General features: G+C 34.4%; 1 protein-coding gene across 1 annotated transcript; it reads right to left on the bottom strand.

The window, feature by feature from the left end:
- Positions 1 to 38,526: 38,526 nt before the first annotated feature.
- LOC149536284 (putative oxidoreductase At4g09670) lies at positions 38,527 to 40,252 on the bottom strand. The gene is made up of 2 exons (XM_089803395.1): positions 39,742 to 40,252; positions 38,527 to 39,299 (listed from the first exon to the last, which is right to left on the bottom strand). The coding sequence occupies exons 1-2, from the start codon at positions 40,204 to 40,206 to the stop codon at positions 38,691 to 38,693; spliced, it is 1,074 nt and encodes a 357-aa protein (XP_089659521.1). The 5' UTR covers positions 40,207 to 40,252; the 3' UTR covers positions 38,527 to 38,690.
- Between the last annotated feature and the right edge of the window lie 30,450 nt (positions 40,253 to 70,702).

Raw genomic sequence — 70,702 nt, forward strand, 5'->3', positions numbered from 1 at the left:
CTAAAGATTTTATTTATAATAATTTTATACTTCAGATCTAGGTCCAAAAAGATAAGGTTTCCCTTGAGGCATCATATTTACAGGAACTTCTCCAACATTGGGGAAATGCTTTCTACATGGTGGCTAGGGTTCCCCTAGAGGCCTCCACTTTTGGTGGTTGTTCCACTTCTTGTAGGTGGTTGTTGGGACAAAGTTCTTCTAGTAGATAAGAAGATTCTCAATCATAGTTGTCTTATTATCACTCTTCCCAATGCCAATTTTCACCACATGCTCCTATAATGCCACCTCAATTTTGAGGCTCCCCTTAGGTTGGGCTCTAGTTAGTGGAATTACTTGGGCTATACACACTTCTGTCCATTGGACTTCTCAAGATGATGATTAAGGTTGACCTTCTTCTAAAGGCTTCCCCAAGTTGGTGTTAGTGATTTTTGTTGGAACTAAAATTGGAACAATTGTTATGTTGTCATTGATGTCAAACCTTACTAGTAAGACATTTGCTAGCAGTGTAAAGTGCTATATTATTTGATTGATGAAGAGGATTTGAAAATAGAGTTAATAAGGTGAACTAGTAAAGTGATTGAGTAAAGAGGAGAAAATACAATGGAACTACAAAGGGCACTTGATCAATAAGTATTTGACAAGAGAATGTGTTGTTTGATAATTGTATTAAGTGAAGAATAAAGATCAGTTAAAGTGTAGAAGAGATGATTGATGTAACTCAAGAAGTTGTGTAAAACACTAGTTTGACTGAGTAACAGGTTACTAGGTCAATGGTTATGCATTACTGAGTAGAAGATTAAGAACTTAAGTATTAGCCAAGTGATGGTAATGACCGAGCAAGACGAAGGCAAACTAAAGTTATGACTGAGCACAAAGACAAGGATAACTTTAGTGGCTAATATTTGCCAGTTGGCTAATCTCACTCATCAAGGTTCCCAAATTTGGGTAATTTTTTGCACTTTTTGGGTGTCCATGTCGCCTACACTTTATCAAAATTGGGTCTCATTCTTAGGCCAATCGCCAATAATAATACAAAAGTATTTGTATTTCAGTGATGACTTCGCCAATGGAATCTAGTTTTCCTACATAGTAATTTTTTTTAAAATACCTAAAATTTTCAAGGCTTGTCTTAATTGATCTTCATATTCACCAATATTTGGTAAAAAATTAAGTTACAGTACAAATTAAGTATGTAGATTTGACATGTGTGTCTATTCTAAAGACTTTTCATGGAACATTTATCCTTTCTCACTTTGCCACGAAAAAGATTTGATTGGGGACACATGTCTTTACTTTGGAGAATTTCTTTAAACCTTGGTATCCTTTTAAAAGATTGTCTTGAAATAGGATTTAGGTCATTGATTTAGGATCATTCAATAGTTAAAAATAATAGGGGTGCTCCCCCCAAACCACCATTCAATATTTTGGAGGGAAACTATAATGATAAATGTAGGCTAAATTTAACCTTAAAGTTTGATAATTAATTAGGCTTCATATTCAATGGATAAAAGTGGGCTAAATTTAACCTTAAAGTTTGATAATTAAAGTTTCAAGGAAGGATAAAACAATGAACAGATTCAATGGATTTGACCAAACCCTAAGATCTATGGTTATGTTTAAGTGATAAATGATTAAACCTATCTACTTAAGGAGGCATGGGAGATGTTTTACAATGTTAGTTGGCTGGTGAATTTGTGAAGAACAAGTAATGAACAAGAGTTGTAGAGAATGAGAAGTTGGTGAAAGAGAGATTGCTTGAAGTGTTTCCAATCAAATCAAAGATGGAGAATGTTATGAAGATTGGAGTCAATGAGCTAAATGGAGATTTGAACATGCAAAGTGAGTTGTAACTTATCAGATCAACCTAGCTGCTACTTTCTAACCATTGTGTTAGTAAAATCCTTGAATCAAGGTTGACCTAACAATTGTATTATAAATCCTTTAATCAAGGTGACATTTTGATGAGATGTTTTGAAGACCTCTAACCAAACCACTCCTAACAGGGTGATTAAATCCTTTGACAAGGTCACACCTAACAGTATGTTTAGTATCCTTTAATAGGGTTAGCTCTTAACTGAGCTTGCTTCAAAAGAGTGAAAAAGTGGTAGCATGTTACTTGGTGTTTTTTTTCAAATTGGATTTCCATGTTAAATCCTAAAGTCATATTTGTGTGAATTATTTTCATGTTCCATGTTATTTACTGTTATATGTTTCTACAAATGGCTAACACTAAAACAAATTGTTAAGTATTGATATGAATAAGTTGAGTCACTGATGATTTTCTATATAGTGACTGAGTGGATTTATGAGTGTGATTAAGTTGTTAAAAGTTGATTTGGTACATATGGACCTGAGGATAACTAGTTCACCCCCTCTCCCTCTCAGTTATTCTAATCATTCTAACAATTTCCTTCCGAAGGGAAGACAAGGTGAATGAGGAGGAACTAAAATTGGAACAATTGTTAAATGTCAAACGTTACTAGTAAGATATTTGCTAATAGTGTAGACTACTATATTATTTGATTGATGATAAAGATTTGAAAATAGAGTTAATAAGGTGGACTAGTAAAGTGGTTGAGTAAAGAGGAGAAAATACAATGGAACTACAAATGGCACTTGACCAGTTAGTATTTGACAAGATAATGTGTTGTTTGGTTATTCTATTAAGTGAAGAATAAGATCAGTTAAAGTGTAGAAGAGATGATTGATGTAAGTCAAGAAATTGTATAAAACACTAGTTTGACCAAGTAACAAGTTACTAGGTCAATGAAGAAGTTAAGCATTACAGGGTAGAAGATTAAGGAACTTAAGTATTAGCCAAGTGATGGTAATGACCGAGCAAGATGAAGGTAAACTAAAGTTATGACTAATCACAAAGATAGTCAAGCAAGCCAGTGTAAGCTGAGCAAAACATATCAGTAATGACCAAGATACTCAGTAATGAACTAGCTAAAGAACATAGTGATGAAAGAGTGTCAACAAATTAATAGTTTGAGAAAGAATCAAGATCTGAGGTCGACCCAGTTGAATTTATGGAATAGTCAAAATGTGTTAGAGATGAGGATTGATGATCTAGCAGATTTAATGCATGAATTAAGTTTGTTAAGCAATCTTAGGTGAATATTCAATGAGAACTTTCCAAAAGTTTCAAGGAAAGAATAAAAAGGATAAAATGATAAGCAAATTCAATGGATTTGATCAAACCCTAAGATCTATGGTTATGTTTACACAATAAAAGATTAAACCTATCTATTGTAGGAGACATGGGAGATGTTTTACAATGTTGGTTGGAAAATTTGTGAAGAACAAGTAATGAACAAGAGTTGTAGAGAATGAGAAGTTGGTGACACAAAGATTGCTTGAAGTGTTTCCAATCAAGTCAAAGATGGAGAATGTTACATGAAGACTGGAGTCAATGAGCCAAATGGAGATCTAAACATGCAAATTGAGTTGTAATTTATCAGATCAACCTAGCTTCTACTTTCTAAGCATTGTGGTAGTAAAATCCTTCAATCAAGGCTGGCCTAGTAGTCATATTGTAAATCCATTAATCAAGGTGACATTCTGATGGGATGTTTTGAAGACCTCTAACCAGACCACTCCTAACAAGGTGATTAAATCTTTTAAAGAGATCATACCTAACCGTGTATTTTGTAACCTTTAATAGGGTTGGTTCTTAACCAAGCTCACTTCAAAAGAGTGAAAAAGTGGTAGCATGTTACTTGGTGGTTTTTCCCAAATTGGATTTTCACGTTAAATCCTAATGTCATATTTGTGTGAATGTTGTTTTCATGTTTCATGTTATTTACTATTATACATTTCTACAATTTGGCTAACACTGAAAGAGAGAGTTAAATGTTGATATGAATAAGTTGAGTTACTGATGATTTGTTATATAGTGATTGGGTGGATTTATGAATGTGATTAAGTTGTTTGAAGTTGATTTGGTACATCTGGACTTGAGGATAACTAGTTCACCCCCCACCCCCACGTCCTTCCTCTTAGTTATTCTAATCATTCTAAGAATTTTCTTTCAAAGGGAAGACAAGGTGAATGAGGAAGAAAATATTAACGGTTGAACATTTCCAGACCTTGAACTAACTTAAGAATCAACTAGACCCTCCACCTCCTTTGACTACTAGCTTGGTTGCTTGAAGATTTCTCTTTTGAGGGCATACCACTTTTTATTTTTATTTATTTCTTTTGGGCAAGGCCCATTGTTACTATGTTGTTTAGTTTCTCTTAAATTTTGTGCTCTACGCATATGACTCTAGGGCTTACCCCACGTGACTTGTAGGGGTATTTTTTCCCTCTCAGTTTCATTTTCTTTTGTTCTAATTTGTTTCTTAAGTTACTATAATTTGGTAGGATCTTTCATCAAAAATATTAATATAAAAATTTATAAGTATATTAATTATAATATATATTTTTGTACATTTATCAGTTCATTAAATTATTTAGAGGTCATGCAAAAAATAGATTTAATGAAATAAAATCCAATCAAATGTCTTCAATCATTCTAAGAAACTTAAGAAAGATTATTGCAGCTGAGAAGTCTTAAATAGAAAAAAATGTGTAGATGAGTAATATGATATAATTGATTGTTATTTTGTAAAATACAATGATTTAGTGGTAGAACATTTATAATATATTAGAAAGAATTTTTTATAACTTCAATTTGAACTAGAAACATTCAACTAAATACAATATGTATAAACTATGTAAACAAAGAGTAGACATGAAATTAAGCGTACAACTATGATTTATGGACTAGGAATGGCAATTTTAAGATCACATGTTTATTGTAATCGATCTTAAGGGTTAATTTCATTTCTCAAAATTTTGAGATTTTAGAGAGAGCAAGGCTAGTTGAACTCCTATCTTTGTTTATTGTCCAATAAAAAAAGTTCAAGTCATCTAAAACAATCTTCTCTTCTATTTGTCCAACATTTCAGAAAATACAAATGAATGATCTTCAAAATTGTTGAAAACTTGTTAGAGTAATTGGATATTTTCTAATTAAATCTATTTTACTTAAGCTAAACTTTAGGTATATAATAATTAATTCTTTTATTAATTATTTCATGCAACCTAGGTTAGTTGTCTTTTAGGGTTTTGATATCCTATTATAAAGACTGATCTCTCTATGTAATATTCATTCATTCACTTTTGATAATAACCATCTCTCTTTTTGCTCATCAAGAATGTCTCTTCTGTGGATTTGGGAATTCTAGCCTCAATAGCTTTTGCTCATATTTTCTATGACAGTTGTTTGCATGTAGGTGATTCTTGGGAGCTATGGGGTCAAACTTTCATCAACTTCAACACTATCAATAAAGGTATGCATGTTTAATATTTTTTTACCAAAAAAAAACTCATATTTGATGCACTAAAATGAAAATATAAACACCTGATAGTTTGCTAATATGTGTTTTATCCTCTTGTGAAACTGATATTGAATACTCAATCTTGTTTATGTTTAAAAACAAATAATATAAAAAGTGTAAAATACAAAATTAATAGGATTGAAGATTTAAAAGTAGAAATACCTCTTTGATAGTGTATGTAATCTTGAATAGTTATAATTATTAGGATTGGAGATTTTTAAAGTAGAAATGCCTCTTTGATAGTGTATGTAAATCTTAAATTATTATTACTAATTCCCTGGCTCAGACCACAATTAACGAACAATAGAAAATCACTCCAAGATATTTGGTATTGAAGAAAATACCAAAAGAAAATATCAAAATAGGAAACACGTACGTCATATCCATTGATTCATCTTCTGAAAGTTGAGCAAATTTAAAATATTTTCAGATAGAAAAATTACAAAAGGTGAAGTCTAAAGTCTGATTTTCTTGATATTTTTCCAAAATATAACAGAAATTAATTTTTCAACTAATGAACTTTAAAAAGAAGAAGGCAGTGTAGGCACATAATTCATCATTTTCATATTAGCGACAACAGAGAAGATTAATATTCTGAATAAAGATCGTCACAATTGAACATACCTCTAAAATTCAACACTATATCAACTAGGAGAAGATTTCTTTGATCTTTGGTGGTTTCACAGAGACTCTCTTTTAGAGATACTATTGGCAAGTGAATCAAGAATCCAAAGTAGGGAGTGAACCCTCTTGAAAAAATAATGATTTTGGGCAAATAAGAGAAGATTTCTTCCAAAATCTGAGATTAGGATAAGGTTGTAAGATAATAAAATTTTGCATGCTATTTTGATTTCTACACGATGAACAATAAGAAGCAAATGAAAAACCTATAATATCAACTAAAAGTAGATCAATCTCCTTGAAACAACCAGCCAATTATTTGACATAAAAGAAGTGAATTCTTAAGCAAAAGGTAGTGATTTTGAAGATGACATAGACGATCTTGAATAAATATTAAGGGATTGAAATAACAACAATATACACTGTGGTGGTGAAATATTCGAATACTAGGAAAAATGTGATCAGAATGACCAAATCATGGAATCACAAACTTAATCCATACTTTGATAAGATTAAATATGCAAGCTCGAGCATCCTCCAAACATCTAACAATTTTGAAGCCTTGCAATCACTTCTTGACTTTGAGTCAATAGACAAGAGAAAGATCAAAATAGTTTAGCTAATAGACTAAAAGTTTTCACGAAGGATCGATGGAAACAAGAAGAAAAATTCTTCTCAAAAATAAAATATTGAAAGGTGGCTTGGGAAATATCTTTAAAAATCCAAGCAATACAATATTTATAAGGGAAAAGAAAGTTTATTTATTCAAAGCACAAGGAATATATATCCCCTCAAGAAAGCCATAGTTTTATTAACCGTAAAAAGCCTCAAATAGGGGGATGGGCCAATGTAACAAATAAAAGAAACTGCAAAAAGAACCCTAAAATCCCTAGAAACCCTAATCCTAGCCTTCTTTGACCCAATCTTAGCTCATAAACAAACAAGATTCCTTTAGGAGGACATCTCCAAGGGAATCCCAAAGTCTACATCCCTCCACATAGGTGAGTTGATCATCTACGCATAAACCAAAATGGCATTCACGATCTAAGTCTTAAGCCCAACCATACATATAGAAATTCTCTTGCTAGACCTAGGGCAACATTCAGTAAAGATGAAAAAAACTTAGGTGTCTTTCCAACTAAGAGATATCCACTAGGGAAATCACATCTTCTAGACACCCAAATACCATCAATGAAAACATCCTAATAATCAGTGATAAGTACAGTGAGAATCAATGGATGGAATACCAGGATTTGGGAGGGCTTTCTTACTAGAACGACCAAGAAGGTTTAAAAATTCAATTTGATAAGATGGTTAGAGGACTTCTGCGGCAAATAGGTAAGTATTTCCTCCGCTTCTAATTGGTTGTGTTACATTCATTGTAAAAACAAAAATATTAGAGATATTTTTCTTACAATTTCTCATTGCTTTTATAAAGAATTCTTTGTGAAATTCATTAAATGAGAACCAAACTTTAATAGATCTATAGAAAGAAAATATCATCTACCTACTTGGATAGTGTTTAAATCTCTTCCAACAAAGCTAATTTATATTATACAAATTTTAATATGTCTAAGTAATGAATAAGGTGAACTCCTAATAAATTTGGAAATAGGGAAGCTTGATTCTAAGACTTTAAAAAATATAATCAATAGATCAATCCACAACTTAACTTACACAAGATATGAAGGGCACATCAAAGAAATCATCAAAACATGCCCTTTCATAACTAAATTTTAAATTCATAAAAATAAACTCTAACTCAAAGAAACCTTTCAAATGCTTGACATGAGGAATATGACTTTATCGAGGAAGCAATATCCTATAGAACTTGATAAGCTAAATATAGAAGCCAGAAGAATGGAAGGAAATAGCAACAAAAACCTCAATAACATACGCGAGAGTGGTGACAAAGGAGAAGAAATAGAGGAAGGGGAAATCTTAGAAGACAGTATGGACAAAACAAACATAACACAAATTTAGGGAAAAAAATAGAAATCCAGATGATGATGGAAATGACCACCCAAAAGAGAATGGTATTAACTTAGAGGAAAATATCTATAGTGATGATAACATAATCAAAATACAATAATGTGAACATTGTCTTCATCAAAATATATTTATAAAATATAAAAGGAGAAACTTGACCACCTACAATAGGTTGACCCATGAAATTATGCTAATTCAAAATGACATCAATGATTGGCTAAACAATAATATTGAGATAATAGAAAACATAGTAGAAGAGAACAAGAGGTTGGAAAGTAGCATAATGCATAACAATTACAATAACTAGGAAGAACTTCTTCATAAACTATCTCCACAAAGGAATAGTGAGAATTTATCAATTAAATTCACAAAAGAACAAGTCATTCCCTTAGAAAAGAATCAATCTAATTAAAGAAAGGATGACACAATATCAAATAATTAGGATGCGAATGATATAACAAGAAGGGGTGTAAAGTCACAAAACTCTGCACCCTTGCCTAGATTTTTTACCTAAAGGCAACCTTGTGAACCATGGAAATAATCTCCAAGTTGTGGGACTTGAACAATGAGATTGAGTCTCCAAAGAAGGTTGACTTCCTTACTATCAGGATGCACCTAACTACTTCTTGAAGGGAAAAAGGAGAAGGAATGCATGAATGCAACTACCTAATCTAATCTAGAGGGTGATGCACCAAAATAGAATGTTCAACCTTATCTCTGCCTCACAATGCACTATTCATCAATACAATCTCAAAATACACTGATTGAACCTTTTCTTAAATAAACAACTGCATGTAGATCAAGAACCAAATAAGATGCTACAACGAAGGGACTACACTCTATAACATTCAAGGCAAATGGATAATATCATATAGATTGGAGAATGGAAGCAATACACTAACAAAGGCAAGAAGGTTTTGCACTTTCATTAATGGGAGAATGAGGTACGATAGAGGAATGTATCCATTCATAGAAAAAAGGAAATTATAGTAGCAGAGCATAGAATACAATGCTATAGAATTAGAGAAAAGATCGACCCTTGGAAGGGTTACAAAATTTGCTTTTATAGTTCAAGCATAACTAAAAAAAGTTCTTCCCTAAAAAAAAGCTCAACTACTACAATTAAGATTGTAGAGAACAATCAATACAAATCAAATAAAATCCTAATTTGATGCAAATTCTCATACTAAAGATCTGATCTTATGTGCAAATCTGGTTATGAATGATAGAAAATGGCAGCCAAATAATCAGATTGGGTACATGAATCGATATGGCAGCAAAGGGGAAAAAAAGCTACATTAAATAGGTATGGAGAACACAAAAGAGTGGTTGCAAATGATCAAACAAATCTAATTGTCATCACTAAGTTATTTTTCTTCATTCTCAACACACCAAGTTAGATAAATAAGCAAGTCAAATTAAGTCAAACCTCTGACCTACCATGTGGCCCAATAATATTAATGCATTTTGCCACCTTGTTAGATATTCAACTGTCTATTGACCCATGCTCATCACCTTTTTCATGGCTTTGTGACTTATTTCCTTCACTAGTTGCTTGGCTCTATGAAACCGTGACAACCCATATCTTGCCTTTATCACTGCTTCGCAACTTGGAAACATTTTAGTGCTCTAACTGTTGCAACCAAGTGAACACTAAAATTCAACACTTCACACTATCACCGCAGTTTAGACTTGGCAACCTTCTAACTTTGCAAAAGTGTGAAGATACTTATGTTATATTTGTCATCCCTTCGCAGCCAGAACTAAACCTGGCATAAAGTGCCTGTGACCATGCGAAGACTACATGGCTTGACTAGTTGATGTTGATCACCCTATCACAACATAAATCTTTAACCACAACTTATACCCTGTGAAGATGCAAACGAGACACTCTGCACCAGTGCCACCTTAACTCCAAGTTAGTCTTAACTCCATGTGACACCACGAATAAGGCATTTCGTAATTTTTCCATATTAACTTGGGGTCAACCTTAATCACTTGTTGATGGAGCGAAAACATTGAATTTGACTATAGATTTTACTATCACATCATCGCAACTTGAAATAATGAAGCACCATCGATTGAGTGATATTGATTGAAAGAAAGGGTCTTCACTCGATGAGATTTCTCTACCTTGCAACGATGCAATGAAGAGATCATAACTAGGGGCCCATATGGACATGTTTCCATTCTTCATATTACCACTTTATTTAAACATCATGCACCTTCTGAAAGCGCGCATACGCCACTCATTGATCCTAGAAGATCTGATGGTGAAAACCCAAACTGATACTGCTCCCGATTTTTGCAATGTCACAACTTAACCCTTTGAAGTTTGTTGATGAAGTGCATCAATTGAAAGTTTAGCCCTTATTTGATGAATAACCTTTTACTCTTGTGACGACGTGAAAAGGAGACCCCTGTGAACTTGGCCCACTCTGACATGTGACAGCTCATCGTTTTCCCACAATGGCTAAATATTAGGCATCTTGAAAATGAGGGAATACGCCGACCATTGATCTTCTTTCATCTAACGATCACAATATAACTGAATTCCTTGCATAGTTTAGTACACCAGACTAATTAGAACAAACAAACTTTAAAAAGAAGAAGGCAATGTAGGCACATAATTCATCATTTTCATATTAGCGACAATAGAGAAGATTAATATTCTGAATAAAGATCGTCACAATTGAACATACCTGTAAAATTCAACACTATATCAACTAGGAGAAGATTTCTTTGATCTTTGGTGGTTTCACAGAGACTCTCTTTTAGAGATACTATTGGCAAGTGAATCAAGAATCCAAAGTAGGGAGCGAACCCTCTTGAAAAAATAATGATTTTGGGCAAATAAGAGAAGATTTCTTCCAAAATCTGAGATTAAGATAAGGTTGTAAGATAATAAAATTTTGCATGCTATTTTGATTTCTACACGATGAACAATAAGAAGCAAATGAAAAACCTATAATATCAACTAAAAGTAGATCAATCTCCTTGAAACAACCAGCCAATTATTTGACATAAAAGAAGTGAATTCTTAAGCAAAAGGCAGTGATTTTGAAGATGACATAGATGATCTTGAATAAATATTAAGGGATTGAAATAACAACAATATACACTGTGGTGGTGAAATATTCAAATACTAGGAAAAATGTGATGAGAATGACCAAATCATGGAATCACAAACTTAATCCATACTTTGATAAGATTAAATATGCAAGCTCAAGTATCCTCCAAACATCTAACAATTTCGAAGCCTTACAATCACTTCTTTACTTTGATTCAATAGACAAGAGAAAGACTCTAAACCAAGCTCAAAATGGTTTAGCTAATAGGCTAAAAGCTTTGACGAAGGATCGATGGAAACAAGAAGAAAAATTCTTCTCAAAAATAAAATATTCAAAGGTGGCTTGGAGAATATCTTTAAAAATCCAAGCAGCACAATATTTATAAGGGAAAAGAAATTTTATTTATTCAAAGCACAAGGAATATATATCCCCTCAAGAAAGCCATAGTTTTATTAACCATAAAAAGCCTCAAATAGGGGGATGGGCCAATGTAACAAATAAAAGAAACTGCAAGAAGAACCCTAAAATCCCTAGAAACCCTAATCCTAGCCTTCTTTGACCCAATCTTAGCTCATAAACAAACAAGATTCCTTTAGGAGGACATTTCCAAGGGAATCCCAAAGTTTACATCCCTCCACATAGGTGAGTTGATCATCTACCCATAAACCAAAATGGCATTCACGGTCTAAGTCTTAAGCCCAACCATACATATAGAAATTCTCTTGCTAGAACTAGGGCAACATTTAGTAAAGATGAAAAAAACTTAGGTGTCTTTCCAACTAAGAGATATCCACTACGGAAATCACATCTTCTAGACTCCCAAATACCATTAATGAAAACATCCTAATAATCAATGATAAGTACAGTGAGAATCAATGGATGAAATACCAAGATTTGGGAGGGTTTTCTTACTAGAACGACCAATAAGGTTAAAAATGTCAATTTGATAAGATGGTTAGAGGACCTATGCAAAAAATAGGTAAGTATTTCCTCCACTTCTAATTATTTGTGTTACATTCATTGTAAAAACAAAAATATTAGAGATAATTTTCTTACAATTTCTCATTGCTTTTATAAAGAATTCTCTGTGAAATTCATCAAATGAGAACCAAATTTTAATAGATCTATAGCAAGAAAATACCATGCACCTACTTAGGTAGTGTTTAAATCTCTTCCAACAAAGCTAATTTATATTATACAAATTTTAAGATGTCTAGGTAATGAATAAGGTGAACTCATAGGAATTGGAACAAGTTACAACAATTCTACTGTTGTTAAATTCCTAATAAATTTGGAAATAGGGAAGCTTGATTCTAATACTTTAAAAAATATAACCAATAGATCAATCCACAACTTAACTTACACAAGATATGAAGGGCACATCAAAGAAATCATTAAAATAGGCCCTTTTAGAACTAAATTTTAAATTCATAAAAATAAACTCTAACTCAAAGAAACCTTTCAAATGCTTGACATGAGGAACATGACTTTACTGAGGGAGGAATATCCTATATTACTTGATAAGCTAAATATAGAAGCCAGAAGAGTGGTGACAAAGGAGAAGAAACAGAGGAAGGGGAAATCTTAGAAGATAGTATGGACAAAACAAACATTGCACAAATTCAGGAAAAAAAAAAAAAAATCTAGATAATGATGGAAATGAGCACCCAAAAGAGAATGGTATTATCTTAGAGGAAAATATCTATAGTGACGATAATATAACCAAAATACAATAATGCGAACATCGTCTTCATCAAAATATATTTATAAAATATAAAAGGAGAAACTTGACCACCTACAATAGGTTGACCCATGAAATTACACTAATTCAAAATGACATCAATGATCAACTAATTCAAAATGACATCAATGATCGGCTAAACAATAATATTGAGATAATAGAAAACATAGTAGAAGAGAACAAGAGGTTGGAAAGTAGTTTAATGCATAACAATTATAATAACTAGGAAGAACTTCTTCATAAACTATCTCCACAAAGGAATAGTGAGAATTTATCAATTAAATTCACAAAAGAACAAGTCATTCCCTTAGAAAAGAATCAATCTAATTAAAGAAAGGATGACACAATATCAAATAATTAGGATGCAAATGATATAACAAGAAGGGGTGTACAGTCACAAAAGTTTGCACTCTTGCCTAAAGTTTTTACTTAAAGGCAACCTTGTGAAACATGGAAACAATTTCCAAGTTGTGGGACTTGAACAATGAGATTGAGTCTCCAAAGAAGGCTGACTTCCTTACTATCAGGATGCACCTAACTACTTCTTGAAAGGAAAAAGGAGAAGGAATGCATGAATGCAACTACCTAATCTAATCTAGAGGGTGATGCACTAAAATAGAATGTTCAACCTTATCTCTCCCTGACAATGCACTATTCATCAATACAATCTCAAAATACACTGTTTCAACCTTTGCTTAAATAAACAACTGCATGCAAATCAGGAACCAAATGAGATGCTACAAGGAAGGGACTGCACTCTATAACATTCAAGGCAAATGGATACTATCATATAGATTGGAGAATGGAAGCAATACACTAACAAAGGCAAGAAGGTTTTGCACTTTCATTAATGGGAGAATGAGGTACAACAAAGGAATGTATTCATTCATAGACAAAAGGAAATTATAGTAGCAGAGCATAGAATACAATGCTATAGAATTAGAGAAAAGATCAACCCTTGGAAGGGTTACAAAATTTGCTTTTATAGTTTAAGCATAACTGAAATAACTTATACCATTAAGATTGTAGAGAACAATCACTGCAAATCAAAGAAAATCATCATTTGATGCAAATTCTCATACTAAAGATGTGATCTTACGTGCAAATCTGGTTATGAATGATAGAAAATGGCAGCCAAAATAATCATATTGGGTAGATGAATCGATATGGTAGCAGAGGGGGGGAAAACTACATTAAACAGGTATGGAGAACACCAAAGAGTGGTTGCCGATGATCAAACAAATCTAATTGCCATCACTAAGCTATTTTTCTTCATTCTCGACACACTAAGTCAAATAAATCAGCAAGTCAAATGAAGTCAAACCTCATACTTGCCATGTGGCCCAATAATATTAATGCATTTTGCCACCTTGTTAGATATTCAACTGTCTGTTGACCCACGCTCATCACCTATTTCATGGATTCGCAACTTATTTCCTTCACTAGCTGCTTGGCTCTATGAAACTATGACAACCCATATCTTGCCTTTATCACTACTTCACAGCTTGGAAACATTTTAGCGCTCTAACTGTTGTGACCAAGTGAACACTAAAATTCAACACTTCGCACTATCACCACAGTTTAGACTTGGCAACCTTCTAACTTTGCAAAAGTGCGAAGATAGTTATCTTATATTTGTCGCCCCTTCGCAGCCAGAACTAAACATGGCATAAGTGCCTGTGACCATGCGAAGACTACATAGCTTGACTAGTTGATGTTGATCACCCTATCACAACATAAATCTTTAACCACAACTTATACCCTGTGAAGATGTGAACAAGACACTCTGCACCAATGCCACCTTAACTCTGGGTTAGTCTTAACTCCATGGGACACCATGAATAAGGCATTTTGTAGTTTTTCTATATCAACTTGGGATCAACCTTAATTACTTGTGGATGGAGTGACAAGATTGAATTTGACTATGGATTTTATTATCACATCATCGCAACTTGAAACACTGAAGCACCATCGATTGAGTGATATCGATTGAAAGAAAGGGTCTTCACTCGATGAGATTTCTTTACCTTGCGACAATGTGATGGAGAGAGCACAACTAGGGGACCATATCTTCATATTACTACTTTATTTAAACATCATGCACCTTCTGAAAGCGTGCATATGCCACTCGTTGATCCTAGAAGATCTGATGGTGAAAACCCAAACTGATATTGCTCCTGATTTTTGCAATGTCACAACTTAACCCTTTGAAGTTTGTTGATGGAGTGCATTGATTGAAAGGATTTAGCCCTTATTTGATGAATAAACTTTTACTCTTGCAACGATGCGAAAAGGAGACCCTTATGAATCTGGCCCACCCTAACATGTGACAGCTCATCGTTTTCCCACAATGGCTAAATATTAGGCATCTTGAAAATGAGGGAATACGCCGACCATTGATCTTCTTTCATCTGATGATCAAAATATAACTGAAGCCCTTACATAGTTTAATACACTAGACTAATCAAAACAAGCCCCTCTATCACTAGGTTGCTCCATCAGAACTGCCAGTTGATCCTCATTTAACTACTATGAATGAGTGAAACCATCAAATTAACCGTCATTGTGTCATCGAAACATTTTTCTTGACTACATCTTAAACCCTACGATGATGTGCTCCATATGTATCGCTACTTCGCAACCTGGATCAAGGTTTGCACTTGACTCCATGCAAACTTGCAAACAATAGGGATCGCCACTTTGCAACTCAATTCCTTAACTCATCATTAACCTCAGCGATCATGCGATGAAGGCATATGCACCACCATCACTGTTAACTTGATGTTAGCATGAAATGTCGCAAAGTTGTGCTGATGGTGGAGATAATTGTATTGCACCTTCATAGACTATCGAAGGGTTAGGCCAAAACCGCTTGTGACCATGCGAACAAGGAAGTGATCGCAAGATTGTAACTTGGAACCAGAATCTATACTTTAACCACATGACCCTACAAGAATGGGCCTTCATTCTATCACCACCCTAACCATGGATTAGCCTTAACTCTGAGTGATATTGCAAACCAAAGGAATCATCACTTTGCAAATCTGACCTAGAGTAACCCTTAATCCTCTATGATGATGCGAAACACTGAAATTAACTACAACATATTTGACTTTCGCAACATTACAACTTGACCTCTGAATCTCATTCATGGAAGGTATCAATTGAGATGAACAGTCCTCATTCGATGAAGATGATTCACATTTCGATGATGTGACCAAGAATTGAGAAGATCAAGCCTACCTTGACACATGTCCAATTCTCGTATCCCCACTTTGACTAAACATTACGCAACTTCAAAAAGTGTGCAAACACCTGCTATTGATCTAATAAGATCTGATGAGCATCAAAATGTGGGTCCTCTGAGGTATTCCTAATGCAAATTAGATCTACGACCATGTGATCAAGATAAAATCACAGCCTTGCGACTCAAAAATGGATATTAACATGAAATGTTGTGAAGCCGCACCAACTACAGACTTAGTTGTTTCACACCTTTGAGGTCAAATTGATGGTTAAGCCTTTCATTGCAGTGATCAAGTGATGGAAGGGTAGTGGAACAGTTGTGACTTTAATTATTCATGAAGATATAACATGCAATATGAAAAATTATATTCTTATGGATATAAGAGGAAAGAATAAGATTATTACGTATCGTCATCATGCATACATGGAAATTATAATTTGAATAAGTCAAATATGACTGTTGGACGTGCTTGGTACCCTAAAATTTCAAATTTTCCCCGGGGGGTGCCAAAAATGCCAACAATAACTCCAAATGTGACCCTTAAACCTATCCTTGATAGAGTTGGCTTAGATAAAGATGACAATCTTGAGGAAATGGAGTTTGATTCAAAAAATGATGAAAATGAATAAAAATTAAAGGAAAAAAGATGCTTAGTTGAAAGAATTATGGAAATGGATAAGGAAGATTATGAAGATGTAGACCTAGAGACTAATTCAGAAATTATCAATCCTATTATTAAGGGTATTTGTGAGTCAAATTCAAATATAGTTGTAAGGATAGGAGAAGATATTCATCTATTACCCTTAAAAGAACAATATAAACTCAAGCAAAAGGATTTAAACTCAATTTCAAACCATAGAGGAAATGTAGAAGTAGGAAATAATGCTTGTAATTTTATTCCTATAGAGGTTGAGATATTTTTAAAAGAAACTAAATTATTAAATCAAGAAGAAGACTTAGATAATGGGAGTTTGGATAAATTAGAAAATGATAAATTTAGAATTCAAAATTGGGAAGAGTTTGGGATTATGGAAGTATATCAATAAGAGAAGGATAGTATAAACGAAGTAAATTATAAATCTTTGAAATCAATAATCAAATGAATGGTAGAAAAATGATAAAGAAATAAGTAACAAAATTATGAAAGAATTAGAAAAGGATTATTTAGATAAAGATTAAGATGATTTTATTGCTAAAAGTGTGCATAATGCATTTAATAATCTAGATAACCTAGGTATTAAATATAGCATACACGGATTAGTTCAACCAAAATGTGGTAAGAAAAGTAGGAAAAGAGGTAGAAAATCCTTGGCTCAACTTAGAGCAACTACATGTATGGCTAGCAACCAAAAAAAGATTAACAACCTGCTAAATGTAGGAAAGGTTAAGCTCCCTTCTACTTAATCATGAAGTTAACAACCTGGAATATAAGGGGTCTTAATGCCCCTAATTAAAAACATTTACTATAGTACAATTTCTCATTATTTGAATCTAATATAATTTTAATTCAAGAAATGAAACTTAATAAAGAAGAAGAGAAAATTAGAAGACAATTGGGGTTTTGGAAAATAGAATTGGTTGAATCAGCTAGGGCCTTTGGGGGGATAGGTATTTTATGGGATCCTAGGAGGGTATAATTTAATCCACTCATTTCAAGAAGTAATTGGATGGGAGAAAAGTTAAAAGCTTTAAAAGAAAAACTCAATTTATTCTAATAAATATATATATGGACCAACTCCAACATCGAATAAGAAAGAATTATGAAATGAAATAAGTAATTATGTAGAAACAAATCGTTTAGAAAATATTTTTTATCAAGGGAGATTTTATGCTATCCTAGACTTGGAAGAAAAGGTAGGTGGAACCTCGACCATTTCACAAGTTATGCTAGACTTCAAAGATTGGTTTGCAAAAGATTTTTTTTATAAATATCCCAACAACTAATGGAAATTTCATATGGAAAACTAGGCACACAAGTTTTCTTAATATAGTAGAAAGATTAAATAGATTTATATTCAAAAGAAACTTAATTACTTTTAATCATTCTTTCTACTACAAGATCTCATCATTACGAGTAGTTAGACTAGAAATAGGTGAACCACATAATCCATTAAGAAATCCTTTTAAATGTGAAAAATGTGGTTTTTAGACAAAGATTTTCTCAATAACATTATGCAATGGTGGAATTTTTATATCCAAACTAAATCTTTAAAAGAAAAAATTAAAAAATGGAATAAAGAACAATGTAATGACATTTTTTAAAGATAAATTAGAGAATGAAGAGGAATTAAAAAATTCAAATGAAGAAGTTATCAAGGGAGGAATGGACAATGATAAATTTATCAAAGAAAAATAACTTTTGGCTAAATAAGAAATTATTCTAACAAAAGAAGAAATATTTTTAGAAGCAAAAATCAAAGGAAACCTAATTGTTAAAAGGAGATAGGAATACAAAAAAATCTTAATAGTATTATCAATAGAAGGAATATAAATAAAACACTAAAAATCAAGGATTATATAGGTAGGGTAATGAAAATCTCTATTGAGATAGTAGAAACTTTTGTTAAATATTATACTAAAATTCTTAATAATTACGAATCCTCAAATTTAATAGTTCAAAATAAGATGTTAGGATCAATCCCTAAAATAATAACTTCAGAAGATAATAGGACCTTGAATATAAAAAAAAATTAATAAATAGGTCATTTTTCAACTTAATCTAGATAAATCTTCGAGCCCAAATGATTTTCAAGCCTTTTTCTTTCAAAAGTGTTGGGATAGCCTAGGAGATGGTCTTTGGAAAGCAATTAAGGCAACTACGAATTTTGGATCTCTTTTGACATAAATTAATAATACCTTCTTAGTTTTAATTCTAAAGAATTCAGAATCTAAGGATCCAGGAGCTTTTAGGCCCATAGCTTTATGTAATACAATTTACAATGTTCTCTCAAAAGCGTTAGCCAATACGCTTAAAAAAGTTCTCGCAAAACTCATTTCAAAGGAACAAACAGGTTTTGTTCCCAATAAGTTAATATTCGATGGTATTATTATTATTCAAGAATTAATTCCCTTTGTACAATCAAATATTGAATCTTATATGCTCATGAAATTAGCTATTCAAAAGGCCTATGATAAAGTAGATTGGAGATTTTTTTGTAAAACTCTTGAAGCTTTTGGATTCTCTCGCCAATGGATCAACTTAATATACAATTGTATTTCGACTCATAAAATATCCCTTCTTATAGATGACACACCATAAGGTTTTTTTAGCATTTCTAGAGGGATCAGACAAGGGGACCCTATTTCACCTTTCCTCTTTATAATTATGGCAGAAACTTTTGGTAAAGCAATAATAAAGGCTCGAGTTGAAAGGAAGATAAGAGGTATTCCATCACTGAAGAAGTTCCTAAAATAACCCACCAACAATTTGTGAATGATACCAGTTTACCAAGAGAAAGTATTAAGGAAGAAGCTCAAAATTTCAAACAAATAATAAAAAGTTACATGAAAGCTTCGGGACAAAAGGTAAATGACAGTAAGTCAAAAAAATATATTCATTAATACAAAAGAGGAATTGGAAAGATACATTTGTAGAACTAGGGATATAGAAGAGGAACCTTCCCTTGTAAATATCTTGGAATTCAACTTGAAAAAAGATATTAGAGAAGGTAAAGCTTGCGACCCGATTATAGAAAAACAGATTAAAAATGGGAAGTTGGAAAAGCAAATGGTTAACTAAAATTGGGAGAATGACTATTATTCATATATATCATATGTCATGCCTACCACTACCCAAAGGTGTTAAAAGGAAATTACACTCTAAACTTTAAAATTTCTTCTGGCAAGGAACTAAAGAAAAGAAAAAATAAGCTTTGATAAAATGAGATAAAATATGTAGACCTAAAGAGTGTGGAGGCTTAGGAGTTAAAAACTTGAGTTGGCAAAATGAAGCACTAGAGGATAAACTTGTCTAGAGAATGTTCAAAGAACATAATAGTAAATAGGTCAAAATTTTATATCAGAAATATTTAAATAACAATAATCCTTTGTCTGTATTTAAAATAATGAATCTACCAAAAGGATCAAGAATTTGGAACTTTACATTAAGTTGTCATCCTTTAATAGCTAAAAACCTAACTTGGAATATTAATTTAGGGTAGGAAGCTTTGTTTTGGGAGGACTAGTGGGATGGGCTTCTTCTCCAAATAATGCAAATCTACCATTGAACATAAAACATACCTTGACAAATCTATGGGGTAAGTATGTGCATGATTACAAATAAAATAAACAATAACCAATATGGCGAGTGGCTAGAAATCTTTACATGAAACCCCTTTATCAAATTAAGAGAAATGCATATTTAGTCAATTATTAAATAAAAGACAAACATGTCTTAAACAAAGGAAAGATAACTAATTTGGGGAGCATTGAAAGATGGAAAGTATAAAGTTAAATTAGGGTATGAAAAGATAATAAACTCAAAACAATGGAATAAGATTGATATTCCTCTAAATTTATGTTGGAATCTGGTATGACTTCCAAAAGCAAGCATCTTCCTTTGAGTAGGTCTCCAAAGGAGAATTCTAACAGCAAATAGGTTTACTAGAATGGGTTTTGAAGGACCATCAAGATGTCCTCTTTATGAAAAAGAATTACAGAACACTTAGTTTTTGAATGTAGGATGGTCAAAATTAAATTTTGATGGGGCTTCTAGAGGTAATCCAAGATCATTGGGCCTAGGATGTACAATCTATTTGGATAAGGGATAATGTCTAATTAAATGTGTCAAACCCTTAGGATTAATGTCTAACAATCTAGTAGAATTAGAAGCCCTGATAGAAGTCTGAAAACTCAGTTGAGATATCAGAATTAGGAAACTAATTATAGAGGGTGATTCACAAATCATTTTAAATGCATTAAGAAAAAGGGAAATCCCTAATTGGATCCTAAACTCTAATCTTGAGTATGCCTTAGATATAGTTGTTAATTTTGAAGAAACAATTATCAAGCATATTTATAGAGAAGGTAATAAACAAGTAGATAACCTTGCTAATAAAGGAGCGGATGGAGAAGAGATATTAATAAGATAAAATTGATAAGTTAGCCATTAGATAGACAATTGTCTCTTAGATAGTAATAATTGTAGAGGGATATAATCTAATAAAGATTAAATATAGATGTTCTAAAACAATAAAAAGAAAAATAATATAATATATAAATATGTATAATCAAAATAATTTTCTAAAGCATATTTTGATTGTATAATAGATTAGAAAATGTTGACTTGTATTTGATAATGTATTAATCATATTTCTAATAATTATTTGTTGCAATTAATTATAATTATGTGTTAAGCTACCCAAGACCTCCTAGATAAGAGGCTCACAATTCAACATTGTGTTGTAGGCTCTTTCCTACAAAATATAGAATTTTCCTTTCATACATATTTTTTCTTAGTAATAATATTTAAATGCACACATTATTTTTATTTTTTTGAAATGCAAAATTATTATAATTATTTTTACTTGATAAAATATATATACTAAAAATAAAGCAAACATATAGCTTTGTCATAACGAGGTTTGCCAACTAGAGGTTTGGTGGTTTGAAAAAACTTGATTTGTGGTTTTTTGGGGTAGATTTATAATGTGGGACAAGTTTCCAATATAACTTTAGGGGGAAACTAGAAGTGCTCAATAGGGTATATAAATATAACATTTCCACTTTTAAACATTCAAATACAAGAGAAATAGGAACTTCCAAACATAACTCCCAATATAACCCAAGTTAGATTAGGAAAACCCTAGTAAGATGAACGTATGTCAATGCTAAACCCAAATTATATCAAGGAAGTACGCAAGCAAGTCCTCTTTCATGCAATGTTAATTGATTTAAGATATACAATTTTATTAAGTTTAAACTCAATATATGTCGTTTAAGATTCTATAGATATTAAAGAAAGAATCCAATTGTTCCTTCAAGTGCATGCCTATGGGTTGTTTGATAGACAAAACTACACCTAACCTTTTTGCATATATTGATTCTAAGATTAATAAATTGAGCAGTACTTTAGTTTATCCATCCATTGGGAGTATTTATAGGCATGCACACATGTGTATTTTTACTAGCATGAAGTACTTTGAAGATCACATTGATTAGCCACATGCATATACACATGAGATTGTATAGTTTATTCTTGCTTAGATGATACAAGGTGTTTCATGGTTTCATTATAGACAATCAACACAATGTGCCCAAGGAAACCATCAAAAGAGAATGTTTTCAATACCATGATGGTAAAGTTAAGGTGAGAGGGTATCAGGTGACTAGATGTTTTGATCGAGCCACAACTCTTTTTATTTACCCCCATTTTCTTGTAGCTCATGGTTATATTCTAATAACAACCTAATTCCTTTTTTGTTTGCACAACAACTATATGTTGAGGTTCAATTGGGTTTCGATGGCAACTACGTTAACCTACTAGCATATTTTGGTCACAAGCACAATAGGGTAGCATATATATATCGTAGAGTTGATTGGCATATTCCAATTTTTTAGGCCTTGGTTATAGAATGCTTGCCATATCATCAACATATTGTTTTTAATTTTTTTGTAACTTTAAAAGTGACATATCAATAAAAAAAAACAATATTCAAAGGTATTCTTATAAAAGAAGATAATAATAAAATATAGATTCTCATTTTTCTCAATAATAATATTGAAATATATATTTTCCTATTTTTCAAATAATATAAAATCGTCACAATCTTATCTGTGAGAATTGAAAAAAAAAAAAATTTAATCATTTCTTATTAGTATTTATCTTCTTTTCTTAATAACTTTTCTTTTCTTCTTTTTCGAAACACTAAGAAAGATATAATACCCTAAAAAAAGTTATATCAAAAGATTTTCTTATGGAAAGAAGAAATAATATAATTTATAGTATTTGTTTTATAAATAATGATTGAAGCCTAAAGTATTTATTATTTTATTATTATTATTATTTGTTGTAATTAATTATTATTATGTGTTAAGCTACCCAAGACCTTCTAGATAAGAGGCTCACAAATTACCATTGTGTTGTAGGCTCTTGCCTATAAAATATAGAATTTCATTTTTATACATATTTGTTTTCTTAGTAATAATATTTAAATGTACAATTTTTTAATTTTAAGAAATTCAAAATTATTATAATTATTGTTACTTGATAAATATATATACTAAAAATAAAGTAGACAAATAGATAGCTTTGTCATAAAGAGGTTTGCAAACTAGAGGTTTGGTAGTTTGAAACAACTTGATTTGTGGTTTTTTGGGGTTGATTTATAATGTGAGACAAGTTTTCCAACATAAAAGTTGTTAGGGAGAAATAAAAGCACTCAATAGGATATATAAATATAACACTTTTCACTTTTTAAAGATTCACATACAAGAGAAAGAGGGGCTTCCAAACATAACTCTCAATATAACCCAAGTTAGATTCGCGAAACCCAAGTAAGATGAAGGGATGCCAATGTTAAACCCAAATTACGTCAAGGAAGTACACAAGAAAGTCCTCTTTCATGCACTGTTAATTGATTTAGGATATGCAATTTTGTTAAATTTAAATTCAATATATGTCATTTAAGATTCCATAGATATTAAAGAAAGAGCCCAATTGTTCCTTTAGGCACACACCTATGGGTTGATCCTACAAAAGCTACACCCAAAATTTTTACATATACTGATTTAAATTAAAGACTACTTTAGTTTATCCATCCACTGGGGGCATTTTTAGGAATGCACTCAGATCTATTTTTACAAGCCTAGAGTACTTTGAAGATCGCATTGGTTAACCACATGCATTGATGCAGTGAGAATCCAAGGGTACCCCTATTAGAGGTAATTTGGATCCCTGCAAATAATCACATGATAGAAACACAACACAAGTTACACAATTTGATACCAAATGCAGCTCTTTAGTCATAAAAAAAAAAAAATTTACATGTAATGTGCTTGACTGTAAGTGTATATGAGCAATGTTAGTATGCTAATAGAAATCAAATTTAAATAAAGCTTCTACAAACTAAACAAAATTCATAAACTTCAAGATAGACTAAGATGAGCTCTCAATTGAAAATATGAGCCATTAATGGGCTCTCTCAATGAAAAGCTCTCTTGTTGAGTAGCTTTGTCTAAATAGATAGGATGTATGCTCAAGCTTTATGCTTCAAAAAGGGCTTCAAATGGAGTTGGAATTTGGGTGTGGATAGATGGCTTTAGTATAGATTTGGCTCTCAAAATAGCATTATAACTTTACTTCATGGATTGTGTTATTTTGCAAAGGGGAAGGATCCAATTTATAGGCAAGAGGCTTGAGGGATTGAAGGCTAAGATGTAAGGATGGGAAAAAGCTCATGGAAGGCTTAGATTACATGAGAGGAGAGCACATGGATTGTGCTTCCTTACAACTAATCAAGGAGTGACACATGTCACATGGTGAGAGGATGGAGGAAAGGGGAAGGATGAGTCAACAAAGGAGGCTCAAGGAATAAAATCTTCATAAAGACCCTTCATAAGTGCTTTGTAAGAACATTTATAACTTTGTGGGCTTTATAAAGTTTTGTGGTTGAAGATATTTGTGAGAGATATCATGAAATTCGAATTTGAGGGTTTAGGGAGGTTTTAAGCTTGCTTAAGGTTGTAAAAATGATTAGAGGAAGGGTTAGAGATGGCTTAGAACTAGGCAAGTGGATGGCAAGTGGATTGCAATTAATGAGGGTGGGTGAAAGAGGAGATATTTGTTAACTTTGCCTTGATTTAGCAAGTCTTAACCCATGTTTAAGGAATGTGACAAGGTTAGGAGGGGATTAGGATTAGGGTTAAAGACATCTTCTAGAAGAGTCTAGGCTTTGGATGAGGATGAAGACTTTCTAGAAGAGTCTAGAACTTCTTAGGATAAGATTTTTATGAAATAAATAAAGTTTTATTTATTTCAAGGGTTTGGGTTGAGGAGATATTTATTAAAATATTTTTAATAAACATGAGGATTAATATTTAATCTTGATTAAATATTTTGAGTTGAGATTAGGGGTAGGAAATGATGGGATTAGCCTTTAATCGAAATTAAAGAAGGATTAGAAAATTTTGGAAGAGGTTATTGGTCTTAAGAAAATTGGCCAACTTTTGGGAAAAAAAATAAATTAAACATTTATTTTGGGATTTTTTGTCAATTTATTAATTAAATAATTAATAAATAAAGAAATAATGTTTAAATAAGATTTAAATATTTTTGGAAGGGATTTCTTAATTAAATATTTTTAATTAAGATAAAGAGATTTAATGGCATAAAAATAAATAAATTAATTAATTAATTAATTAATTAATAAATGATGATGCCATCAGAAATTTTTTAGAAAATAAAAATACTTTATTTTCTAAAAGTTTTTTAGGTGTCTACATTTTGCCCCTCTTTGATGTGATGCCACAAGTGGCATGACATCAAAGATAAGAAAATAAGATGCCCAAGGCTAGAGCAGAAGAGGAGAGAATTGACTGTGAGATGCCCCCTCAAGAAGGCGGTGGGGAGAGAAAGCGAGGCTCGACGACTTCTTGAAAAGTACAAGAATCCGAGATGGGCAAGAAGACTCAGATTTGCTTAAGAGAAGAGGTTTGGTTAGCTCAAACTCTCACTACGAGAGAATGATAAAGGGATAATCAGAGGCACAAGAGGAAGCAAGCTTAAGATCTCAGGGATTGCAGAAGATGAAGGAGTGGAGTGCTATAAAAGGAATCCAGGATGGGGAGATGGATGAGGGGATTAAAAAAGCTGATGCAACAGGATTTCAAAGAGTCAGATTGGCGGAAGATGGGTTTCGGAGATCCCTAGGACTAGGATTGTGGATCTCGAAAGATGAGGCTTGGTGGATTGATTTGGATTGGTGGATCCCTAAGACTAGGATTGTGGATCCCTAAAGCTAAAGGTTAGGAGTGATTCAAAGAGATACTGATGCATAAGCTGGGGTAGGAGAGACGGATGCTGGATATGGATGGGGGATAATGGAGATGAAGGAAAACCATTGAAGCTTTTTGAGCAGGGGGGATACTTCAAAGAGAAGTACCACCATGTAATTGAGCACTAGATTTGTTATAGGACTGTTGGTTAATTGCCAAAGTTACCAAGAACATCAAGGCCTTTTCACCAACTGTCCAGAGGACTGAAGAACTGACTCAAAACAAACACGCAAGGATTGCCCCAGTATCACACATGAATCCCAGAGGAAGCAGTGTGGAAACGACACTGGGTAACCCACAAGCAAAAAAGAAAACAAGCAAAAGACATGATCAAGACCTTACGCTCTGATTGCCCCATTCACAGTATACCATGATATGGAAGATCATGGCAACCTTGAGGAGGGAACAAGGAGATTGCTTGGAAAAGATATTTCAAGACCCAATAGGGAAGAGTCCAAATCAAAAGAAAGCGAAAATCCAAAAGAGAACCGTTTGCCAACGAGATGGGTAGGACGAGGTACTAACGGACCAAGATCAGACATGAAGAAAGCTATATCCTGCAAAGACCTATCGGAAAGCACCTAAGCTGGTGGATTTGGATGAGTGATGCATCTGGCAAGCTGAACTAAGAAAGATAACACTTTGGTGATAGGAAATCTAGCTAAAGGATGCATTGGAATAGCTAACCAAGATGTGCGATGGGTGCAAGATGTTGATCAAAGATGAACTGACACGAACGCTGGATAGATGCAATGGTACTAAGCTAAAGAGGATGTACAAGCTGACAGACCAAGATATTTACAAGTGAGCTAATCAAGATATGGTGCAAGTTAACGGACCAAGATAGTTACAAGCAGGCAAAAGCTCAGGATGATAGGATAGTGGGATGGTTCGATGTTGTGCAAGATGCGAAAGCTAAGGGTGGGGTGATAGCGAAAGATATGGATTTGGCAGGATGCATCCAATGATGATGAGAGATTTTGTGACCAAGGATAGCTAGAGGAGCAGGATGAGATGGCTGGATAGGATGGTAGATAGCTAGGATTATGATGGATATAAAGAGATGACATTGGGTTTGCATGAGGATAGCTTAGAGCTAGATACCAATGACAAGGGAGGATGGACAAGACAAGATCTCCAAGGAATATAGTGCCCCCAATCAGAAGATAACATGCGGAAGGAGGTCTTATGATGGATGTGATAGGATTGAAGCTAGGATGGAAAAAGCTGAAGGGGCTAGGGAGATGGATGATAGCTGAGATGATTGGCTGAAGCTGCATAAGATTAGTGGATGGTGTGAGATGGAAGCTGGAGGATGGAGGATAGGTGGATAGATTGGAAGATGGAGTTGGATGTCAAGAGATGACCAAAAGCATGAGGGTGATAGGCTAAGCTGGGGATGGCGGGATTACGCATGACGCTTGTTTGCCAAGTTTTCATCATGGTACTTGTCCAAGGCGCTTGAATTGCCAAGTTTTCACCAGTGGACGCTTTATTTTTCTTTTCTTTTTTGACTTTTTGACTTTGGACTTAGTTGGAATGATTTTGGCTTTCTTCAGCTATTTTGGCTTTTTTGGGATTTTTCACTGGCTGTTGGAATGTTCAATTTTGTTGCTAACTGTTGGTACACCGGATGTGTGATTTATGCAATAGATCGGATTAGATGGGATTGATGGTAGGAGATGGAGGGATGAAAATGCTAAAAAGGAGCATGAGATGGGGATGCTTGCAAGAGCAACATTGGCACATGTTGGAACAGATGTGAAAAGAGCATATGTGGGATAGATGGTAGATGCGGGCGTGATGGAGGATTTGTGGAAGCGTGCTTGGGGATATAGGCACCCAAGATGGAGTTAGGAGATGGGGGACATGAGTCACTAGATGGGGGATTAGCAATGGTGGATGCCATTATGCATTGGGTTTCAACTTTTTTCTTGGGGATCCACATGGTTTTGGATTTTCTTTTCATAGGCTTTTGCATTGTTTTGCATTCTTTGATTGGATTTTGCCTTTTTGGAGTATGTCTTTTAGAATAGACATATGATTGCCTAGGATGTGGATTTTTAGCTTTATGCATTTTGAAGTTGGCATTCACATTGTTGTGGTAAGCTTTGGGAAGATGGTTAGGAGAAGCTTTGTGAGATGGAGAGGATATGAAAGAGCATGTAGGGGGATGATGATGGATGATGTGCCCTGATATGTGCCTTTGTTGATCTTGCATAGAAATGGATGGAATAGGATTTTTATGATGGCTAATAGGAGGGTGAAGGATGGTAGATTTTGGGACATAGGGACCCAAAATGGATTTAGCGGATGAAGGGGGGATATGGTAGGTTGTTTTGCATTGCAAAGATGGTGGAGGGGGGATGACATAAGATTTCTTGAAGGAGTGATGGGAGGCTGGCATGGTGGGCTTGGAGATAGGCTTGGTTTGGGGGTGTGGTGTACCAACACTTTTAGATGGTGAGCCTTTGGATACATATCCAAAACCATGAAATCCTGGATTCTTTTGTGCAATAATAGGCTCTCTGATTCCTTGCTCTTGTGGTCCTAAACCTTGACCTTGATAATGCCATCGATTGAGCATTTGAACAAGCTGAGGAAACTTTTTGCTTGCAGAAAATGGTAGAAGTGATTTATTAGGTGTATTGCAATGGGGAGATCTTGTTCTTAATTCTTCTGCTGAGAGAGGGCCACCGTGGATGAATGTAAGTGAACCAAGAGGGTAGATTATAGATGGTGGAATAGCTTGGATAGGTGGTAAGATGGAAGCATGGAGCGGGGGAGATGGAAGGATAGGATCTTGATGTAGCTGGTGGGATGACAACATATCTTGTAGTGGAGGAGATATGGCTCGAGGTTTTGGAGATGGAGGAGATGGTGACTGCACTATGGATGGAAGACATGGTACGATGATATCTTCATTTATGCTTTGGAGGATGTCAACATGCTTTTGGGCAGGATCTTGATAGGATTGGTTTGGAGTGGATGGTGCGATAGGAGGTGAAGGGATGGATTCTTCAAAGGCAGCGAATGGATAGATGGGAGATTCAGTAGTGGAGATGGGTGAGTAGAAGATGGATGCATAAGGGTCATTACGAGAGATTTGGGAAATGCTTGGAGGCGATGTGGATAGGATTTGGAGGGATTTGACAGGTGGTGGGATTTTGATGCTTGCGGGAAGTGGAAGGATTTTAAGCAATTTGATGGATGGTATGGGGATGATAGCTATGGGAGATGGAGGTGATATTATAGATGGGGAAGCTTCATCACTGACTACTTCACATGGTTGGATTAGATGACATGGCTTATCGACTGTTGGAGGCAACTTTTCTTGTATTTCCTCTAGGAGATTCCTTGGAGACTCGTGTGTCAGAGGTGGAGGTAGATTGACAGGAATCGCTAGTGTGATGGGGGTGGAAGATTGGAAGCTTGGTTGATGGGGTGATGGAGGGGAAGCTGGAGTATCAGATGGCATGACTAGATAGTTTGGAATAACTCTTGGATTTTGGGGGATGCTTGGGGGAATGTTTCTAAGGCTTTCAATATACCCGTCATAGTCAACAAGATTTTCATCATCATTGGAATAGGAGGTGGCGGGAGCAAGGACAATGCGACCAAACACATCATGATAGGATTGGTACTTCATGCTTTGATGGTGAGTTTGATGGGGATGGGGTCTTGCATATGGATGAACACGGAAGCTCATGGTTGGATTTGGATTAAGCACAGATTTTGGATTGGCTGATGAAAAATTTCCTGGGGAGAGTCAAAGCTGCATGACAGACCTAAGGAGGATTAGCTGGAGATTTTTGGCTTTCCTGTGGATGGAAGACTTCAAGGGCATGCTGTCAAAAGGTGAGAGTTTTGCTTTCCTATGCACTGGATTTGGTGGTAGCTGTGTCAACTTGAGGATAGACTAATAATCCTATGGGCATGACACGAGATTGACCACTTGTGGATCCCAACCTTTAGCTCAAGGTGATGAGGGATGCAAGTGACAAAGCTAGATTACCCTAGACAATGCTCTATCAGAGGGATAACCTTGGTGAGATTGGTTGATTGGTAGGATAGATTGATTGGATAGCAAATTTTGGCAAAGTGACAACAACTCTTTAAAGGCTTGGGTGATTTTGGATTGGGTTGCTCGCTGGCTAGGGGGATGATTTGGATGGACTTTGGATTTGGGATTGTTCTAAGGCAAAGAACTAGATAGATTCGGTTGCAGCAGGGGAGCTTGGATAATTTTCTGATAAGGCAGTGACTACGCTAAGTATGCCTTGAGCTGGGAGATTTCTACTTTTCTAGGATTTCGACCAAAATTGGCAAACATTCATTCAAAAGCTATGAACAAACAAGCAGACAAAAGTTTTGAGCAAGCACGTCAAACACACCAACATCTTAGGAAGTTTTCTACAAGGATGAAATTTGGTTTAGCTAGGGAGTCCTCGATATACACAAGGTACGTGAGGCCCAAATCTGTAGATGAAACCAAAAAGATGTCACACAGCCGAGAGGAGCGGTAACCCACTTCTCTTCTTTCACTTCTCAAGGGTATAAAGTTCCTTGAAGCTTAGCCCGAGTGATTAAAATTTTGATCCCAAGAGAAGTGTCTTTGGATTCACCTCCCGATCTTTATACTCCGCCGGAACGCTGGAGTTGAGGTTGTCCCAAGGGGTGATGAAATCTCCAAGGAGGCCTCCTAAAAAGCTAAGACAAAATTTTGGATCCTAATCTTATGCACCCAAGATGGCCTCGAAAGACGACAAGGGGAGAGAAGACTTGGATGATCTTGGGCTAAAAAACACGCTTGTTCTTTTACCAACTGACGCTTAAGTTTTTTGATCTAGACTTTGCAAGCACTCATGTTTAAGATACAATGTTTATTCCAACTTTGAAGCGTCGACAAAAATAAAATTGATCGAAGAATGCGAACAAGAAGAAGAGTTAGGGTCAACAAGAAGATAAACCCGTGCGCCCGGAGGCCCTCCACGTCAAGTATCGATTGATTTTTCTTTAAGGCATTCAAGATTGAGTGTGAGTTTATTTTAAGCCCATAACAAAGGTGTGTGAGATTTGATTTCAAGCGCGCACCCGGAGGCCCTCCACGTCAAGATTTGTCCAATTTTTATGCCCAAATGAAGTGTCAGCGAGATTAATGCGCATTCAAAGAATTTTCTAACTTAGAAAAACCACTAAAAACCCAAGTGAGTGGAGTTTGATTTGCGTAGAGCACTTAACACCCTCTTAGGTGGACCCATCCCCATAGATAGCACTGAGATTGCAACCAATGGTTAAATTGATGGGTGATTAAAGAGAGTGAGTCCAACGACAAACTTACTCAAAGCATTTTTATTTGTTTTTATAACTTAAAAGATTACAAAAATGTAGATTCTTTTTATGCTCCAAAAGATGATTATTTGATCTATGGCATTCAAGATTGGATTTGTTGTTTTAATCATGCATTCATAACAAAACAAACTTTGATTTTAATCCATGGCACTCAAGAGTGATTTTAGCAACATGCATTCAAAGACAAGTGATTAAACATTCAAGTTTTTTCCTTTGAGCATTCAAGATTGAGATTTTGTGTGTTGTTTTAAAAACTTTGAAGTGCTTTGTTTTAACCTTAGATCATTCAAGATTGTTTTTGGACTCAAAAGTGAAAATGACTCTTTGGACTTTGTTTTTCATTCAAGATTTTGTGTTCTAGTTTGCATGTTTTAAGCCCAAAAATAATATTCCTAGATTGTTTTGATGCATAAAAAACCTAAGAAACATTCAAAATTTTGCAACAAGACATTTGTTTGGAACAAATAACAAAGCTTTTTAGAACAATTTTGGCAACCATTTAGGACTCTTAGTTTTCATGAGATTTTTAAAAGAACTTTAACATATTTGCAAATGAGGTTCATTTTATCCTTGATTGATGCTTTGAGTTTGATTTAGATTTTAGTGTGCACTTAGTGTTGATTTTGAACCTTTTGAAACGAAAACTTGAAGTTCTTTTTAAATTCCCAAAAATGAAGTGTTCCTAACTTTGCATGAATGCATCTAAAACCTTGATGTTGCAAGGATGCAAATGATTAGATTGGTTTAGTTTCACTTGTTAAAAGATTTTTTCTTTTTTGCAAATTTTTAATTTTTTAATGGATTTAAGTATGATTTGGGGGTTCATTTTAAGCACTAAAAAGAAGTGTGTATGATTTTGCTTCCTTAAAATAAAAATGGCCAAGATCTCCCACAAGAAGAAGAAGAAGTAGATGGAATAAGAAGAATATAGACAAGAAGAGGAAGAAGAATTCCAAGTGCTTTGTCCACCTATAAGCTTGAAAAATTTGCAAATACTATGAGATAGACTATGAGTTCCTTTGTCTTCTTCATGCTCATGTGGACCTACAAAACCAATTTATACAATCCTACCAATCACAAAAACAAACAAAATTAGCCAAAATCAGCAAATGACATACAAAACTTGACTAAAAAAGCTAATGAAGATGACCCATGCCGGGTCCCACCGGGCGTGCCAAAATGTATATGAGCAATGTTAGTATGCTAATAGAAACCAAATTTAAATAAAATTTCTACAAACTAAACAAAATTCATAAACTTCAAGATAGACTAAGATGAGCTCTCAATTGAGAATATGAGCCATTAATGGGCTCTCTCAATGAGAAGCTCTCTTGTTGAGTAGCTTTGTCTAAATAGATAGGATGTATGCTCAAGCTTTATGCTTCAAAAAGGGCTTCAAATGGAGTTGGAATTTGGGTGTGAATAGATGGCTTTAGTATGGATTTGGCTCTCAAAATAGCATTATAACTTTACTTCATAGATTGTGTTATTTTGCAAAAGGGAAGGATCCAATTTATAGGCAAGAGGCTTGAGGGATTGAGGGCTAAGATGTAAGGATGGGAAAAAGCTCATGGAGGGCTTAGATTACATGAGTGGAGAGCACATGGATTGTTCTTCCTTACAACCAATCAAAGAGTGACACATGTCACATGGTGAAAGGATGGAGGAAAGGGGAAGGATGAGTCAACAAAGGAGGCTCAAGGGATAAAATCTTCATAAAGACCCTTCATAAGTGCTTTGTAAGAACATTTATGACTTTGTGGGCTTTATAAAGTTTTGTGGTTGAAGATATTTGTGAGAGATATCATGAAATTCGAATTTGAGGGTTTAGGGAGGTTTTAAGCTTGCTTAGGGTTGTAAAAATGATTAGAGGAAGGGTTAGAGATGGCTTAGGACTAGGCAAGTGGATGGCAAGTGGATTGCAATTAATGAGGGTGGGTGAAGGAGGAGATATTTGTTAACTTTGCCAGGAGGGGATTAGGATTAGGGTTAAAGACATCTTTTAGAAGAGTCTAGGCTTTAGATGAGGATGAAGACTTTCTAGAAGAGTCTAGAACTTCCTAGGATAAGATTTTTATGAAATAAATAAAGTTTTATTTATTCCAAGGGTTTGGGTTGAGGAAATATTTATTAAAATATTTTTAATAAACATGAGGATTAATATTTAATGTTGATTAAATATTTTGAGTTGGGATTAGGGGTTAAAAAAAATGGGATTAGCCTTTAATCGAAATTAAAGAAGGATTAGAAGATTTTGGAAGAGGTTATTGGTCTTAAGGAAATTGGCCAACTTTTGGGAAAAAAATAAATAAATTATTTATTTTGGAATTTTTGGTCAATTTATTAATTAAATAATTAATAAATAAAGGAATAATGTTTAAATAAGATTTAAATATTTTTGGGAGGGATTTCTTAATTAAATATTTTTAATTAAGATAAAGGGATTTAATGGCATAAAAATAAATTAATTAATTAAATAATTAATTAACTAATAAATGATGATGTCATCAGAAATTTTTTAGAAAATAAAAATACTTTATTTTCTAAAGGTTTTTTAGGTGTCTACAGTAAGGTTTTCCGAGTAAGGGCCAAATACAAAAAGTAATTACAAAACAGTTTTACAAGATCCCTCGAGATCCAACTCCACATTAATCCCAGCTAGTCTAGATCTACACTATGGAAGAAAACCCAAAGGAAATCTCAACTTGTGCTCGCAAGCCCACTAAGAAATATCCTGGTTTACCAAGCCTCAGCTACCAGCCCTTCTTAAAATTTTCTATTACACTTCATCCTCTTCTCCACGCTGGATGAATCTTCATCTCTCTCCTTAAGACTCCACAAAACACCCCTACTTATACCCAACTAAGCCACAAGTCGGCCTAGCCCATTACAAATTAAAATAAACCCTTACATTAAATGCCCATGCAAGCCACAAGTCGGCTACAACACAAATTAAATACCCATACACAAAGTAAATGTTAAAAGTCGGCCCATAGACAACTCAGGCACCAAGACCAAACAAGTGTTAGAGAAAATCCTCATCAAGTGTTAGCATTCCACCAGACATAACCGAGTTCCTTCACTGACCGAGCATTGGTATGTGTAGAGTCCTCCAGAAGCAACTGAGCCCCTTCATTGACCGAACTACTTGGTCAATACAACAACCAAGCATAACCGAGCCATGTAGTATGAACCGAGCTCCCAGTGTACGCTAAGTACCAAAAACATCACCAAACATCTTCATTAACCAAGTCACTGGGTAAACACAACAACCAAACCAACTTAGTATGGACTGAGTGAAACTTCATTCTTTGACCGAGTCCTCCAACTCCAAGGTCAAACCATACCATCATGCAAGATTGCTAGCCAACTAAGGATGCTCCTACATCAAACACCCCAGGTTCGAAAAGATGTTCTCAATAGCTGGAAGAATGTCTTATGGGATTCAACACATAAATCCCAAATTGGTTCTTCACATACATATCCTCCAAGTCCTCAACTTGTACACTCTTTCCCTTGCCCTTCTTATGCTTCTTCACATCCATCCTCGATGTGCTACATGTTTGCTTTCCATGTTGATCTCTACCCCTCTCAGAATCCTTCAACTCAACTTGGCTACCAATACTTAGGTTCCTCCTATTGAGCTCTTCGTTATGCAAAGGAATCAAGGAATGCTTCCTACCATCTTTCACAATTGAAAATACAATCTTGACACAATCATGCACAACCCTACAATCATACTGCCAAGGTCTACCAAGAAACACATGACAATTGTTCATGTCCACAATATCACACAACACTTGATCCTTATACTGCCTAATTTGGAAATCATAAAGGCATTGCTCCCTCACTTCCAAAGCATGCTCACCTTGCAACTAGCCAATCCTATAAGGATAAGGATGTCTCATTCTCTTCAAACCAAGTTTCTGAACCATCTCCTCAGCAACAAGGTTATCAATATTACCACCATCCACAATCATATTGCAAACTTTACCACAAGACTTGCAACGAATCCTAAACAAACTAATCCTCTAACAAGAGTCCAATGTCCTCTGACCAACCAATACTCACCAAACTAGCAAACTTTCTCCTTACTTAGGTTCACTGGTAGGGTTTTCAACCTCATTCACAATAGTAGCTCTTCTGTCACTAGCCTTAGGGCATTCACAAAATCTATGTCCAACTTCTCCACATTTATAACAAGTACCCTTGAACTCACTTTATTTGTCCTTCTCTTCTGAACAATAGGTTTTGGTTCATCTTCAACACTTGGTTTAGCTTTTGTCGAGCTATCCTGCTTCTCCTTCCCTCCGAAATTACCTTGACTTTTCCAGTTCAACTTATCTTCTACTTTCAAGGCATACTGGTAAATATCTGCAACCAAATCAACCTTCAAAATACCAACCTCACCTTGGATATTGAATCTCAAACCATTAATGTACCAAGCTACCTTCTTCTTTGACAATTCTCTATGCCTAGACCGAATAGTCAACTTGAAGAACTATTTGGTATAATCTTTCACAATCATATCTTTTGTTTCAAATTCTACAATCTTTTGAACAACTCAAGTTCATAATCAGCAGGAATTAACTTAGCCTTTAACTTAGTTACCATCAATCTCCATCTAGTGATCTACATTTCACCTTCCTCTTCTTTGTCTCTTTGCAATTCTTTCCACCAAAGAACAACATGTCCTTTCAACTTAGTTTGGGCCAACCTTACTCTGAGTGGATCATCAATATCCTCAAGCTCAAAGTAGCCTTCCAATTCACCAATCCAATCAATCAGGTCTTCAAGATTCAAACTGCTCGAGAAATTAGAAACCGCCATCTTATGCTTCAACTTCAACTGAGATCCAAGCCTAGCAAACTAACCAGCCCTATTTCCCATAGATCTCTCCACACAATCAATTCTATCATCACAACTCGACCCAGCAACTTTTAAAGTCTTCAACAACTTCTTCATAACCATCTTCAGTACCCACATGTCAAGGTACACCACCTATAGCACTTACAATTTTAGCAATCATGTCACTATTCATCAATGCTATCTCAAATCTGAATTCTGCTTTAATATTCTCTCAAATCCTTTCCTCCACAACATTACTAAGCTCATCAATTTCCCTAGGGTCCAATCTTCTTAGAGGCATCTTCCAAGATCCTTGCAAAGCTGTGTACAGGGTTTTAGGCACCCTTCAAAACCTATTTTCCTTAATCAAAACAATGCACAAGAATGATTTAAGGGTAATGCATCTCCCGCTTGCCTTAATTGAGTGAATTACCGATCTTGATTTTGACATTACATAGAAAAAATTAAGTGCTAGCCATTAGATCCTATGGGGATTTTGCTTAACCAAAAATAAAGCCATGGTAAGTCAATGAAACAACAAAAAAGCCATGATAAGTCTAATAAAACAAGAAGCAAAAAAGAATAATTAGAGCACAATCATTAATAATAAGGCAAAATACAGTAAAATTAAAAAATAGAAAAGAATACTTAGAACAAGGTCGAATGGAAAAGAATTATTGATCCTAAGTTGGTGGAATTAGGAAAAGAATTCTTAGAGCAAGGTCACAGAAATAGGGATATTGATCCTTAAATAATGGTTGAATTAGGTGTTGTACATCTACAAGGAAGAATATAAGAATAATAGAATCTCTTGTATAATTAAGTGTTAGTTCTATGGAGGAAAAGCCTAACAAAAAAATAAAGCCATGAAAAGTCAATAAAACAACATAAAAACGAAGAATACTTGGAGCAGAATTATTAACAGTAAGGGGGGATATGATAAAATTAAGAATAGAGAAAAATACTTAAGAGTAAGGTCGGCTCAAAAGGATTATTGGTCCTCCATTATGTTGGATAAGGTGTTGAATCTCATGCAGAAGATTATAAGTCATGAATTAATCTCATGCAGAAGATTATAAGTCATGAATTAACTGACAAGATTATTAGTCATGAATTAACTGACAGATTTCCACTCCATGAAAAATTTGCAGTGGGTGTGGCACAGACAAGTAGGATTTTGACATTTAAAAGGGGACTAGGTTTTTTTTTCAACAGTAAACTTTAAGGGTTAAACAGATGTTGGAGAAGGGAAGGGAGTGGCTGAGAATTTGTAGCACCCGTTAAAGAGATTGTTGATTTCATTGGGTGCCAAACGACACTTGAATTTTAGATGACATTTGAAGTTACGATTTTGAGTGTGGCGCAGAAAAGTAGGATTTTGAAATTTAAAAGGAGGGTAGTTTTTTTTGCAACAGTACTATAAGGCTTAAGCAGGCGTTGGAGACGGGAAGAGAGTGGCTGAGAGTTTGTAGCACCGGTTAAATAGATTGTAGATTTAATTGGTGTCAAATGATGTTTCATTTCGTTCTGATCATAGATCACAGAATGTGATCATTGCTGAAAAGAAATCTTGAGTTATAGATTGTACAAACCTCGTTTCTTAGTTAAATTTTGGAACATTTAAAAAACTAACTTGCCCTGGTCTTCTTTTGAGGTTTGCAAAAATTTATGTAGCAAACTATAAAATTCCAAATCCCACGGGACCATATTGCTTGCAAGGGCTTCTTTAACTATCTTAGGGGCGTTGACTGAACAAATCTTGAACTCCTCTCCCTTCCTCAGGATCCCAATGATCCATTCATGTGTACCCTGTACATGTACAGTGATTCATTCACATGATCCCATCCATACACTGGGCCCGACTGATGTTGCAGGCCTCAAATGGGGTGTTGTCAAGGCTTTCAAAATACAATGCGAAAGATTTCCGTAGAAGCCTGTGTTCATTGTTTGTTAATAACCTCGAGGGAACATGAAACGTGACGGGATAGAAGCTTATAACAATGATGAGAAGTGACTCAGGAATCAAATCAGAAGTTCAGAAAAGATCGTTTCTGTTGGTGTGTAATAATTCTAGTTTGGTAAATGTGTAACTCTTGACATGATACCACCTAGTATCTTAGGCTCTCTGGACTGGAGTGTCTTGTGTTTCATTATATGTTGTACAAGGCATATAGAGCCTTTTATAGTTATAATCATCAGATGTAGACAATGGAAAAAGCTGTACATCTTTATGGTTGCAGCCTACTGCAAAATGAAGATAATGGAGAAATGCTCATATGCTTAATGTCTTATATTTACCTGCATTAAAAAGAAAGTCTTTCTGGTTGAAACTTTTATTTTATTGTTTCACATCTCTTGCTATCTTCCATTCTGATGATGGATGTGATCCGAAACATCCATGCTAAAAAAGGACAAATACAATCAAATCCAGAAACTTATGTTCATAATGCAACAGAAATTAAGCCTTCCTGAATAGATTTTTTAACAGCATTCATCACTATCTGTGTTTTCCTGGAAATGGAAGGCCATTGAGGATCGGGCTTTCCTCCGGACTCTTGAATTCCCTTAACCAGCCTAGCGAATTCTTGAACCATAAGAGTCTCCTGAGGAAATTCAGTTGCAACTGTGTGCTCACTGGGCCTTGGACCCCAAACAGCGCCCGTGAACTCGGGGTTTGTGGAAGAGAAAAATGATGCAGAGTTCTCCTCATACGGAATTAGAAAATCGTGAAGATTAAGAATTCCTTTAGACCCATGGACACTTAAATCCATGGTCATACAAGAGTGAAATGAACAATGAAAAGTTGCTAACCTCCCATCTTGCCAAGACAAAGTAGCCCCACAAGATGTGATCACTCCACCTTCATTCAATACAGGCATAGGATGTGCCATTACACTTTTGGGCATTTCATAATCGTTAGCCCATAAAATTGCCCTAATACAATACCATCCAGCATCGCCCAATGCACCAAGTGCATCCAAATCCGGCTTAAGCCGGATATCCTCCTCAAAGAACTTTGCAGTTCCAGCAAATGTCGAAGTACAGTGGACCTGCAAATAACCATAATTGCAAAATTTCTAAATTGCAAATACAAGAGCAATCCGCACCCACATCATTATTTTATTTTTCTGCTAGAAAAGTTAAATTACCACCAAACAAGTAAGGTAAGGAAACAAACCCAGATGACTGAATTACACTATTCTGTGTGTTAAAAGCCATAAAAAAAACAGAAGTGGATGCTTTAAATTGGGGAAAGGAAACAAATCATGACATGAATTAAGCTGGAACAACGAATTGCCATGACAAATACCCAGATTTTAGGAAAGGTTACATACAAAAACATACTAGAAAATCAGCATAAAAACAAATTTGACTGTGGCATGAATTATCCAGCTTATGGAAAAGGGTTACATACTAAAATCCAGCAGAAAATAAACTAAAAACAAATTTCACTATTAGGTTAATAGTGCCGAAAAGGGATTGAGTACTTACCAACTTGAGATCTCCAAAGAGGTCCGGATTTTGAAGAAAGGCCTTCATCTTTACCGTTCTAGGATGGTGCATCCACATGGTGCCATCCATGAACTGGACGCCGTTGTTATTGCACGCCTCTATGATGGTGTCGAGGTCTTCAACACAAAGTGCAGGGGGTTTCTCCAGAAGAATATGTTTCTTCTTGTGGGCAGCCTTGAGAGCCCATTCGAGATGCAGGGATGTGGGCAGAGGAATGTATACCGCATCCACACAGGGATCATCCAAAAGCTGCTCATAGCTTCCATACGCCTTCACTTCCGGAGGCAAATTGTTGGCGGAGACGAAACCCTTGGCCTTGTCAACTGATCTGCTGGAAACTGCGTATACTGAGGAATCGGACGTCCTCCCAATTGCTCTGGCAAGTTTTTGAGCAATGCCTGCACATCCCAGGATTCCAAACCGAACTACTTTCTCTTCAGCCATTGTTCTTGCACTACAAAAACCCTCGTGGAATTCCGTGTTTGGCTATGCAACTTCAATGCCCATCCAGGGGATCCTTTATACGGTAGATAATGCTAAAAATGTTGGATTTCAATCCGTCTTTTTTGACGAAGACTCGGATAAAGATCAATTTGAAGAAGCCTCTATGCACCCGCACCGGCTATCCAGCCACGAATTTCGGTGGCAAGATGTGCCATGCCATGTCCCACGCATCTTAATATTTATGACCTTTTGTCAGTACGATTTAATTAGTTTAAATTTTGTCCTTGTACTTTTTATTTGATTTTAACTTGAAAATAAATTTACTTTATGTGTTTGTACTTTTTATTTTATTTGATTTTTAATTGAAAATAAATTTCCTCAACGGTTTTATTAGTTCCGGGTAGGGTACTAATGTTTTTGGTTGTAGTCACCAATTAAATTTTATGAGCAAAGTCTACATTAATATCCACATTAATTCCAAATCAATTGCACTTGTACCAATTTATATTTTTAAATTTATTTATTTTTCAATTTATTTTCTTCGTTTTAATATTTTAAAAATTTATAATAAATTAATCAATACAAAACTTGAGATATGCAATATAACATATTAATGATTAATAACTTATTTTTATATATAAAATGATTATTATATCATATCACATGTAATATATAAATAAATGATTTTATTGTATATAATGTAAATATGATTTGTAATGATATTTTAAAAGTATTGAATATTTTAATAATATTTTTTAATACAATAAGACAACATAAGGAAGATCAAATATTTAAAATTGATTAGTTTGTAATTTTTAATGTATTTTACAAATAAAACTTCCATCTATTTTTTTAAGGTAATTTTTATATTTTATTAAGCAAAAGTAAAGATTTACAATTTTTAAGCAATTCATGCCTGCCAAAGATCTGAACATCTTGACACTAAGCCACTACAACTATTCAACTACACCCTTTATACATTTGACAAAATGGCCATAAGCACGGAAGAACCTCCATCTATTCTATCTACTTTCTAACTATCACATAAGGTAGGGACTCGAGCTCAACTAGAGCTCTTGTTATTTTAGTTTTGTAAATAATTTATTCAATAATTTTTTTCAATAGTTTATTATTAAGTTGTTATTTTTATACAATAGTAAAAATTTATAATATATCTTTATGATATAAATTTTCACATAAACTAACATTTTATTTTATTTGAATTTTTTACTAAATTAAAATTTGAATAATAAAATAGTTATGTTACAAATGATTTTATATTTTTAACTATAAAATAAATATAAATGTTAAAATAATAGAATATGAATATGGAAAAAAATAGGCTTAATTTGACTTTAGATTGATAAGTGTAGTAGAGGAATAAATATGTTGATTAATTGAATGCTTATACGTGAGATTGTGTGAGTTTATTAGCATCAACGTTTCCTATCATACTCAATGATCCAACATCAAGCATGAAAGGGTGAATAAATCTACCTTAGCCGAACATTCATCTTCCACCAAACATCATGTTTGTTTGGAAAACACTCAAATCCTCATGAAAGAGGATAATTATTACAAGAGAAAGATGAAGGAGATGATTGAAATATTTGCATGAAGTTTAAGACAAACTTATACTATATTTAAAGTGCATGTAAACCAATGCAATTATAGTTGAGCTAGCATGGGAATGAATTCTATATATATTCCTATTTATGATTCTTTGAGAACAAGTTGAATATAGAATAGAACAGAAGTGCATGTAAACCAATACAATTATAGTTGAGCCAGCATGAGAATAAATTCTATATATATTCCTATTTATGATTCTTCGAGAACAAGTGGAATATAGAATAGAACAAAGCTCTCCTAGTTTTTGAGATGGATCTATTTATAAATGTATTATCGAGTTTACATAACAATGCATAACAACTATTTAAGGTTAATGGGACTCCCACTTGAGGGTAGTAGGACTCTCGCTTGCCTCACTTGAGTGGCTTGTTGGGCAATGGCTAAATGGTAAACTATTTTGTGGATGCCTTGCCTATGTCGATGGCAATGCCTCATGCCCCCCACTATGTCTTTCATACACTGCCCTGCCTCTGTCATTTTTGTCAATGTCATTGATCCCAAAGCCCCTGCTGAGCTTGTCAGATTGGATGTTCCAGCGAATACGTATTTAATGCAATTTGACTTTAATTTTGGAGGGAGAGACATTAATAAAACAATGTCATTTAGCTTATTTCTTATTCACAATGCCATTTAGCTCTCTAATCCACTTGAACAAACACTCCATTCAGATTGTACGTTTCAGTGAATACGTATTTGATCCTTCCTACGCCTTCTAGGTTTGATTTTATTATTTCTTATATTTATATTGAAGGTTTAGTTATGGAATTAATAAAATATATGTGTATTTTTATTATAAATTATTTTTTTTTAAGTAAAGAGGCACTATATGAGATATCAAAGTTAAGATTTTATATTATAATATTTATAAGATTTTATGTTATAATAAACATAAAAATGTAATTTAGTAAATTAAATATATTTAAATATTTAATATTATTTTATAGCGGTGAATGTTAAAAAAACTTAGTTCATTAATTTATGTTTTATATTAGAATTCAAATATAATTTAATTTTTTATTTAATTATGTTAAATCAGAATTAAAGCAATCAAATATTCAGAGGAAATTTTAAGTCAAATAAGGTGTGATTAATCTTATTCTTATAATGATTTTGAATAAAATAACAAATTTAATTATAAACTTAAATAATATTATTTTTAAGAATTAGATTAAAGTTCACTTTTTATATTATATTTAAAATAAATTTAGGAATTAGATTAAGGTTTAATTATTATTTATAATATATTTAAATGTAAAATATATTATGTCTACTCTCTACTATTGCAACATAACATAAACCTATAGGTAATAAAGTTTTGTTAATAAATCAAAGGTTGTGTTTCAACTAATATAGATGAGTGTTTTTCCCTATTTAGACTTTTGTTGAAAAGAGAATAATACTTGATAAATAGACTATGATTCCAACTATACAAACTTATGAAATAACAAGACCTAATGTTTTAATACTAACATTTAACACTTCTCCCATGTAGTCTTCAAGCCCTATAAGTGAATACATAGTTGATTTTAAGTTATCATGTCTCTATTTAGACTTTTGTTGCAAAGAAAATATTAAGAGATAAGTATATTATGATTCAGACTACACAACTTTATGAAATAAAAAGAACAAATTTTTGAATTACTAAGATTGAACCTTAAATACTCTACTAGCCTAGAATAGTCCATTTAGTAATACACACACACACACACACACACACACACACACACACACACACACACACTTTTGAAGCGTTCTTTTGATTGTTATCTCACTAACCTATAAGATAAATACCTTGACTTGAGAACTTACAACTATGTATTTATAGATAGTCTTAGTTAACTAGAAAAGCATTTACAAGACATTTAAAATTTTAAATGAAGATATCAAGTAAATGCATTTGAAAACTTAGAAATCAAATCACTTCAACATCGTTACATGACATCACTTGTTTCTTGACTCCATGTAATATTAGGTTGGTAACCAAAAAAATGCAAGTTCATTAACCTCTAATAGAGAATTTATAAGTAAAATTGTCATTCAAACTACAAAAAAAAAATTATAGTAAAATATAAAACAAGATGGAAAAATTATATTCTCTTTTAAAATAAGTTAAGGTCAATAACATCCATAATTGTAATAAAAATCATTGCTATATGTTATACATAAAGTACCTATATAAATGATGAATCTATTGTGAATTGTCAATCTACTCCATCCAAAATATCATTGTCAAAATGAGAGGTAATTGAACTTACACATTGAAAAAGTCTCTTTCTTCCCCACTCAACATTGTAGCATTAAATATATTCTAAACTATCAAACCATTGGAAAATTTAGTAAACTATATTGATAATTTGTAATAGTGTTGATGATAACTCCCCATGCTAATTTCATTAAAATCCGCATATAAACATACTTTGGTTGTTAATTTGTTTTTATAAATTTAAGTTTTAAAATCGTAAGAAAAAACATTTAACAATGATTTTACCTTCACTAGTTTGCATTGCTTAATATAAACTGGTAGCCCATGTTGTCCACTATTATTTTCACCATCTAAACTTGCAATGACATGTATAATTAATTAGTCAACACAAACTAGTCATTTTTTTTAGAAGTATAATATGTAGTTTTAGATTTAGATTAAGGTAAAAGCAGGTTTTGAAGGGGCCCCGAAACCCTTTACACCTAAGAGAAAGATAAACCATTAAGCATGACCAGGTTAAAAAGAAACCTGAAACCAGCAAAACAACTAAACCAGGTTAAACAGGGACCTGAGACCAACAGATGTGACCAAAAAAAATAACCAAAACAGTACTGGAACCTGGAAGGTCAACAAACCGGAATAACAACCTGAAAAACCTCCCAGACCAGAAACCAACGAACCAGAAAAGCAACCAGTTCACCAACACAAAAAACCAGTCAACATAAGGAAACAAAGGATTTTCCTTTTGATATGAATTTTCCCTTACCTGACCGAAGGACCCTATCTAAAGGGGGGGCAGAAGAAAAAGACTTCTTCTTCCACTTAACCATGATCCAACCGTCCTTAATCTTCGCAACCTCAGCAACCCACGCCTCAGAAGACAAAGACCCGAGGAACCCAGGGGACACAGAAGTCGCACCAACCTCCGTGAGAGAATCAGAAGATGCCTAACCCCTAGGAGGGGCATCCAAACCAGGAGAAGAGACCAAAGCATCCACCTCCACCACCAGCTCGAACAGAACGCAATCCTCAGCCACAAATTCCTTAGAAGCATCCAAGGAAAGATCCACTAGAGCATCCTCCTCAGTCACCGGCACGGATCTAGCCTCAGCCTCAGAATCGTCAGGAGCAACCAAGGAATGTTTCACCGTGTAGTGCTCAGAGGAGGCCTTTGACCACCAAGAAGGTGGTCGCCTAGGTTTGGATTTCCCAGCAGCACAACAAGCAGCAATATGACCCGTCAAGTGGCATATCCTGCAACGAAAAGGGACACCCTCATAATCCAACAATTGTGTCCAAGAACCCCTCGGGGAATCCAAACAAATCGCCTCAGGAAGGCCCTTAGAGACATCCAAGTCAACAAGAAAGCGAGCACAGGTCGAGTGGAGAATATCCGAAGTATCAGCATCCACATATAAGAAATCCCCAATAGCATTCCCAATAGTTTCAAAAACCGAATCTTGCCAAAGATGTAACGAAAGATTAGGGAGATGGACCCAGGTACGGATCTTATTAAAGAAGTATAATATGTAGTTAATGTATAAGTAATATTGAATTTCTTAATTACCTAAAATCCTTTGTTCAAATGCTTGAGTGGGGATAACACCAATAGTTGATGATGGTTGAGTTTCACAAATTGTACATGTTAATTGTTTGATTAAGTATAGAAAAGACGTTAGAAGCAACAAAAAATGACAATATTATAATTAATGAATTAACATATTTAATAATTAAATATTACCATCTATAGTTTGCATTTCATCTATTGTTGATTGGTTCAAATCAATAGAGAAGGGCAATCGATGCCGTCGTGTATTCCTTCAAAGCTAAAATCAAATAATTTTACACATAAATAAGAGGAAGAATTATTATTATGAAAATTACTAAAAAAAATTAAAATAAATGTACTAACCATGTTCCATGATAGTAGTTGTTTCTTCTTGTATGGCTCGAACGATTTAGACCTTCTTTTTCTTTTTCTTTCTATGAGATATGGAAGGGAACTGAAACTCTTCCTGCTCTACGGCTCTTTCATTTGATTCTTGATGAATGTCACTATGTCTTTAGAGAACAATATGTTTTTAATGCAATTTGGTTGGACTAAACCATGGTGATATTCGTCTCATGGGCATGTTCTTAGTACGAGGGATTGTTACCATACACGTTATGGTAGAACCATGGTAAGAAGGCTTAGGATCTAAGTATGTCATGTTTGACATTTTCCTTGTCAATAATGAACTTGAGATCTTATCAAGTTATCTTTGTTCTAAGTATCCTATTTAAAATTACATTAGGTCGGTAAGCTTAAACCCTATAGAATAAAGACTCGAGATGACATAACTTAGAAACTATGTCGATGGGTTCCTGATGGCCTATTAGGATAATTAAATTAGATGGCTAGCATGGAAAGATGAATCGACACCCACTCTTGTGAATAATATTAATAGTCATAAAATTAAAATTGTTATCAAATTCGGATAAAGGTCTACACGGAAGAACTTGATATGATGTAATGTGATGAGTCAATTAGGTAGATATCTTGGTATTTATAAGGAAAGATTTTATGAACCAATAAAATATAATCGATTTATTCTATGATCGGATCCTGAAACCATGTGACATGACTATGCAAACAATCCTATCTATCTGACATAATTGATACACTTTATAATTATCTCATAATGATAACGAGATATTGATAGCAACCAAATGATATTTAACTAAATCAAAGGATATTAGTGGAGATGTTTTCATTTTGATGATTTTGACCTAAAATATGTATTTGGAACTAATTTCCATGTTGATTGATTTAATAGTGTAAATACAACATTCCATCATTATGATAGGAAACAAATTTTGATTAGATATTAATGTTGATATTTTGATATTTCAACATTTTGAATGTTTATATTGAAATGATTAAGAAAAGGAATTCCATTGAATTATGTTAATATGGATTACATAACACTTGAATTCTTATGCATTTATGATATGTATTTTATATGACCTTCTTGGACTACTGATGCTTGAGCTTAGTGTGCAGAAAGTGGAACCATGGAAATGTATGGGGGAAACAAGTTCCAAACCTATGTGAACACAGTTTAGCCAAGGCAAATCTTTGGAAGATTCAAAAGCCTTGTTGTGATGCATTTTATTTTGTAAGTGTAAGTTGCTTGTATGTGGAAATTTTTAATCACAAAGATGCATTAGGGACATGTCATGGTGATGTGGAATGTGCTTTTATGTGTCACTTGACACTTGTGGATTTTGTGCGTAATGACATGTCATCTAGGGTTTTGGTCACGATGGCATTTTAACCTAAAAACTAATTAAACTGTTAATGATTAAAGTAATCCCACTTTAATCCCACTTCACAAGGGATAGGATGGGTCACAATCATAGGAAATTCGAATTTAGAGTTGACTTGGGTTTTCAAGGGTCATTAAGTGGTCCCAAAGTGCCCTTTGTATGAAAATAAGCTACCCATATGATAGTATAACATGTTAGAGACCTAATTTTGACCATGATAGTGCTTAGACAGCCTAGGGAGGCCCTTTACCAATGCCTTCTTCCATCAATTCGAAAATGGAGTTGTCACATGTGTTCTTCCCATGTTTCCACTAAGTCAAAAATGGCAAACTTAGGGGGAGACAAGTTTGTAAGAGGAAGTGGCTTGGAGTTTCTGCCAAAATAGTTAGTGAGAAATACTTTTTAGAGAGTCTTGGACAAACTATTGGGTGTTCACCCACTCTCTAAGTTTAGAGACAGCTAGGGTTTTGGAGGGAGGCTAAGGGAGCTCTTCATCAACTAGCATTGACATTAGCTTGGACAAAGGTTGATGCTCAAACCATGACCATTTTGTTTTAGCATTTGCATAATGAATTTGCAAGTATGGAGTGTTGGTATGGGATCATGTATTGTCGTTGTATTCCTTGCATCCTGTTGTGATTATGTATTGTGTTTCATGCACTTCTTGGTTTTCTTCCTCGATCTCCTTATTTTGTTGAATGTTGAAATTGTTCGTGGGTGTGAAGGCTTCATTCACCCTTGGGAGGGAAGGGAAGCTTTGGGTGAAGGGGTTAGTTGGGCTCAACATTGAAGTTGAGAGATTATCCTCTTGGAGAGGGTTCTTTTGTTCATGGAGTATGGGCTCCATTGAAGCCATATGATTGTTTGTTATTATGAGGATGTATCTTGATAAGGTATTGATGTGATGAGGAGGATGTATTTTGATAGCCTTGAAGAGGCATAATGCAATTTGAAAATGTATATCTGTACATGGATATGGTTTTCTCCTCCTTGGAGAGTCCACCTTCATCCATTATTTCATGATTCCAATGGTGAATCATTGTGTTGAGCCTCGGAGGGATTGTAAATATATTGTGATATTGTATTGCATGCATTGTGAAATGTTTGAATGAAACCCCGTTTGAGCCTTGTTTCCCCAGTTCCATGGGTGGCCTCTCTGGAGGCCTGGGTTGGGAGGTGAGCCTCCATGGTTCTTGAGTCTTTGTTTTGCAGGATTGTGCTCTTGGATCCATGAAGAAATTTGAGAGCTCTCCTCCATAGGTGAAGCCAAAAGATACGTCATTATGTGATGTATTTGAAAATGAGTAATGTTCCTCAATATCATTGTGAAATGTGTTGTGATACCAAGAGTTCCATTGTGGGTTTGTGTAATGTATTGTAAAGAAGGATCTTCATTTGAAATGTAGTCTTGAGAAAGGGCTAAAGAAATTGGAACATGGACATTGTAGTTGCATTGTAAGAATCTATTTGTATGCATCTAGTTTGCATTGGAATAGAAAGAGTTGTCCATCATCATAGTAATTTATGAAGAAAAGGAGAGAGTTTCATGTAAAGAGATAGCCATGACTATTTTCATATCATAGATGGAAAATACATTCTATTGTGGATTCTCATGTAGAGGAGTTCCATATTGTAATTAAGTGATAAGCAATTTCATTTAGAGTATCAATGTAGAAGAGAAAGATTGGAATTGGTAGATTCAAATTGATTATTGCATGTGAGTAGTATGACATGATTTCATAAGCCTTTTGTTCTTTTATTCTTTTAAATGTCAAGAGATTCAAGAAGATTACATAATATATTCAATTAGATATATATTTAGTAGAATGCTAGTGATAGTATTAAATTCAGTGCTACAACTAAATTTCAAGTCATAGTGTATTAGTAAGGAGAATAGAAACAAGAATAGATCATAAAAAAAATTTAGGTAAGAGGAGAGCTAGAAGCATACATTTGGATTCTTTGGATTATATGGGAATGGAAAAAATAACTCCCATCTATTATAGACCATTAAAATATTCCCAACATCACTTAAAAAAATTATATATAGTACAATAAAATAGCCCTAAGATATAGTAGACTCTGTGACACCACTAAATTCAAAGGAAATAAGGGTAAAGCAAATATCACGTGACTATGGCTTAAGTCTAGTCACCCTCATCGAATGGAAACATATATTATAATGTTCCTCTCCCATGATGAAATCAACTCTCTTAAATGAAATAGGGGAAACTTTTAGTTTTTTTATATAAAATTAATTAATTAATTAAAAACTGATTTATGTGGAGAGGAGCCCCTTTGTATCGGGGCAACGGCTACCCAGCCAGTTATTTCGACTGGCTGGGTACGCATGCCGTCTATCTCCGTCCGCCTTCTTCCGTCTATCCCGTACTGTCAGCCATCTCTGACATTCCTGCTTCGCCCATTTCATGGTCCAACGCCAGAAATCCCAAATGAGTACAGTGGTTGTTATTAGTATACGGCCGAGTTGAAGAAACGTCCTCCCACTCACTGCTATTTTTGCCAGAGTTGCAGCCAAATGCGCCAAAACTCTTCTTCATCGCACCATTTCTAAATACGTTTTTTTCCCTTTCCAATTGACCCAACTTAACTAGAAACAATTAATAAAATAACATGAATGTTAAAAGGATTAAATAATTCCAAATTTAAAGGTAGTGACCCAACTTGGAACGGTCCATAAATGACATACAGATCATGTGTCTGTTTGCAACATCTGTGAAGCATTTCCTAAAAAAAATTATTATAGAAGGTAGACGATAATTAGATTATTATTAAGTCCCACAGATTATATTATATTATTACTATTTTTTAAAAATATCTCAAAATATTGTCAAATATTAAATGTCTGTCAATATTATTATTAAAATACATATTTGTCATACTTAAATGCTATTTTTTAAAATTGGTTATTACTATTTTTTTGAGTGTTTAAAACATTTTTATAAATCCATTGAATTTCTTTTTTAGCTATATGAAAGGAAAGTGGCTTAAATAAAGGACTCATTTCATTTGGCCTTAGTGGTTGCATTATATTCATTAAGCTTCTGTCTTATGTGCATTTTACTGAGTGGACATTTATGCGACGCCTGAAATATCTAAATAAATGTTGTCATCCACCCATTATTGTGTGGCATATAACTTGCCTTTTCTATTTAACATTAATTTCCCAAACAATTTCAACTATGAATATATATTGAAATAACTATATACAAGTATTTTATTATTGTCGTAAAATAAGTTTATTTACAATAATTAGTATTAAGTTTTTTGTCATATAATTGTTTGCATCTTATCTACACTATATATATGTACATTATGTTCTAATTACATACTTATAGATTAATATTTTCAAAAATATATATGATTAATACAAAATTTGACAAATCAATCACTAAAAAAAATCATCTATTTTTTCACCAAAAGGCAAGGGCTCTAGCTCTTGCAGAGCCGTTGTTATTACTAGCTATATAGATAATTATGAAGTCTTAATACAAAAAGTAGATGGGAGGTGTTAGTCACAAGATATTACAGAATTGTTTTATATATAAATTTGTTTATTGTTGTTTAATCACTAGTATCATGAAATAATCTATTGTTGTTAACCCAACTTAACTAGAAACAATTAATAAAATCATTTATTGTTGTTGACCCAACTTAACAATAAACAATTAATAAAATAACATTGACTATTAGGCGATAAAATAATTTCAAATTTAAAGGTAATATACTTGAATGTGTCATCCTTAAGATATTGGCCCAACTTCAAACGGTCCATAAATGACATGCTAAGATCATGTGGTTGTTTATGAAGATCTGTGAAGCATTGCAACACTTTTCTATTGAAATTGTTTACAAATCTTGTGCTTATTCAAGCAACAACATGAGACTTACAATCTTATTCAAGCTCCTTACAAGCAACCACACTAGAAATAACAACTAAAAGACCAAGAGTCACAACTTAGAATCCAGTTTTTACAATGAGACAAATACAACCAAGAGTCACAACTTAGAATTCCACAAAGATGTCCCTCTTGGAATTTGAACCAAAGTCTCCACACTGAGACCTCATTGCTTCAACCAAGCTAAAACCCTTGGACAAGCATTGCAACACTTAATAAACCCACACTTGCATATATTTAATGAAACATTTTATCTTTTCTAACTTACTATTTAGATGTGGATCATATAGAATTATCCAAAACTTTCATTCAAAAAAATAAAAATTAATTTTGGAAGCTTGAAAGGGTCTTTAGCACTTCACTATTTTCCTAATAATACAATAAGTAATTTAAAACTTTACCCTTTCTAAGTTCTCACTATTTGAATGATGGGTCATATAGTATTATCTAAAATATTCAGTCAAAAGAATTAATTGAGTTAAATTTGGGAGATTGAAAGTGTATTACTTAAGCACTTCATTCATTCCCTAATAATGCAACAGGTGAGTTGTTAGTGATGTTGGCTATCAAAATGTGTTACTTGTAGTTTGTATGGTTGGTTTAGCTCTCCATTTGAAGTGAGCCACAAGATCTTATATATGAATTAGACAAAATATAATTTAAATTATTAATTGAAACTGGTTGGGTAGTCGTTGCCTTGTATCGGCGGCCCTCTCTCTTCCCCATACAACGACCACCTAACAATACAGATTCCATGGATGAAAGAGGGGACCACCCTTTTACATGCCCCCCACTGATTTATAGATTGCAAGGCGCATGCAAAGGCTGCCAAACATAGCTATCTCTCGCGTGTCCACTTTTTCCGATGTGTCCTCACCCTCGTCATGCGTACAACTACCTTTGACCACAACTAAGGCATTTAATGCCCAAATCTCTTGCATAGAGGAAGTGTGCATTGGCGCATGCATCATGAAAGGGAAGGGTTGTGGTAGGTAGTTATAAAATAGTACAGATACCTTATAATAAAGTATGCAATGTTAGTTAGAAATTAAAGTAGTTAGTAGTTAGTAGTTAGTGTAGGGATGTAATTAAATTTTGTATAAAGTGAGTCAATAGTATTTGTTTAAAAGGGGTAATAGTAAGTACTCACTAAAAAGTATAGTTGAAGTTTAGTAGGTTCTCTTAGTAAGTAGTTTTAAGTTAGGTTTGTTAGTCGACTATGAAATTGATGTTGGGTAGCATGTTGGGGGATGGTGTTGGAGGAGGATGATAAATAGATAAAGCTAGGATTAGTTTAACTAACTAGTAGAAAATCTTAGTGTAAGTAGCAAAATAGATAAGTAGTAATATATATTTATATATATTATTAATTTTTTGTCTACCCAAAAGCTAGGTGTTAAGACAGAACCATTAAAATAATGGAAAGGTAAGAATATTAATAAAATAAAATTGTAAGTTGGTTAGTAAGTTAAGAGGAAGATTGTTAGTGGAATATTGATAGTAGTTAGTAATATGATTAGCAATTACATAGTGACTCAAGCGAAATTAGTAGCCAGATATTAAAAGTAGTTCCAAGTATTAGTAGAATTATTGTGTGGATATCAATTAACACATTCCACTATCTTTCACATGCCTAAGAAAAAAGTAAAAAAAATTTAAACTATAAATTTTACTATATGGGGACCTATACACTTATAATTTGGAATATATACATGCAACTTTGATACATATCAATGTCTTACTGATTTCATAACCGTTGATAACAACCATGTATTGTGATTATAATGTTGAAATAGGGGTAAGTTAAAGAGGAAATAATATGTAAGTGCCATAGATATGTCAGATAATATGAAGTAGTTTAAATGTTATTGGAAGTAGATAATGGCATCTACCAAATACGCCCTAACAATGCTTTCCTCAGAAACCTATTTTAATAGGCCTTCTCAATATTTTAAGGATGTGAAGGAAGGTTAGAATATTGAACTAATCGAGTCATTTGTTCATGACACCAACTAGAAATGTATACTCAAACAACTATATCCTCAAGGCCAATTCTCTAAATCAAAAGGGATCACCTTCAAATTTATGGTTGGAATTTGGATGATCCTAATGAACACCATTTATACTCAAATAGTAGAGTAGTTGTCACTATGAACACCTATAACTTCAATAACCTAATTGCATCATGTATAAGTCTAATGTGATTTCTTAAGTTGCCTTTATAATAATAAAAAGAGAGTTGTGTTTTGCCTTGTAAATTTTTGGGCATGACATTCTAGTATCAGAGCATTAATGAGTCCATGAACGAATGTAAATGAACGAATGTACAATTTGAACGAATGTACAATTTGAATGTTAACAACACTGGGCATTAATGAGTCCAAGAATGAATGTACAATTTGAATGTTAACTTAAGAAAAGTGGAACTCCAGTGAATCTATCTTTCAACTAGTGATCTTTATGACTGATTCGAGTGAAAGCGTAACAACGTTATGGTAAACAACCCAAGGCTAAGTGATCTTAAATGATTAATGATGGCAAATGACCTTTTAATAATGAGACAAAGATATAATAACGTGGTAAAGAAAATAATACACTATTGCATAGGAGAGTATGCACTCCTAAGAGAATCAAGCTATAATAGTTATTGCCTTCTTGAAATGAGAAGTAAGTTTTAGACCTTAACTGGGTAATATTACTTAGTAATAACACTAAAATTTTGAAACTTCTAAGGGTTCAAGTATAGAGCAAGAGAAGTATTAATGTAGAGTGTGTAAATAAATTTAAAAACAAAAACAAAAAACAAAAAACTATAACCCTTAAATAACATGAGGATGAGGAAACCTGCACAACGCCCCTCGATATCCATAAGATCAAGTGGACCATGATCATGTCACACAGAGAAATTTTTGGGACATACCAAGATTTGGAAGGATCAGGTGAAATTAATGTTAGAATTTGACATATCCAAAACAATAAACGAATAAATAGTTAAATGCAGAAATAAAAGAAGAAAACCATAAGAACATAGATAACACAGATATAACATGGTTTACCCAAAAACCTACATAGTCGTTCAACCTTTCTTATTATCCAGTAATTACAGTACAAACCCTTACAACTCAATATCGCCACAAGAATGACCAATCTCATTATACATCACATTCTCCCCAATCCTTAAGCCTAAGCTATCTCATATATATATATATATATATATATATATATATATATATATATATATATATATATATATATATATATATATATATATATATATATATATATATATAAGGCACAATAAAATAGGAGCAAATTTATTTTTTATGAAGTATGTAAAGTACTTCTTTGATCAGTCACCACAAACTAACAATTAAGACTATCCCAATTATAACATACCCATAAGTAAAATAGAGGGACCTACATAAACTCAATTTTGGTTCCTTTGGACTAACATAATATTCTTAATTAAGATCGATAAGAATAACAAATGGCAGAGAACCATAAGGGTATGGATAGCTACGCTACTATGAAGTTCTAATGGAACAATGATCAAATATTACACATTAATGGTAATATTTTAGGTTTCGACGATCATAACAATGACTCTATATGTTCGATAATGGAAGCCATGCATGAAGAATGTGATATTTAAAAGGATGATATCCCTATAAGTACCACGTTATGTTATGCCTACTACGTAACTCTAGGTGCAACCCATTCCTCAGAGAATTCATCAATACACCTCGAAAGGTGCTTGTGGGGGAAGTGTGTTAGATTAATATAAGGGTATCATTGGTCCTTCTAGTCGTGACCCTTTTTAGTATTGGATTTCCAGGGTGTGTGACACAAACCTTGATCCCTATTGTATAGCCAAAGGGTCATTAGTATAGTTGGTATAGAATCCATGCCTCCAGACAACTTTTAGTAGTTTTAGATAGTAATAGGAAGAAAGGTAAGCGACCATGGTCTATTGAAGGATGAGCCCTTAGACTCAACAACCTTGTCAATAATAAGAGTTGGATCACACTCTTGCCTATTGCAGAAAAAGGCTGAAAATACAAGTGAGTTTTATTTGATTTCTAATGTAGCTATAAAGAAACCTTCCCCTTCTTCCATCAGGAAACCTTGGTATGACTGCATCTTTCTTGAAATTTTAATTTGATGTGAATTATTGTTTTTGATTAAGAAAAATAGGTTTTGAAGGGTGCCTGAAACCCTGTACAAATCTAAAGATTTTCAATAAGCACAGATGCAAAAGTACAATAGACATAAGAGGAATGGTCACCCCCCAAACAAAGGGTAACCACGGTGACATAAAAGCCTATCACCAGCCAAAACCAATCATCCAGCTAGGAAGCTAAAAACTAAATTGAGAGATCAGCCTCCAAAAAACCAATCACTTCAAGGGAGCTCACGACTTGCCCTTTGATTTAGAGCCTCCCTTGCACAACCAGAGGTTCATTTCTAAAGGAGGAGCAGAGGGCTTAGATTTCTTTCTTTTTACCGCAATCCAACCATCCTCCACCTTTGTTGCCTCAGCAAACCAATCCCTAAAAGAAACTGAACAGTGGAAGCCAGGGGAAGCAGAAGCAACAACATCCTCCCTAGGAGAGCCTATAGACGACTAGCCCCCAACAAGACCAAGAAGAGCATCCGATACAGGGGCAAGGGCAGGAGAGGGAATAGGGTCTAGACCAGAAGTGTGGGCTTCCTTCGCTACCACTGGCACCAAATGTTCGTCAGTAGGGGAATCCTCCATAGGGGGAGAGTCATTCATAGGTTCCAGGGGCACATCCATGGACTTAAGTACCATATAATGCTCAGAAGAGGCCCCTGACCACCAAGAAGGTGGTCGCCTTGATCTGGTCTTCACAGCAACACAACGAGTAGCAATGTGACCTGTCATATAACATTTTCTACAACGAAAAGGGATACTTTTGTAATCCAACATTTAGATCTAGGAGCCCCTTAAGGAATCCAAACAAATCTTCTCTGGAAGGCACTTTGAAACATCCATCTCTACAAGAATTGGTGCACACATCGAATGGAGAACATCAGAAGTGTCTGAGTCCACATATAAAAAATCACCAATAGCATCCCCAATAGTTTCAAAAATAGAATCTAGCCATAGATGCATTGGGAGATTCGGAAGCCGGACCTAGATAGGAACCTTGTTAAAGGATTTTGTAAGCGGATCAAAATCCATATGCCACGGTTTGGCCATAAGTGGATATTTATCCTGCCATGAAAAATTGTTATCACACATAATAGTCTTCCTATCTTTAGCACTTTCAAACTTTACTACGAAGAATCCTTTAGCATTCGAAAAGATGTGGACATCATGGTCTAAAATTGGTTCCCAATACTTGGAGATCCAAGCATGAAGATCAGCAAGAGAGGGCCAAAAACCCCAAAAGTGAAAAATAGCAGCAAGAGAAGAGAGCTCTTCTGTTGTATTGAAAATATCATCAACTGTTTGTGGGTCTAAAAAAACCCTTATAGGGTTTGAGACACTTACAAGGGAAACTTCACGGGAATGAGCAAGCCCAAAAAAAGACCAGCATGAGGGATAGCACCATGCAGGCTGACTTCAAAAGCAGCCACATCAGTAAAAAGTCCTACCCCCAAAAGACATAGGAGAGGGCAGCCCAAGAGACCCTGTAGCACCTGGACGAGCACTCAAAGGAAGAGGGGCGGAAGGAGGAGAATGAGCGCCAGCAGGAAATGCGAGCGAACAAACCCTACCCCCTCAGGAGCTGACGTTGCAACTAATGAATCTACAACATGAGCGGTCGCACCAACAGAAGTCCACACCACACCCTCCACACCCGGCTCAACAACATCCATAGGAGCATCAGAGGAACTTGCAGCAGAAGCAGAATGTTCAAGAGACCCATTTTGAAATTTCCTTGGTTGCGAGTGGGAACAAGGACATGAGCGGGAGCCATGGACCTTCAAGTAAAAGGAAGATTTGGTGTTGGTTTTTTTTAATGTGAATTATTGTTGTTCTCAATTTTTGGTATGTTTTTCCAACTTGTGGAATATTTATTGCATTGATTTCTTGTTTATGATCTCATTTTCCCTCGGGGACATGACTCATTTTAATTAAGGATTTATCATTGTGGCCACACTAATGTTGGTTCTTTTTAATTGGTTATTTTATGTTGGTTTTGAGTTATTTATGAGGCATTTCCCATTGAATGGTGTTGATAATTGTGTTGTGTTACGGTTTATGAGATGGTCATACCAAGAAGTATTTTGATAATTCGTGTGGAAATTGGAACACCATAAGATCACCTTATTATGAGATATGAAGCTTTTAGATAGAGTCCCTAGAATACCATACCTTCTTATATTGTAAATATGAACTCATTCAAAATAGTAGATAGCATAGAAATGGATTTTTTGTTGATTGGTTATGGTGTGAATAGACACCAAGTTCAAGACCTTTAGTAAGGGTGTAAAATTATTATTTTTTAAATCATAAAAATATTTAATGGACACTTGAATAGATAGACCTAGGCAAGGTTGTGTAATCATTGCAATAATCAAGAAGATGAAGTGATCAGAATAAGACTAAGGAATTTGGTGTAGAATCTACGTGATTTCTATATTGGCCAAACATAGGTGGAACACATGTTCATTTTTTTGATCCTGAAGTAATACACAAAAGTTCATTCCAAGTACAATTGTTCATATAAGAAGATTTCATTATGTGTTTGATTCAATAGGAAGGTTCATCTAAAAGATTTATTCTACTTAGGAAAGGATTGACCTAACTGTTTGCATAGTTGATCTGGTACAAAGATAATGGGAAACTCTAATTATTGTCTTGCAAAAGGTAATAGATTTGATTCCTCAAGTTTTAAGTCTCAAATGGATTCTGATAGTTTCAATAGAGTATTCAAATTGATGCATCAATCAAAATACTGAGATTTAACACTAATACTCTAGTTGATTTTCACATCACAAAACCTTCAGCGAGAGACAAATAAATAAACAAAATGACAACCAAGTGTTGCATTTGATAAATCATAAGGAAATCTTGATATTAAGATTTTAAAATGTGTGTGTGTGTGTGTGTTGAATTCTTGTACTTCTAGCAGAAGATAAACAACCTCATCAAGGAAGGACATCCTTCATCAATAAGTTAATTTTGGACTACAATCATAAAATTTAGTTAGAGCCAAGGAGACCAAATAACTCAGGCCAGTAAATTAAAATAATAATAATAATAACAACAACATTGGAAAAATAAATAATTATCAAGCACATGATAGTGCATATAGAAATCAGAGTTACCAAGAAAATGGACTTCAACATAGGTATGCACACAAAAGAAAAATAAATTTTAGTAAATGGTACCATATGTGGAATAAGTAGGTTGACAGTACTACTGGTTGGTAGATAGAAATGACATCAATTAACCGAGAATGGGGAAGACAATAAGAATTCACAAATGTGAAGGACCTGACCCAACAATATGAGAATGCATTATGTTAGATTGAACTTCAAATGCATTCTTGCAAGGTTGTATTCTTGAACCCCAAGAGATCAGGTAGACATCCACAAGACTTAAATTTTTATTTTTAAATTTTTGTCCTAAGTAAGGAATTATGTAACTTAGGATGTTTATGTCAGATAGTTGAGGATTATGGTACGTACACCAATGGCTAAAGGATACCTAATCAACGAAATTGATAAGTAATCAATCCTAAGAAAATTTATCCATACCATGAACTTTGGTCCTAAGCTCGAAGTCCCTTAAATGAAAATATGTATACACATAAAGTTGTTAAGAATGCTATGCTCTAAAAATTGGAGCAATTATGCTAAGACTAGGTAAGTCTTATACATGGAGGCTATGCCCTAATTTCGGATGACTTCCAAGAGGAAGTCAAAAGTGGGGGGGGGGGGGGGGGATGTAAGGCCCCTTCCCTAGTGCCCTATTATAAATCTTAATAACACAAACATGATTAGAACTAGGAAGAGTAAGGAGATGAGATGTCATGGTTCTATTTCCTGTGTATAGAATGAGAATCATATATTGTTACCATACACGTTATGGTAGAACGATGGTAAGAAGGCTTATGATCTAAGTATGTCATGATTGACATTTTCCTTGTCAATAATGAACTTGAGATCTTATCAAGTTATCTTTGTGCTAAGTATCCTATTTAAAATTACATTAGGTCGGTAAGCTTAAACCCTATAGAATAAAGGCTCGAGATGACATAACTTAGAAACTATGTCGATGGGTTCCTGATGGCCTATTAGGATAATTAAATTAGATGGATAGTATGGAAAGATGAATCAACACACACTCTTGTGAATAATATTAATAGTCCTAAGATAAAAAATTGTTATCAAATTTGGATAAGGGTCTACACAAAAGAACTTGATATGATGTAATGTGATGAGTCAATTAGGCAAATATCTTGGTATTTATAAGGAAATATTTTATGAAACAATAAAATATAATCGATTTATTCTATGATAGGATCTTGAAACCATGTGACATGACCATGCAAACAATGTTGTCTACCTGACATAATTGATACACTTTATAATTATCTCATAATGATAACGAGATATTGACAACAACCAAATGATATTTGACTGAATCAAAGGATATTAGTGGAGATGTTTTCATTTTGATGATTTTGACCTAAAATATGTATTTGGAACTAATTTCCATGTTGATTGATTTAATAGTGTAAATTCAACATTCCATCACTATGATAGGAAATGAATTTTGATTAGATATTAATGTTGATATTTTGATATTTCAACATTTTGAATGTTTATATTGAAATGATTAAGAAAAGGAATTCCATTGAATTATGTTAATATGGATTACGTAACACTTAAATTCTTATGCATTTATGATATGTATTTTATATGACCTTCTTGGACTATTGTTGCTCGAGCTTAGTGTGCACGAAGTGGAACCATGGAAAAGTTTGGGGGAAACAAGTTCCAAACCTATGTGAACACAGTTTAGCCAAGACGAATCTTTGGAGGATTCAAAAGCCTCATTGTGATGTATTTCATTTTGTAAGTGCAAGTTGCTTATATGTGGAAATTTTTAATCACAAAGATGCATTAGGGACATGTCATGGTGATGTGGAATGTGCTTTTATGTGTCACTTGACACTTGTGGATTTTGTGTGTAATGACATGTCATCTAGGGTTTTGGTCATAGTGGCATTTTAACCTAAAAACTAATTACTGTGTTAATGTTTAAAATAAACCCACTTGACAAGGGATAGGATGGGTCACATTCAAAGAAAATTCGAATTTAGACTTGACTTGGGTTTTGAAGGGTCATTAGGTGGTCCCAAAGTGCCTTTTGTGTGAAAATAAGCTACCCATATGATAGTATAACATGTTAGGGACCTAATTTTGACCATGATAGTGCCTAGACAACCTAGGGGCCCCCTTTACCAATGCCTTCTTCCATCAATTCGAAAATGGAGTTGTCACATGAGTTCTTCTCATGTTTCCACTAAGTCAAAAATAACAAACTTAGGGGGAGACAAGTTTGTAAGAGGAAGTGGCTTGGTGTTTTTTCCAAAATAGTTAGTGCGAAATCCAATTTAGAGAGTCTTGAACAAACTAGTGGGTGTTCACCTACTTTCTAAGTTTAGAGACAGTTAGGGTTTTGGAGGGAGGCTAAGGGAGCTCTTCATCAACTAGCATTGTCATTAGCTTGGACCAAGGTTGGTGCTCAAACAATGACCATTTGGTTTTAGTATTTGCATAATGAATCTGCAAGTATGGAGTGTTGGTATGAGATCATGTATTATCATTGTAATCCTTGCATTGTGTTGTGATTATGTATTGTGTTTCATGCACTTATTGGTTTTCTTATTTGATCTCCTTATTTTGTTGAATGCTGAAATTGTTTATAGGTATGAAGGCTTCACTCACCCTTGGGAGGGAAGAGAAGCCTTGGGTGAAGGGGTTAGTTGGGCTCAACATTGAAGTTGAGAGATTATCCTCTTGGAGAGGGTTCTTTTGTTCATGTATTATGGGCTCCATTGAAGCCATATACATGTTTGTTATTATTAGTATGTATCTTGATAGCCTTAAAGAAGCATTTGTATTATGGGAGGTATAAGGGTATTGATGTGATGAGGAGGATGTATTTTGATAACCTTGAAGAGGCATAATGCAATTCGAAAATGTATATGTGTACATGGATATGGTTTTCTCCTCCTTGGAGAGCCCACCTTCACCCATTGTTTCATGATTCCAATGGTGAATCATTGTGTTAAGCCTTGGAGGGATGGTAAATATATTGTGATATTGTATTGCGGGCATTATGAAATGTTTGAATAAAACCCCATTTGAGCCTTGTTTCCCCAACTCGGTGGGTGGCCTCTCTAGAGACGTAGGTTGGGAGGTGAGCCTCCATGGTTCTTGAGTCTTTGTTTTGCAGGATTGTGCTCTTGGATCCATGAAAAAATTTGAGAGCTTTCCTCCATTGGTGAAGCCAAAAGATGCGTCATTATGTGATGTATTTGAAAATGAGTAATGTTTCTCAATATCATTGTGAAATGTGTTGTGATACCAAGACTTCCATTGTGGTTTTGTGTAATGTATTGTAAAGAAGGATCTTCATTTAAAATGTAGTCTTGAGAAAGGGCTGAAGAAATTGGAACATGGACATTGTAGTTGCATTGTAAGAATCTATTTGTATGCATCTAGTTTGCATTGGAATAGAAAGAGTTGTCCATCATCATAGTAATTTATGAAGAAAATGAGAGAGTTTTATGTAAAGAGATAGCCATGGCTATTTTTAGATCATAGATGGAAAATACATTCTATTGTGGATTCTCATGTAGAGGAGTTCCATATTGTAATTAGTTGATAAGCAATTTCATTTAGAGTATCAATGTAGAAGAGAAAGATTGGAATTGGTAGATTCAAATTGATTATTGCATGTGAGTAGTATGACATGATTTCATAAGCCTTTTGTTCTTTTATTCTTTTAAATGTCAAGAGCTTCAAGAAGATTACATAAAATATTCAATTAGATATATATTTAGTAGAATGCTAGTGATAGTATTAAATTCAATGCTACAACTAAATTTCAAGTCATAGTGTATTAGTAAGGAGAATAGAAACAAGAATAAATCATTAAAAAAATTAGGTAAGAGGAGAGCTGGAAGCATACATTTGCATTCTTTGGATTTTATATGGGAATGGAGAAAATAACTCCCATCTATTATAGACCATTAAAATATTCCCAACATCACTTAAAAAAATATAATAGTACAATAATAATAGCCCTAGGATATAGTAGACCCACTAAATTCAAAGGAAATGAGGGTAAAGCAAATATCACGTGACTATGGCTTAAGTCGAGTCACCCTCATCAAATGGAAACATATATTATAATGTTCCTCTCCCATGATGAAATCAACTCTCTTAAATGAAAGAGGGGAAACTTTTAGTTTTTATATATAAAATAAATAAATTAATTAAAAACTGATTTATGTGGAGAGGGGCCCCTTTGGATCGACGATCGTCTCTCTTCCCCATACACCGACCACCTGAGAATACGGATTCCGTAGATGAAAGAGGGGACCACCCTTTTACACCCCCCACCCCTATTTATAGATTGCAAGGTGCATGCAAAGGTTTCCATGGCAACGGCTACCCAGCCAGTTATTTCGACTAGCTGGGTATGCCATGCTGGCCAAGCCCATACATAACATATCGTACTTATTCCTTTCATATTTATACATTGAATACAAGTTATAAAATGAAACTCTACAAAATACGAAAGGAATAAGTACAATATGTTATGTATGGGCTTGGGCGGCATGGCATACCCAGCGAGTCAAAATAACTGGCTGGGTAGCCGTTGCTACCAAACATAGCCATCTCTCACATGTCCACTTTCTCTGATGTCATCCTCGTCATGCATGCTACCACCTTTGACCACGACTAAGGCATTTAATGCCCAAATCTCTTGTATAAAGGAAGTGGACATTGGCGCCTATGTCGTGAAAGGGAAGGGTTGTGGTAGGTAGTTATAAAATAGTAGGGATACCTGATAATAAAGTATGCAATGTTGGTTAGAAATTAAAGTAGTTAGTAGTTAGTGTAGGGATGTAATTAAATTTTGTATAAAGTGAGTAAATAGCATTTGTTTAAAAGGGGTAATAGCAAGTAGTCACTAAAAAGTATAGTTGAAGTTTAGTAGGTTCTCTTAGTAAGTAGTTTTAAGTTAGGTTTGTTAGTCGACTACGAAATTGACGTTGGGTAGCATGTTGGGGGGTGGTGTTGGAGGAGGATGATAAATAGATAAAGCTAGGATTGGTTTAACTAACTAACTAACTAGTAGGAAATCTTAGTGTAAGTAGAAAAATAGATAAGTAGTAATATATATTTATATATATTATTAACTTGTTGTGTACCCAAAAGCTAGGTGTTAAGACGGAACCATTAAAATAATGGAGAGATAAGAATATTAATAAAATTAAATTGTAAGTTGGTTAATAAGTTATGAGGAAGATTGTTAGTGGAATATTAATAGGAGTAGTTAGTAATATGGTTAGCAATTACATAGTGACTCAAGGGAAATTAATAGCCAGAAATTAAAAATAGTTCCAAGTATTAGTAGAAGTATCATGTGGATGTCAATTAACACATTCCACTATCTTTCGCATGCCTAAGAAAAAAGTAAATAAATAAAATTTAAATTATAAATTTTACTATATGGGTACCTATACACTTATAATTTGGAATATATACATGCAACTTTGATACATATCAATGTCAAGCACTGATTTCATAACCGTTGATAATAACCTTGTACTGTGATTATAATGTTGAAATAGGAGTCAGGTAAAGAGGGAATAATATGTAAGTTCTATAGATACATCAAATAATATGAAGTAGTTTAAATGTTATTGGAAGTAGATAATGGGATCTACCAAATACACCCTAACAATGCTTGCCTCAGAAACCTATTTTAATAGGCCTCCTCAATAATTTAATGATGTGAAGGAAGGTTAGAGTATTGAACTAATCAAGTCATTTGTTCGTGACACCAACTAGAAATGTATACTCAAACAACTATATCCTCAAGGCCAATTCTCTAAATCAAAAGAGATCACCTTCAGATTTATGGTTGAAATTTGGATGATCCTAATGAACACCATTTATACTCAAATAGATGAGTAGTTGTCACTATGAACACCTATAAATTCAGTAACCTAATTGCATCCTGTATAAGTCTAATGTGATTTCTTAAGTTGCCTTTATAATAATAAAAAAATAGTTGTGTTTTGCCTGTAAATTTTTGGGCATGACAATAATGTTGCTCACAAATTGTGTCAATTCTGACACCCATCATTAATAAGGACTCAATGTATAATTTACATTCATTTGATAGTCTTGGTGCAAAACTAATCTTTGGATTTCTAGAAGGGTCATTATTTCCATGACAAAATTCACCATTAACATTTTGATGGGTAAATTCATTATATGTGATAATAGAAACATGTGGTCTACCCTACATAACTCTAACATGAAAGTGCATTTGACAATGCCTTTTTTATAGAAACTTTTGTATCATTTTCACCTTTTTAATGTCTTTAGGTTTTTTCTATTATCCTTGGGCTGAAAAGGACAAGTATATCTATATAAGTACATGTAGAAAACAATATATTAATCAACATGATAAATAAAAAATAAAAAATATGACATGCTTAATTATATGGAAATTTTTAAGCATACCTTGAATTCATTATGGTACTATGGTCAATAGGGTTTTCCAATTTCGGCTCTCTATGAGCTTTACGTAGAAATGTTGTCTCTATGCCATCTTGCAATATACCTTCTTCTTTGATAAAGTGAGAAAGTTTCCCAAGAGGGATAACAACACATAAGTCAAGCTCCTAGATATTTTCATTTCTGATAGGTGTCCATTCAAGATCATTCATTGAAAAAAGATTTTATTTATTTGGAATGTCTTGGATATCTAATCAAATGAGTGATTTTCATGTCAATCCCCTACTCATTATGTACAATATTTGGCTAATTAGTAACCCTCTATCTTGTTAAACATGCATGAAAAATACATTTATTCTATTTTATGATAATATATAATTTTTCCTATCAAGAGGTGATAGATTTAGGGGATGATTCTATAGGAAAGCAAAACCTATATGGAGATGAGGAAAAACTACAAATTAATGGATAATGGAGGTCTACGAAGATGTTGTGTGACTATAGATAATATGATGACGGTGTAAACCTAGAGGAGATTTCTAAAAGAAGATTTTTGGAAAAGTATAGGCGTAGTTTCAGTTCCCCATTTTTTTTAATCTTCAAAAGTCGCCTCTCATGAAAAGAAATTCCCTTAATGTGTCCCCTGATTTTACTAACATGTTCTTATGAAGTTGAATTGGTTTGAAGATCCAAAATGCAAATTTCCCACTTTGATTACTTCAGGATCAGGTTGGGATTTTTAACAAAATAAAGCCTTGAAAATGCTCTGGCTAAATATGATAAGGACACTCCGGATAGATGGGACAAGGTAGCAGCCATGGTGCTCAAAAAAAGTGCCACAATGTCAGGAAGCATTGTAAGGATCTTGAAGACAATGTGAAAGGCATTGAAGCTAGTCTAGTTGATGTAAGTTATACCAATTCTTTGTATACAATTGAGTGGATACCAAATAAAGATGGTGACTTACCTGGTTTAAAGCAATCATTTGGAAGCTGCAATGATAAAGCTGAGGAAAAATCTGATACTTACATAAAAGAACAAATCAGATCCAATTTGACACATATGGGATTCAAGGAGCATTATGTTAACACTGCTCTTAAGGAGTCAAATGAAACATCAACTGCTCTTGATTGGTTAATGTTAAATGTTCTTGAAAACCAATTACCCTTTAAGTTTTCTCCCAAAGCATCCAAGGCTTCGGTGCAAGTTTTGATTAATGATATTTTTGAGAGTTCTATTCATTTTCCTGTGGAGAAAGGCATGCATGAGCTCGCAAGTATAGAAGTTCAATACTCAAACCCGAATTCCATAAAAGCCCGATTAATAGATAGTAAGAAAGCCTGAAGCATAGTTGTTTACATTTGAAGTTTCAAAGCCTTTTTACATATGGAAAAAAGATAACATCTACTCTTAGTATTACAACCGACCTGAGCACGAAGAGTTCGCTTTGGTGGAAAATGCCCTCCCATGTTCATTTTCTGCTGAGGAGATGCTATTTTCTAATTCTCCGCCAAAGAGAAGGACATAGTCAAAACTTCGCCAAAGGCTTCATTTTAAGTGCAACGATGAGTTAAAGAATGCCATTTTTCACATGAACACACAGGACACACGTGACCAAAAGGATAAGAAAAAAGATGTAGTGAAGAAAGTTATAACTGCCATGGTTGTTTGTGAAAATGTCTCATCATTATTGACTGATGTTGCGAACTGCATGCAAACAGAGAATTTGGAGTTGAAAAAATTCATGTATCTATATCTTATTAACCATGCAAAGAATATCATGTTGATGTCGAAGGTTGAGAATCAGGAAGGTGTAGTCAATTTTGATGAGATTTTGAAGGAGTCGAATGCTTTCATGGTTGCCCGTGGAGATCTTGGTATGGAGATCCTAGTAGGAAAAATATTTTTGGCATAGAAGATGATGATCTATAAATACAACCTCCTTGGAAAACATGTAGTTACCGCCACCCAAATGTTGGAATCTATGATTAAGTCTCCTCGTCCAACTCACGTTGAAGCTATAGATGTGGCCAATGTTGTTCTTGATGGTATTGACTATGTTATGCTTAGTTGTGAGAGTGCAGCTGTGGCTCATCCTGAGTTAGCATTGAAGATCATGGCCTGCTTATGTATAGAAGTAGAATCCTCATTAGATTATGGTTCTATTTTCAAAGAATGTAAGAACCCCAAATAGGCTCTACGCTGATCACTGTTTGTTTCCCTGGGTGTAATGATTGTTTTTTTGGTTTGTTTTTTAATGTTTTTGGGCTTTTGAGTTGATGAAAAGAAAATACAAAGATTGAAAACTAATCTACCTAAAATTATAACTCAAATCTGATTATAATGCTAATCAAATTCATTTATTCAGATGGCTCCTAATGTTTGTACAATACTTATTTTTGGAAGAATACATTAAAAACATCATCATTAATAGTTGAAAAAAACTTGATTTTTGTCTCCAATACGCAACCACGCTGCTGGTTGCTTCCTCCTTGGGTAGCGCCTATCAAAAACCACAATATTAAATCTCTGATTTTTAATTCACTGTAGCGCTGTACAGTTCACAGCACTGTAGCGCACTGTTCACGGCGGCACTGTAGCATGTTACTGTTCGCAGTACTGTAGCGCACTGTTATAACCCCTTCCAACCTGTAAACAGATTCATCCAATTCTTTCCTACTAAAACACAATATTGACTCTAGAATGAAGCCAACTCACAGGAAAAATTCAAGTGATATTTCACACCCTCAAATTGCATCAACTCTGAAGATACTACGTCCTCCACAGTCTGAATTCTTCTCAAACTTGTAGAAACCCTTGTTGCCACAACTTCAAGAAATTTCACAAGGCGAAGTTTTTAAGAAATTCTCATAACTTGCTCTTGAAGGAAGACAAGGTTTGTTTATAAGGACTCCTCAACTCCATAATGAGTCTCCACACTCAATGTGGGATAAAAGATATAATAATAACATAAACAATGTTATTACATTAAAACTTAGAAAATCCCTTTTAATTTTTTCATAAGCTTGGACCCACAATTAATTGAAACAATGGCCCCTTTTATGATATCATGACCCTCACTTAAGTTATATATTATAACTTAACAATATAGGCTCAAAACCAATAATGTTTATTTTAAATAAATAAACATTAATATCTCCATTACTACTCAACATTTTTGAATGTCGTTTGGACTGGGAGCTAACATGATAGAACTGCATATGACCATACCCCTTTTCTAAAAATAGCAGGGGTCTATCTTTATAACTCCAAAACTACTAAAAATAGCCTGACCAAGCCAAACTCAAAGAAAAACTCATCATAAACAAACTCTGGCAACCCAGAAGAGTACTCTGCTTTGGTCCTTGGAAGATCTCCACACCAAGGTGACCCTTATCCAATCTTATTAACCTACAAGGGTCTCTAGGCTAATCACCAGCTAAAGTGATGTCTCTAGCTAGAAGGGGACATCACAGTCCGCCCTCCCTTAAATTGCTTGTCCTCAAGCAATCTCAACTCTGGATGTTATAAAATCTCCTCGCTCTCCCAAGTAGCATCCTCTACCGGCAAATCCTTCCACTTCACCAAATATTCCCGGATGGTACGTCTCCTCAAGTTCCTCTCTCTAAAATCAATGATAGCCTCCAGTATCAAAACAAGTTTTCCCTCATCATCCATGGGTGGTAGTACTATAGAAGGCACAATATGATGCCCTAACGCCTTCTTGAGGTGTGACACATGAAAAAAATTGTGCACCTTGCTCTCCGCTAGCAAGTCTAACTCATAAGCCATCTCTCCCACTTTCCTGATAATCCTAAATGGACCATAGAATCGTGGCTTGAGTTTCTCGGCACCACTCTTCTTGAGAGTGGGTTGACGGTAAGGCTGCAACATAAGATACACCATGTCTCCAACCTCAAAAGTCCTCTCAGTCCTCTTCTGATCTGCATACTGCTTCTGCTGATTTTGTGCCTTAGTTAGATTATCCTTGAGAGTCTTAACAAGGTCTTGACTCTCCTATAACAAATCACCTGCACTAGGCACTCTACTGTCACTCAAAAGCAGATCCATAAAACTGGGTGCCTCATACCCATACAGGGCCATAAAGGGTGACATCTGAATAGACATGTGATAAGTGGTATTGTAGTAATACTCACAGAGATAAATCCACTTTACCCATGCCCTCTGTTGCCCTGCTATATAATTTCTGAGATATCCCTCCACCCATTTGTTTACTATCTTTGTTTGACCATCTGTCTGAGGGTGGTAGCTAGTACTCGGAGTGAGCTCTGTCGCACACAACCTGAATAGCTCTGCCAAAAGTGACTCATAAACCTGTTGTCTCTGTCACTTACCATGCTCCGAGGTAAGCCATGTAATCTAAATATCTCTTTGAAGAACAACTCTGCCACCTATGTAGCAATGTATGTAGCAGTGATCGGAAAGAAGTGTGCAAACTTCGTAAGGCGATCCACAACCACATATATGCAGTCCCTACCTTGGGCTCTAGGCAGTCCTGTGATGAAGTCCATAGACAAACACTCCCACTTCCTATCAGGAATCAGAAGTGGCTGAAGTAAACCGACTGGATAGAAGTGTTCTTGCTTATTTTGCTGGCAAGTGGGACACTCCCTAACATACTGAAGTACCTCTGCTTTGAGCCCTTTCCATGTGAATTGCTCTCTAATCTGTCGGTATGTCTTGTAGAAACCAAGATGTCCTGCCATAGGTGAATCATAAAAAGATTTCAAAACTACCCTCCTCACTACTGATCCTGAGACCAAAAATATTCGTCCTTTGTAAATGATGAGCTCATTCACAAGGGTGTATCTGTTGTCCTGAATAGTCCCATCTATGAATCTAGCTGCCCAAGTGTCCTTTGCATACTCTGCAAGGATCAAGTGTCTCCAATCCTCCGATATGTCTTTCAATAAGCTCAAATGGGGCTTACGTGATAAGGCATCAACAACTACATTTTGTGTCCCCTTAAAATATGTAATGTCAAAGTCATAGGACTGTAACTTGCTCACCCACTTTTGCTGCCTATCATTGAGATCTCGCTGCCCCAAAAAGTGTCTTAGGCTATTATGGTCGGTTTTGATACAAAATTTGCTACCTACCAAATATTGCCTAAATTTGGCCAAAGCATGCATAATGGCTAACATCTCCTTGTCATATATGCTGAAGCTCCGCTCTGGCCCTCTCAATTTCCTGCTCTCATAGGCAATAGGCTGCTTCTCCTGCATAAGCACCGCTCCAATGCCCTCTCCGAAAGCATCACAATGTAGCTCAAAAGGTTTGCTGAAATCTGCTAATGCTAACACTGGACAACAAGTCATCAACTCCTTAAATTTCTCAAAACACTCCTGTGCCTCAAGAGTCCACAAGAAAGCTCCCTTTCTCATCAAATCTGTCAAGGGTGCCGCATGCCTAGAATATCCATCCAAAAACCTCCTGTAGAAACCACATAGTGCTAGAAAGCCCCTCAACTGTGTAACGTTCACCGGTGAAGGCCACTCCACAATGGCACGAATCTTTTCAGGATCCATGCGCACGCCCTTTGCACTGATGATGTGACCCAAGTACAACAACTCTGTCATGCCCAAATCACACTCCGACTCCTTTGCATACAAGGATTCTCTGCCCAATATACCCAGCATCGTGTCCAGGTGAACCAAGTGCT

Source organism: Cupressus sempervirens, chromosome 10 (genome assembly GCF_028749045.1).
Source record: "Cupressus sempervirens isolate cs-2001-9-10 chromosome 10, ASM2874904v1, whole genome shotgun sequence".
Taxonomy (NCBI): Eukaryota; Viridiplantae; Streptophyta; class Pinopsida; order Cupressales; family Cupressaceae; genus Cupressus; species Cupressus sempervirens.

Bases quoted from the DNA above. Each gene is read 5' to 3' on its own strand.
- LOC149536284 (XM_089803395.1), bottom strand. From the start codon at position 40,206: ATGGCTGAAGAGAAAGTAGTTCGGTTTGGAATCCTGGGATGTGCAGGC. The intron at 39,300-39,741 runs GTAAGTACTCAA...GGTTATTTGCAG, and splicing joins TCTTTGGAGATCTCAAGTTG to GTCCACTGTACTTCGACATT.